This window comes from Mytilus trossulus, chromosome 11, assembly GCF_036588685.1.
Source record: "Mytilus trossulus isolate FHL-02 chromosome 11, PNRI_Mtr1.1.1.hap1, whole genome shotgun sequence".
NCBI lineage: Eukaryota > Metazoa > Mollusca > Bivalvia > Mytilida > Mytilidae > Mytilus > Mytilus trossulus.
The window spans coordinates 61,295,730-61,360,561 of record NC_086383.1 but is presented as its reverse complement, the minus strand read 5'-3'; the positions used below and the strand labels follow the sequence as shown (position 1 = coordinate 61,360,561).

Here is a 64,832-nt window from a genome sequence, read left to right as displayed (position 1 = left end):
TAATAAAAATTTTTAAGCATGTATTCTTCTTTTTATGGTTAAAAGTTTCTTTAGATAAGTAAGTTGCTGAAAAAATATAATATACAGATATAAACAATACCAAATTTTTACATTATTTTTTCAAAATGGTTACAAAGCTTCAAATTTGCAATTTCTTTAATGAAAAATGCATGAAAATAATAAAACTACCCATAACACTTCGGTTTTGTACATTTCATGAGCAGAAGATTATATAATTTAGTCAAATACAAACTTATAACCCCATCAAAGTATCATACTTTACATAAATGTCAATGAAAACAACCAACAACTGACCAAAATAGACTCATTTTTGCAAGAGTTATCTCCCCTTCCAATGTTAATTTCCATAGGAAATTAAAAATGCTGATTTTGAGTTTTTCTCAAGTTAGATTTTATGGGACTTTTTTCTGTGTATATAAAGGGCATAATGCTATAGATTAGAACTAAAACATTTTCTGTTGCAATTAGTTTTAGGTTAAACCTTAGTTTGACTGGACTAATCCTATAAACTAAATGTCCGTCAAACAGGATTCACCTGACTCTGAATTTGCCTCATTTCATGGATGAAGATTCATTTTAGTGGTCAAGTCCGTAAAGAGGATTCGTTAAGCTTTAGGATAACTGTCTGTTGTTATGATTGTAAGGTGTATATTTTCAACTTGTGCAAGGTTTCAACTAACATTGAACTCATTATCATGCATCATTCGGCAATGTTTGTTTATGCTGTTTGGCCTTTTGAATATATACATGTATGCAATAGCGACAAGGTGTTTCGTGTATGGTGTACATGTCTGTCTGCATGTTTCTTATATGACCATGATGACTTCAATTGTGTTTGATTTATTAAATGATAGAACGATGTCTATGTCTGGCTGTCGGTCGGGGTTCATATACTTTTGACCTTATGTTTCGAATTAATTGGCCAAGCATAACTTTTACATTTGTCAGTTTCTGAGGCACTGTAAGGATCGGAACACATTTATTTGGTGTACGGGATATTTGTAGAGATCTGTATGGCATGGTTCATCTGACCATGGCCTTTTTTATGAAACATTGATAATCTTAAGCGCATTTGACACTTCTAGTAAAACCCTTGATATTATAGACGTTCAACACATATACTATCATAAGTAGAGCAAACAAGACATTACAGCATTCACGCCTTGGTATTCTGTAATATGTACTATATAGTTAAATCAATCCTTATCTGCGTTGTTTATAAAGAACTTAAAAAGTTCTGTTGCACACAATGTTGGTTATCATTCAATCCAAAACTACACATGAAATGTGCTGTTTTTGCTATGATTTTTTGTTTGATGGATAACATTTTGGTTTAAACGTTGCATACTATCCATATTATTGGCTAACTAGTGTCGGTGTGCCTGAAGTGCACTAGACTGATTCACAGAGCTGAATCTTTCACGATTATTTAGACACGTTATTAGTTTGTTTTTTTTAACTTTTGAGGTAAAGTGTTGAATAGAAAAAAAAGATAATAGCTTTAATGTTCATCCTTATCAAAATAGTTACAGGCTTCAACCACTTGCAGATTTATCAAATGGTAATAGAAAAACTGATTTCTGATTACTAGTATTAAGTCTGGTCACGCATTTTCTTTCCGATCGAAAAAATACGTTGCCTGATCTTTCACGATCAAGTTTGATGGAAATTCAACAAACTCAAGGTTTTCATAAACAAATTAACGCTTTTAATGGAAGAACATTCTTTAATTTTACTGTACTAATCAGATACACCAAAGATTGAATTTCAAATATATCATGATATTCTGAAACATGACCATTATAGGTACACAAAGCGTGTTATTTTTAATAAATTTCATAGACACGCATTGCGCCTTTTGTGTTTTTTCAAAAAGTACTTCATATTTTCCTTATCTTCTTTCACAGTTATGTTGAGGAAGTTAAACCATTTTGACAGACATATTTTTTTGTTCGGATTTGTTCCGCGTTTTGAAAATTAAGCAATTTTTCAAAGATTCTGAACTAGAATGTACATTAAATGCCTTTCACGATCCGTTACCAGAACTTTCACGATCGTCTCTCAATACTTGACCGCCGTTAGATATTCTTTCACGCCCATTTCTCTCGATAAACCGAATGACACCCGTGATCTATTTATTCACTGATATTGGAAGCCTTAAGTAATTGAAATATTCAAAATGGTCCAGATTCGATATACACAAACTCGTATTGCAAACGTCACTTTTATAACTGTTATAGTAAATGTACGTTCTTGTTATTTATACATGTACGTACACTCGTGTTTCCGTAAGGTTTCGTTAAAGTGAATTTTTCTTCATATGAGGCATGATATTAAATGTGTTATTTCTAATTTATTTCTTACACTTGTGTCTTAATATTAAGTCCATGATACATTTACAAAAATATGAAGTTACTTGTAATGAAAGCATTTTGGAAAATTTCAATAAACGAAATACGTAATTCTGATTTTAAAAGTTGAAAATTGGCCTTTCCAAGACACATTTTTCCAATAAATCCAGTTCTCATAAATAGCACTTTTCCTTAAATTTGACTTTAGCGGAACCCTGAATGTAATTTCAATAACAATCCAATAATCATTACGTCTAGTAGATATACATAAAGGAAACTTTCACGTGAATCATATGACTTTAATAAGTATTCATATTTGCCAATGAGTTTGGCAAACAACAATCAATCATAAACAACAGCAAAATGAGGATTTTTTTTTCAATTCATTTTCAGGCAAAATGGCAGTTAAAAGTGGCCACTTTATGGTCGCTGCCTTGGATTTTGGCACAACATATTCTGGATATGCATTCTCAATGATTCATGATTTCAAAGTAGATCCTCTAAAAATACAAGCAAACCAGGCATGGAATAGTGGCGGAGGGGCACTGTTGTCACTGAAGACACCTACGTGTATTCTTCTCAACGGAAAGAAAGAATTTGTTGCTTTTGGCTATGAAGCAGAAAACAAATATGCAGATATTGTATTGGACGAGGAACAAGATGATTACTATTATTTTCACAGATTTAAAATGAACTTGCATAGTAATAAGGTAATTGTTCATCCTATTGTAGATGATCAGTGCATCTTATCTGCGTGAGGTAGTCCAATTAATTCTGACATCATGAAAAGCTTTTTTGTTACGTCTTTTGTCTCGAGAAGGTGTTTCAGGGGAAAAAATATAAAATCTGCCTTTCAAGATGTCATAGTTATTTAGACTTCTGCACGAAGTTGTTTTCTACTTAATATACATAATATGAGACGCTGTTGTTATTGATGCTTCAATCATTAGGAAGATATGCTTTGTTAAAATTTTAGTTGATTTATTATATATTCGTTGGTGAAAAAACAACGAATCATCGATATTTGGAAAACTTTCGTACAAGAATATCAACATTTTCGTATTTCAATTTCAAGTCATTGTAATGATTTAAAATTAAAATAAAAACATGTCCCTGTGACACGTACCGGGCTCGCTTCCGTAGTTATCCGAATCGGCCATCGAAAGAAAAGAAAATGTATCAAGTTCAGGCAAATTCACAATTCGTCTTCTAATAGTACTTAAAATAGAAATTTCTTAATTTAGATACATTATATTGTTCAAAATGACGGATGGTTAAAACACAAGTTTTCATCTTATAGTAACGTCTTCTCCAAAGTATTTCTTGACGTGAAGGGAATATGCTAGTAACTTCCTTTATCAACCCAGAGCAAAAGTATACACACCACATCACTTGTCAACCTTAAGCCCCGACCGTGCAAGGGCTGTAATTAGCCAGTCAAGGTCGTTAAAAACTTCCATTTGTTGAACCTCAAACCCTCAAAACATCAATTCTTTTACATCGGGATATTTGGATAGTCGCATATGAATATATGGAGGGCCGTTTTTTACCTCCATATATCTAGTTTTGTATCAAATAATTCTGTGTACTATTACCTGCAATTTCATTTACTAGTTTTGTTAATTTCCATAGACACAATATGCTATAAATTAATATACCGTAACGAGATACCACTAAAACTGACGTACGTTTCAAACTTAATAGCATGTAGAAATATCGACTTAATTTGTCGCATTAAATTATAATAAATTAAATAAAATGTTACAGAATATCACAACTGAGATGACTTTAGATGATTTGTCTGGGAAACCTGTGGCTGCAATTCACGTCTTTGGACTATCTATCAAAGCTCTTGTAGATCATCTGATGGATATGGTTAAAATACGAGGTAGTTCTTTAAAGATGAATGAAATTCAATGGGTCCTTACAGTACCAGCTATTTGGACGGATAACGCAAAGCAATTTATGAGGAAAAGTGCTGAAATGGTATGATTTATATTTAACAGATAGATGAATAAAAAGTGATATTTTCTAATTTGCTCTGAACGGCATACTCTGATAATCAATCCAAGAAAGTTGTATGGTAAACAACCTTTATGTTATATGTAACAAGTGTCTGAAGAAACATCCTTTACGTTCTGCTTCTTATACTATGCGCAATTTTCCACGTATATATTTTTAAATCGATTTGAAAATAAACAATTTGTTTTAATTTTGTTTCTTATGGGTTCAAACAACTAAAAAAGTGGCCTATAATCTCATTCACCAAGCGTAATACAAAAAGGCTCATTTAAAACAAATCTAGAACTGAAAAAATAGAACAAAAAAGTTCATGGAGTCCGTTTTCTATACCAAAATCCATACGACAAAACTATAATGTAAAAAAAACTGTGCAATTTATAAAACTTGTGCATTTACTCAGTTTAGATATGACTTTGTCCTGATTCTGTGCTGCTGGGTCCCGTCTTTATGTTGGTTGGTCCTGATACGGTTAATCGGATTTGTGACTCCTGTTTTTCACTTTTGTGCATCTATTTGGCTGTTTAATAAGCGTTTTCAAATAATCGTTACTTACATTACACAAAAGGACAACATCGTCCATCCAATATCAGATGAAAATATATCTAATTAGAAAAGTTTTATTTAAGATATTAAATGCCCTTAAATTGACGATTATCTACATAATATGCTAACTAAAACACTTTTAAAAGATGCTTGAGGTAAAGCGATATTTATAAGGACAATAAACTTTTAACTGGTTTACAATGTATTTCAGTTATATATACGAGGTTAGATGATCTAACTACGGGTGCCTCTAATTTCTTCTTTATAACATACACTTTCTACAATACATTTCGATTGTAGATATCCCCATACGAGAAATCAAATTGGATCTATTTACTTTTATAAATTGTTATTTGGATAGAGAGTAATCTCATTGACTCTCATACCACATCTTCCTATATATATATATATATATACAACTCGTCTAAACATCAACCCAACAATGTTAGATCTGTAAATTTGCTTTCGCAAATTTTTGGTTCTTCCCTCGCCGGGATTCGAACCCATGCTACTGTAATATCGTGACACCAAATCGCCTGCACTGCAGCCGTCCCGCTAGACCACACGACCAGCTGGGCTCTCAAAAAAAAGAGCTTTCGCTGGCCGTATGTTACCTTTCCACGTCAGTTTTAATCTAGCGGCGTACTACAGTACATGATATATAAGGCATGAAGATGTTATTGTTACAGATCAGCTAAATTATCTATAGTAAAGGATCCTACAAATTAATGTAATATACAGTCACAGAAAATAATTATATTTATAAGTACGTCTGAGTCAGTGACAACTCTACAACAGATGTATCCATTGGATCGCCATCAATGATGGTGATACATGGCTGTGTACATAATGTATATACAACTCGTCTAAACATCAACCCAACAATGTTAGATCTGTAAATTTGCTTTCGCAAATTTTTGGTTCTTCCCTCGCCGGGATTCGAACCCATGCTACTGTGATATCGTGACACCAAATCGCCTGCACTGCAGCCGTCCCGCTAGACCACACGACCAGCTGGGCTCTCAAAAAAAAGAGCTTTCGCTGGCCGTATGTTACCTTTCCACGTCAGTTTTAATCTAGCGGCGTACTACAGTACATGATATATAAGGCATGAAGATGTTATTGTTACAGATCAGCTAAATTATCTATAGTAAAGGATCCTACAAATTAATGTAATATACAGTCACAGAAAATAATTATATTTATAAGTACGTCTGAGTCAGTTGTAGAGTTGTCACTGACTCAGACGTACTTATAAATATAATTATTTTCTGTGACTGTATATTACATTAATTTGTAGGATCCTTTACTATAGATAATTTAGCTGATCTGTAACAATAACATCTTCATGCCTTATATATCATGTACTGTAGTACGCCGCTAGATTAAAACTGACGTGGAAAGGTAACATACGGCCAGCAAAAGCTCTTTTTTTTGAGAGCCCAGCTGGTCGTGTGGTCTAGCGGGACGGCTGCAGTGCAGGCGATTTGGTGTCACGATATCACAGTAGCATGGGTTCGAATCCCGGCGAGGGAAGAACCAAAAATTTGCGAAAGCAAATTTACAGATCTAACATTGTTGGGTTGATGTTTAGACGAGTTGTATATACATTATGTACACAGCCATGTATCACCATCATTGATGGCGATCCAATGGATACATCTGTTGTAGAGTTGTCACTGACTCAGACGTACTTATATATATATATATATATATATATATATATATATAAAATTTGCGAAAGCAAATTTACAGGTCTAACATTGTTGGTTTGTTGTTTAGACGAGTTGTATATACATTATGTACACATCCATGTATCACCATCATTGATGGTGATCCGATGGATAAATCTGTTGTAGAGTTGTCACTGACTCAGACGTACTTATAAATATATAATTATTTTCTGTGATTGTATCTTACATTAATTTGTAGGATCCTTTACTATAGATAATTTAGCTGATCTGTAAAAATAACATCTCCATGCCTTATATATCATGTACTGTAGTACGCCGCTAGATTAAAACTGACGTGGAAAGGTAACACATGGTCAGCGAAAGCTTAATTTTTATGAATCCCAGGTGGTCGTGTGGTCTAGCGGGACGGCTACAGTGCAGGCGATTTGGTGTCACGATAACCCAACAATGTTAGATCTGTAAATTTGCTTTCGCAAATTTTTTGTTCTTCCCTCGCCGGAATTCGAGCATGGGTTCGAATCCCGGCGAGGGAAGAACAAAAAATTTGCGAAAGCAAATTTACAGGTCTAACATTGTTGGGTTGATGTTTAGACGAGTTGTATATATATATTGTTCGACCTGTTAGTCAAATGCGTTTTGTTTAAATATACTTTTTCACTTTGTTGGTCTTTTGAAAATGTTGTTTGTGCTGTTTTTAGACCCTTCTACAACGAAATTTGTTTGACATGCACACGTATAAAAATTGCGATTTTTATCCAACGCAATCATAGGTTTGAACGTAGTTTTCAATTTAGACTCGTTTATATATATTTTTTGTTTGGGCATGTATCATATTTTCCCTCCGGTTTATATGATCCGTTCATCCTATATTGACTCTTAAGTCAAGAGTCAGTCTTAAATTGAGAGTAAATTATATGGCCTTCCAAATACCGTTTCGATCCCTAACATCACTGAAGAGACATATGTTGTCGAAATCTAGATCTGGTGTACTTAAGAAATATTGACACCAAATTTTGTGGCGCAACATCGTGGCCACAAGTTAACAAAAAAAATTTTCTGTGACGTATTAAATTTATATTAAGATCCAGTTTGTTACAACTTGTGATCAATTTTATTTGGCAGTCGCCAATGGCAGTCAGCAGGGTTAAAGAACATCAGTTGTTCGACCTGTTAGTCAAATGCGTTTTGTTTAAATATACTTTTTCACTTTGTTGGTCTTTTTGAAAATGTTGTTTGTGCTGTTTGTAGACCCTTCTACAACGAAATTTGTTTGACATGCACACGTATAAAAATTGCGGTTTTTATCCAACGCAATCATAGGTTTGAACGTAGTTTTCAATTTAGACTCGTTTATATATATATATATATATATATATGTCAAACAAATTTCGTTGTAGAAGGGTCTAAAAACAGCACAAACAACATTTTCCAAAAGACCAAAAGAGTGAAAAAGTATATTTAAACAAAACGCATTTGACTAACAGGTCGAACAACTGATGTTCTTTAACCCTGCTGACTGCCATTGACGATTGCCAGATAAAATTGATCACAAGATGTAACAAACTGGATCTTAATATAAATTTAATACGTCACAGAAAAAAAAATGTTGACTTGTGGACAGGATGTTGTGCCACAAACATTCGGTGTCAATATTTCTTTAGTACACCATATCCGGATTTCGACAATAAATGTCTCTTCAGTGATGTTAGGGATCGAAACGGTATTTGGAAGGCCATATAAAAAGTACCCTCATTTTTTAGAGAAAGTACCCTCATTTTTAGATTAACTCTTGAATTTTAAGAGTCAATATATAGGATGAACGGATCATATAAACCGGAGGGAAAATATGATACATGCCCAAACAAAAAAATTTAAACGAGTCTAAATTGAAAACTACGTTCAAACCTATGACTGCGTTGGATAAAAACCGCAATTTTTATACGTGTGCATGTCAAACAAATTTCGTTGTAGAAGGGTCTAAAAACAGCACAAACAACATTTTCCAAAAGACCAAAAGAGTGAAAAAGTATATTTAAACAAAACGCATTTGACTAACAGGTCGAACAACTGATGTTCTTTAACCCTGCTGACTGCCATTGGCGATTGCCAAATAATCTTAATATAAATTTAATACGTCACAGAAAAAACAAAATGTTAACTTGTGGACAGGATGTTGTGCCACAAACATTCGGTGTCAATATTTCTTTAGTACACCATATCCGGATTTCGACAATAAATGTCTCTTCAGTGATGTTAGGGATCGAAACGGTATTTGGAAGGCCATATAAAAAGTACCCTCATTTTTTAGAGAAAGTACCCTCATTTTTAGATTAACTCTTGAATTTTAAGAGTCAATATATAGGATGAACGGATCATATAAACCGGAGGGAAAATATGATACATCCCCAAACAAAAAAATATAAACGAGTCTAAATTGAAAACTACGTTCAAACCTATGACTGCGTTGGATAAAAACCGCAATTTTCATACGTGTGCATGTCAAACAAATTTCGTTGTAGAAGGGTCTAAAAACAGCACAAACAACATTTTCCAAAAGACCAAAAGAGTGAAAAAGTATATTTAAACAAAACGCATTTGACTAACAGGTCGAACAACTGATGTTCTATAACCCTGCTGACTGCCATTGACGATTGCCAAATAAAATTGATCACAAGATGTAACAAACTGGATCTTAATATAAATTTAATACGTCACAGAAAAAAAAATGTTAACTTGTGGACAGGATGTTGTGCCACAAACATTCGGTGTCAATATTTCTTTAGTACACCATATCCGGATTTCGACAATAAATGTCTCTTCAGTGATGTTAGGGATCGAAACGGTATTTGGAAGGCCATATAAAAAGTACCCTCATTTTTTAGAGAAAGTACCCTCATTTTTAGATTAACTCTTGAATTTTAAGAGTCAATATATAGGATGACCGGAGGGAAAATATGATACATGCCCAAACAAAAAAATATAAACGAGTCTAAATTGAAAACTACGTTCAAACCTATGACTGCGTTGGATAAAAACCGCAATTTTTATACGTGTGCATGTCAAACAAATTTCGTTGTAGAAAGGTCTAAAAACAGCACAAACAACATTTTCCAAAAGACCAAAAGAGTGAAAAAGTATATTTAAACAAAACGCATTTGACTAACAGGTCGAACAACTGATGTTCTTTAACCCTGCTGACTGCCATTGACGATTGCCAAATAAAATTGATCACAAGATGTAACAAACTGGATCTTAATATAAATTTAATACGTCACAGAAAAAAAAATGTTAACTTGTGGACAGGATGTTGTGCCACAAACATTCGGTGTCAATATTTCTTTAGTACACCATATCCGTATTTCGACAATAAATGTCTCTTCAGTGATGTTAGGGATCGAAACGGTATTTGGAAGGCCATATAAAAAGTAACCTATTTTTTTTATAGAAAGTACCCTCATTTTTAGATTAACTCTTGAATTTTAAGAGTCAATATATAGGATGAACGGATCATATAAACCGGAGGGAAAATATATATATAGATTGCCTAACAATGTAATTTTAACACACTATTTAGTATGTAAATATAAGAATGTTTAAAATATTTACAAAATGATGAAAATAAACGCAATATTTCGCTAGACCAACTTGCTTTATCAAGCGTGCATCTATCCAGGTGAAATCGGATGTAGATAATAAGAAACTTTTGCAGCTCAATGTATATGTTGAATTTAGCTGCCTTGAAAATAAGAAAATTTTGCAGCTCAATGTCTATGTTGAATTTGGATTGAGCTGCCTTAAAAATTAAAAAAAATTGCAGCTCCATGTATATGTTGCTCTTGGATTTAGCTGCCTTAAAAATACATAATTGGAAGTTGAAATTAGCAACGTCCATTGGCCGATATTACGGGATAAAAAGGACGATGCTTTGTTTTTAAATTATTCTTTATCTTTCCTGTATCTTTTCTCGTCTTTTTCGTTAAGACCATCAGGTTCTAAAGTGTGGAGTTGGTGGATCCAAAAGTTTTCTCTTCGCCTTCTCGCCGTGGTGTCCCACTCGGTGTTGACTTCTATAATTTGGAAAGTGACATTGTCATTATATATATACAACTCGTCTAAACATCAATCATATATATATATACAACTCGTCTAAACATCAACCCAACAATGTTAGATCTGTTAATTTGCTTTCGCAAATTGTTTGTTCTTCCCTCGCCGGGATTCGAACCCATGCTACTGAGATATCGTGACACCAAATTGCCTGCACTGCAGCCGTCCCACTAGACCACACGACCACCTGGGCTTCAAAAATAAAGCTTTCGGTGGCCGTGTGTTACATTTCTTCGTCAGTTTTAATCTAGCGTCGTACTACAGTACATGATATATAAGGCATGGAGATGTTATTGTTACAGATCAGCTCAATTGTCTATAGTAAAGGATCATACAAATTAATGTAAGATACATGTACAGTCACAGAAAATAATTATATTGATAAGTACGTCTGAGTCAGTGACAACTCTACAACAGATTACTCCATCGGATCACCATCAATGATGGTGATACATGGCTGTGTACATTATGTATATACAACTCGTCTAAACATCAACCCAACGATGTTAGATCTGTAAATGTGCTTTCGCAAATTGTTTGTTCTTCCCTCGCCGGAATTCGAACCCATGCTACTGAGATATCGTGACACCAAATCGCCTGCACTGCAGCCGTCCCGCTAGACCACACGACCCCTGGGCTTCAAAAATAAAGCTTTCGGTGGCCGTGTGTTACCTTTCCTCGTCAGCTTTAATATTATAAGTTATATGGTTCGCTACTGACCCCAAACGGATCCATAGAGGGTTAGTAAAATCCCTTTTATTCACCCTCTATGGATCCGTAGGGGGTCAGTAGTTAACCGTATAACGAATTTATCGGACGCTGAACTTTTTCTGCGGTGTTTTGTTGAAAAATAAACAACGAAACACAACAACACTAATAGATGACGTCGCCATTAACGCGTCATGAACCCCATATGAAACTTACTAACCCCATACGGTCTCATAGGGGGTCACCACGTGACGGCGTTTAACCAATCACAACGTGATAATTCATCTGTGGTCCGATAAATATATATACTATTCTACAAATTAAAAGAAAGGAAACATATAGGCTAAGGATGAGGATGGGCATAGGTCTACATGACCATAACCGAAACAACATTTTGTTTTTAGCTCACATCACCTGAAAGGTCAAGTGAGCTTTCTCATCACTTGGCGTCCGTCGTCCGTCGTCCGTCGTATACCTTTACAAAAATCTTCTCCTCTGAAACCACTGGGCCAAGTTTAACCAAACTTGGCCATACTCATCATTGAGATATGTTGATTAAAATATGTGTCACATGACCCAGATGGCCAACCAATATGGCCGCCATGGCTAAACATGGAACATAGGGTTTAAAATGTAGAGTTTGGCTTACCCTTCTGAAACCAAAGCATTTAGAGTAAATCTGATATGGGAGTCCCTTAAGGAGTTATTGTCCTTTATAGTGAATTTTTAACAAGATTTTGTAAATTTTTGTAATCTTACAAAAATATTCTCATCTGAAACTACTGAGATAAATTTAAACAAACTTGGTCACAATCATTAATAGGGTATGTAGTTTAAAAAATGTGTCCGATGACCAATCCGCCAACCAAGATGGCCGACATGGCTTTACCTAGAACATAGGGGTAAAATGCATTTTTGGATAATATCTCTTAAACCAAATCTTACAAAAATATTCTCATCTGAAACTACTGAGATAAATTTAAACAAACTTGGTCACAATCATTAATAGGGTATGTAGTTTAAAAAATGTATCCGATGACCAATCCGCCAACCAAGATGGCCGACATGGCTTTACCTAGAACATAGGGGTAAAATGCATTTTTGGATAATATCTCTTAAACCAAATCTTACAAAAATATTCTCATCTGAAACTACTGAGATAAATTTAAACAAACTTGGTCACAATCATTAATAGGGTATCTAGTTTAAAAAATGTGTCCGATGACCAATCCGCCAACCAAGATGGCCGACATGGCTTAACCTAGAACATAGGGGTAAAATGAATTTTTGGATAATATCTCTTAAACCAAAGCGTTTATAGCAAATCTGATAGGGTAAAAATGTTCATCAGGACAACATCTATCTGCCCTAGAATTTTTAGATGAATCAGACAACCCGTTGTTGGGGTGCTACCCTAGAATAGTTAATTTTAAGAAAATTTTGCAGATTTTGGTTATCATCTTGAATGTTATTATAGATAGAGATACAGCAATTATGTACAGCAGAGTAAGACCTACAAATAAGTCAACAGGATCAAAATGGTCAATTGACCCCTTAATGAGTTATTGCCTTTTATAGCCAATTTTTAACAATTTTGTAAATTTTGACAAAATATTTTCTACTGTAACTACTGGGCAAAATTCATGATATATAGAGATAATTGTAAACAGCAAGGATGTTCAATAAAGTATGATCTACACATCACCATCACTAAAACACATTTTTTGTCATGAATCCATCTGTCCCTTGTTTAATATGCACATAGACCAAGGTGAGCGACACAGGCTCTTTAGAGCCTCTAGTTTTCTCTCGTTTTTCTTTATCTTTAACGGTAATGACTAGTCTGTATTTACTGGAAACTGTATTCTACATATTGTTCTTTTCCGTAATCAATATATTTTTCCCAATTCTATAATTTTTGTAGTTATGCTTTTAGCACCACATTATTCTCTATTCATAATTCTTTCTGCCCATTTTTCTCTATTTTTTTGTATGTTTTGCCAATTTTTTCCCTTTTCTGTAGTCAGCAGTCAGTCGTGAGTTTTATTCAATATTTTGTAAGGTCTCTTTGAATGGAAGATGGCGAACATAGCTGTTCCTTTTTAGCTCACCTGGCCCATCACTTTGCGTCCGGCGTCCGTCGTCCGTCGTCTGTCGTCCGTCGTCGTCGTCCGGCGTTAGCTTTTACAAAAATCTTCTCCTCTGAAACTACTGGGCCAAATCAAACCAAACTTGGCCACAATCATCAAAATTGTTTATCAGGTCAAGATCTATCTGCCCTGAAATTTTCAGATGAATCAGAGAACCCGTTGTTGGGTTGCTGTTCCTGAATTGGTAATTTTAATGAAATTTTGCTGTTTTTGGTAATTATCTTGAATATTATTATAGATAGAGATAAACTGTAAACAGCAATAATGTTCAGCAAAGTAAGATTTACAAATAAGTCAACATGACCAAAATGGTCAGTTGACCCCTTTAGGAGTAATTGCCCTTTAAAGTCAATTTTTAACCATTTTTCGTAAATTTTATATATCTTTTACAAAAATCTTCTCCTCTTAAACTGCTAGGCCAAATTATTCCAAACTTGGCCACAATCATCTTTGTGGTATCTTGTTTAAAAAGTGTGTGGCGTGACCCGCCAAACCAACCAAGATGGCCGCCATGGCTAAAAATAGAACATAGGGGAAAAATGCAGTTTTTGGCTTATAACTCAAAAACCAAAGCATTTAGAGCAAATCTGACATGAGTAAAATTGTTTATCAAGTCAAGATCTATCTGCCCTGAAATTTTCAGATGAATTGGACAACCCGTTGTTGGGTTGCTGCCCCTGAATTGGTAATTTTAGGGAAATTTTTCTGTTTTTGGTTATTATCTTGAATATTATTATAGATAGAGATAAACTGTAAACAGCAATTATAATGTTCAGCAAAGTAAAATTTACAAATAAGTCAACATGACCAAAATGGTCAGTTGACCCCTTTAGGAGTTATTGCCCTTTAAAGTAAATTTTTATCCATTTTTTGTAAATTTTATATATCTTTTACAAAAATCTTCTCCTCTGAAACTACTGGGCCAAATTAATCCAAACATGACCACAATCATCATTGGGGTATCTAGTTTAAAAAATGTGTGGCGTGATCCGCCAAACCAACCAAGATGGCTGCGATGGCTAAAAATAGAACATAGGGGTAAGACACAGTTTTTGGCTTATAACTCAAAAACCAAAGCATTTAGAGCATATCTAACATGGAGGGAAAATTGTTTATTAGGTCAAGATCTATCTGCCCTGAAATTTTCAGATGAATCAGAGAACCCGTTGTTGGGTTGCTGTACCTGAATTGGTAATTTTAAGGAAATTTTGCTGTTTTTGGTTATTATCTTGAATATTATTATAGATAGAGATAAACTGTAAACAGCAATAATGTTCAGCAAAGTAAGATTTACAAATAAGTCAACATGACCAAAATGGTCAATTGACCCCCTAAGGAGTTATTGTCCTTTGAAGTCAATTTTAAACAATTTTCATAAAATTTGTAAATTTTTACTACCGGTAACATTTTCCACAGAAACTACTGGGCCAAGTTCATTAAAGATAGTGATAATTGTAAGCAGCAAGAATGTTCAGTAGAGTAAGATGTACAAACATATCACCATCACCAAAACACAATTTTGTCATGAATCCATCTGCTTCCTTTGTTTAATATTCACATAGACCAAGGTGAGCGACACAGGCTCTTTAGAGCCTCTAGTTTATGGTGTTTACATCATGTGTGCTTAATGATGTTTTGTCATTCATTTATTTATGCACCATAGTCTTTCTGGTTCAGTTTTGTTTTATTTTATATCATATCTCGAGATTATTTTATTAAATAAAATATAGGCTGGAATTCCACCAGAAAGATTAATTCTAGCATTAGAACCAGAAGCGGCATCGATTTTTTGTCAGTATTTACCCACAGAGAAGCTACAAGGCATTGAACAAGGATTTTCAATGGCAGAAACTGGTACGAAATACATGGTGGTCGATCTTGGAGGTAAGCCAACATATGATGAATAACTGCTCGTTGCTTCTTTGATCAAAGTCTAACTATTTTAAATCTTTTATTATAGGATTAAACACATTTTTTCTAGAGGTTATTGATGTGTCAACGGGCCGGGCCGATTAACTCACAAACTGAATAAAAGTCCGAAGGACTTTTATGTTGAGTTTGTGAGTAAGAGCCCCGGTTTACACATCAACAACCTCTAGAAAAATGTGTTTAATCCTTATAATTCTTCATCCAAACATTTGTGGTATTTAATAAACATTTTTTTTGTTGATGGCTACTAAATATATTTACCATCAAAAGCACAATGGCAAGTCATAACTAAGGAGTACGCCGCCATCTTGACTTTCTAAAAACCATAAATGTTCGATAAATACAACGGAATCGTAAATGAAATAGCACCTTCCTCAAACACTTCATTTTAATTAAATGTTATCCGAATTTGAAGCGTACACGTAACGAAATAATCTTTCCTTTGAAAATTTCTATTCATATGACGTCGTGTTTTGCCATGACGTAAATTCGCCAAATCCTTCATGAAATTTCGCGGAATTTTATTAAATTTTATTTTTATACATTTTCGAAGCTTTAGTGCATTAAATTTATTTCTTTGTTTGTTATATATGCTCTAGAATAGTCACAACTGTTATGCAATTGTTTTTAAATCTCAATTTGCGGAAAATTCCGGGATCACTGCAAGCTTGTGTATCGCGCATGAATATATTACAAAAGTAGTTTTGGAAACATGGTTTATCGAAGTGTAAACTAAGAGAAAAATTCTAATTGACCAATCTAATTCAAGGATTCATAGATATGCAAATCATATAAGAATTATTTACTATTATTTAAAATTTTAATGGGTATCGTAGATACACATTTCTTGTTTTGGATTATAATAATTCATATTCTGTGAAGAACCACACTGAATCTACCAGAAAATGTACTGAAGATGATATTATCAAAATGCTGGACTTTTTGATCGACAATATATTTGTTGAGTTTGGAGAATTTATATTTCAACAGACAGTCGGTATTCCAATTGGTAATAATTGTGCACATCTACTGGCCGATTTGTGTTTGTACTTGTATGAAGCAGAACTCATGCAAAACATTCTAAAAGACAAAAAAAAGCACCTTGCTAAGTTCTTTAATTTACTTTCCGATATGTTAATGATGTCCCATATTTCAGCCAATATTTACATCTCATATATCCCAGTGAACTTCAAATTAAGGATACTACTGATACTAGAAGGACTGCTTCATACCTTGATCTTTTCCTCAATATTGACACAGATGGACGACTTCACACGAAAATCTATGATAAACGGGACGATTTCAACTTCCCGATTATCAATTTCCCATTTCTCAGCAGTAACATACCCTCTGCCCCTTCGTATGGTTTTTACATATCTCAATTGATACGGTATGCTCGTGCATATTCAAACTATACGGACTTCATATACAGGAGTGTACTCCTAAGGCAGAAACTGCTCAAACAAAGTTGTAAGGAGGATAGATTAAGAAATGACACTCCGTAATGTGTCTTTGTCCAAACTAACTAAGGACATTTTTACCACGTGTTTGATTGTGGTTTGTCATTACGTAGGCTGATCTTTAATTATCGAACGTGACTTATTCCCGATTGTGACTGTTTTGCTGAGTGTGAATTCGCGTTGCTATAAGTGTAACGGAACTTTTCTACCCAAAATTCAGGTACATGTATTTAGTTTTGATGTTATATTTGTTATTGGCATCGAATTTTGTCAAATGTTTTATCGTTTGTGGTTTTTTTCTGTTGTATTCGTGTATTATGGTAAAGATCATCAATCACCCAGTTCATTTTCTTTGGGTCAACTAAATTTATACGATATATTGGGTTTACAGTTTGATTCAGAAGAAACACCGACATAGCTAGATAATAAAATTAATTATCATATACTTAGACTAAATAACATATGATTTTTATTGTACGATGATAGCATTAAATTAACGTAAATTTCATATTTTTCGAATTGGTGCTTAGCGGGCTGATATGAAAAGTTTATCACATGTTTCGATTGTTATCACATGACTTTCCATAACGTTATCGCATGGCATTCCGGTGATACTCGGCAAATTCCGGAAAATACACCTCAATGCTAGTTTTCAGTGAAAAACATTACATATTAAGTAGTATACCAATCAATTATTTGGATACTGGAAAGTATGATTCTGTAAAATAATAGAAAACAAAAACAAATTTTAATTATATTAAAATGCATTTTTAAAAGTTTCAAACATAATTTAGAAAGTTACTTTAAAAACAGTTGACATTTCCAAACAGTGTTCATTATGTATATTGTTGAATAATTTATTTTGTTGATTCATCCATATCAAAATTTTGTTCTTCTCTGTTGAGGCATATAATAGAAAGATATCACATCGACTGTACTAAATCTGGGGTACGACGTCCGTGAACTTTTCAATATTTGAACTTCTATTTTGGAACCACGTAAAAGGATCAATTATAGGAATCTGTTATTCTTCTCCATTGTTGAAGCATATGATAAAAAGATCACAACATGTCATTTTTCATATCGCATGTATTATCAGCCCTAGGTTCAATATCATCCCAAGAGCCGCATGGCTCGATGGCTGAAAAATCATGATATGAAAATTCATGATATGAAAAATGCCATGTTATAATCTGATATTATCTAATCACTACCACTATTTGATATCAATTAGTGTTTGAATTTTCATTGTTATTAATAAATGTTATATCAGTATTACAAATCTAATCTTGAATTCTATCCTAATTCTATCCTGTTTTGGAAATTTTTTTAGAAATTCAAATGTGACGTCACTTTGTGCGTTGATGGCTTTAGCTAACTCGGCTGTGCATTTTAATGTCCTGGGTTAGGTTGTAGTAGTCACCACTTCGGTTATATCATGTATATCTATTATATAGTCATTTCATGGAAATTTACTGTTTGCATAAATATGAATTATTCTAAAAAATATGGATGTTCTTATCCAAGGCGGAAACTCCTAGCCGTATTAATAGGCACAACTTTTTGGAACCTTTCTTCCTCAGTGATCTTCAACATTGTACTTGTTTTGGCTTTTGAACTGTTTTCATCTGAGCGTCACTGGTTAGTCTTGTGTTGACGAAACGCGTGCCTGGCATATTAAATTTTAAACATGGTATTTGTTAGCTATTATTCGTGTGTTTCTCTGTCCTATATGTTCTCCCATTTATTTGTATTGTATTCCTGTCATGTAATGTTGTCATTTTATTGTTATATTTAACATTACCATTAAAGCGGGAGGTTTGGCATGCCAGAAAACCAGGGATCCCACTTTTTTGCTCATCTATCCCAAAGGGCCATGTGAGCTTTTCTCAACACTTGGCGTACGTTGTCCGTCGTCGTCGTCCGTCGTCGTTAACTTTTACAAACATCTTCTGCTCTGAAACCACTGGGCCAAATTTATTCAAACTTGGCCACAATCATCAATGGGGTATTTAGTTTTAAAAAAAATGTGTCCACTGACCCGGCAAACCAACCAAGATGACCGCCATGGCTAAAAATAGAACATAGGAGTAAACTGTAGGTTTTTGCTTATAACTCTGAAACCAAAGCATTTAGAGCAAATCTGACATGGGTAAAAGTGTTTATTTAGATGAATCGAACAATTGGTTGTTGAGTTACTGCCCCTAAATTGGAAATTTAAGGGATTTTGCCGTTTTTGGTTATTTTCTTGAATATTATAATAGAAAGAGAGAAACTGTAAATAGCAATAATGTTCAGCAAAGTAAGATCTATAAATAAGTCAACATGACCAAAATAGTCAGTTGACCTCTAGTAATGTCCTTTATGGTAATTTTTTACCAATTTTTCGTAAATTTTTGTTATCTTTTACAAAAATCTTCTCCTCTGAAACTACTCGGCCAAATTTAACCAAACTTAGCCACAATCATTATTGGGGTTCTAGTTTGAAAAATTGGTGAGATAACGCAGCCAACCAACCAAGATGGACGCCATGGCTAAAAATAGAACATAGGGGTTAACATGTAGATTTTGACTTATAACTCTGAAACCAAAGCATTAAGAGCAAAGTTGAAAAGTTGTTAAATTGTTTATTAAGTCAACATCTATCTGCCCTAACATTTTCAGATGAATGGGACAACCGGTTGTTGGGTTACTGTCCCCAATTAGTATTTTTTAAAGAAATTTTGCCGTTTTTGGTTATTATCTTTAATGCTATTATAGATAGAGATAAACTGTAAACAGCAATAATGTTCAGCAAAGTAAGATCTACAAAAAAGTCAAACACGAACAAAATATTCAGTTGACCCCTTAAGGAGTTATTACCCTTAAGAGTCAATATTAAACAATTTTAATTTAGTAAAATTTGGTAAATTTTTACCAATTTTTACAAAATATTTTCCTCTGAAACTAAGTTTATTTTATAGATAGAGAAAATTGTAAGTTGCAAGAATGTTCAGAAAAGTAAGATCTACAAACACATCGCCATCACCAAAACACAATTTTGTCATGAATCCATCTGTTTCCTTTGTTGAATATGCACATAGAATAAGGTGAGCGACACAGGATCTTAAGAGTCTCTAGTCTTTTAAATGTCCTGTACCAAGTCAGGAAAATGGCCATTGTTATATAATAGTTCGTTTCTGTGTGTGTTCCATTTTAGTGTTGTGTTTCTGTTGTGTCGTAGTTCTCCTCTTATATTTGATGTGTTCCCCTCTCTTTTAGTTTGTAACTCGGATTTGTTTTTTTTCTCAATCGATTTATGAATTTTGAACAGCGGTTTACTACTGTTGCCTTTACTAACGCATAACTAAACGTGTATTGCTATCCAGTAATTAACATGTATAGGACCTAAATCATGCTGATACTTTTATTTGAGCATTATTATTTCTTAGACTAATTCACTCACGTATTGCATTGTACTTACTGTGATTAAACTAACTAAATGTTACTAAACCATCAGACAGTGTTTACCCACAATGCGAACCCTTTTTGTCCATATGGGATAAAAAAAAAAGTACATGCCAATACAGCTGATCATTATTAATTTTGATACTATATATATATATATATATATATATAAACGCCTAAAAAAGTGTACACAACAACTCCAAATACAAAAAAAGGTAACTATAAATGTAATTATTTATAAATATTTCGGATAACAGATATCCTTCGTCAGTCAGATTCTGACGAAGGATATCTGTTATCCGAAATATTTATAAATAATTACATTTATAGTTACCTTTTTTTGTATTTGGAGTTGTTGTGTACACTTTTTTAGGCGTTTATATAATTTATTTATTGTGTACATGTATCGTTACTCGTAACGATCCAGCGCCCTCGTGGGGAAAATCGTTGACTACTATACAGACGTTTTATATATATATATATATATATATACAACCCGTCTAAACATCAACCCAACAATGTTAGATCTGTAAATTTGCTTTCGCAAATTTTTGGTTCTTCCCTCGCCGGGATTCGAACCCATGCTACTGTGATATCGTGACACCAAATCGCCTGCACTGCAGCGGTCCCGCTAGACCACACGACCACCTGGGCTCTCATAAAAAGAGCTTCCGCTGGCCATGTGTTACCTTTCCACGTCAGTTTTAATCTAGCGGCGTACTACAGTACATGATATATAAGGCATGAAGATGTTATTGTTACAGATCAGCTAAATTATCTATAGTAAAGGATCCTACAAATTAATGTAAGATACAGTCACAGAAAATAATTATATTCATAAGGTTGTCACTGACTCAGACGTACTTATATATATATATATATACGAGTCTAAATTGATCAATTTTATTTGGCAATCGCCAATGGCAGTCAGCAGGGTTAAAGCACATCAGTTGTTCGACCTGTTAGTCAAATGCGTTTTGTTTAAATATACTTTTTCACTTTTTTGGTCTTTTGGAAAATGTTGTTTGTGCTGTTTTTAGACCCTTCTACAACGAAATTTGTTTTACATGCACACGTATAAAAATTGCGGTTTTTATCCAACGCAATCATATTGAACGTAGTTTTCAATTTAGACTCGTTTATATTTTTTCGTTTGGGCTTGTATCATATTTTCCTTCCGGTTTATATGATCCGTTCATCCTATATTGACTCTTAAAATTCAAGAGTCTTATCTAAAATTAGGGTACTTTTTCTCAAAATGAGGGTACTTTTTATATGGCCTTCCAAATACCGTTTCGATCCCTAACATCACTGAAGAGACATTTATTGTCGAAATCCGGATCTGGTGTACTGAAACATATTGACACCTTATGTTTGTGGCATAACATCGTGACCACAAGTAAACATTTTTCTGTTTAGTATTAAATTTATATAAAGATCCATTTTGTTACATCTTGTGATCAATTTTAGTTGGCAATCGCCAATGGCAGTCAGCAGGGTTAAAGCACATCAGTTGTTCGACCTGTTAGTCAAATGCGTTTTGTTTAAATATACTTTTTCACTTTTTTGGTCTTTTGGAAAATGTTGTTTGTGCTGTTTTTAGACCCTTCTACAACGAAATTTGCTTGACATGCACACGTATAAAAATTGCGGTTTTTATCCAACGCAATCTTAGGTTTGAACGTAGTTTTCAATTTAGACTCGTTTTTATTTTTTGTTTGGGCATGTATCATATTTTCCCTCCGGTTTATATGATCCGTTCATCCTATATTGTCTCTTAAAATTCAAGAGTCAATCTTAAATTGAGAGTAAATTATATGGCCTTCCAAATACCGTTTCGATCCCTAACATCACTGAAGAGACATATATTGTCGAAATCTAGATCTGGTGTACTAAAGAAATATTGACACCTAATGTTTGTGGCACATCATCGTAGCCACAAGTTAACAATTTTTTTTCTTTCTGTGACGTATTAAATTTATATTCAGATCCATTTTGTTACATCTTGTGATCAATTGTAGTTGGCAATCGCCAATGGCAGTCAGCAGGGTTAAAGCACATCAGTTGTTCGACCTGTTAGTCAAATGCGTTTTGTTTAAATATACTTTTTCACTTTTTTGGTCTTTTGGAAAATGTTGTTTGTGCTGTTTTTAGACCCTTCTACAACGAAATTTGCTTGACATGCACACGTATAAAAATTGCGGTTTTTATCCAACGCAATCTTAGGTTTGAACGTAGTTTTCAATTTAGACTCGTTTTTATTTTTTGTTTGGGCATGTATCATATTTTCCCTCCGGTTTATATGATCCGTTCATCCTATATTGTCTCTTAAAATTCAAGAGTCAATCTTAAATTGAGAGTAAATTATATGGCCTTCCAAATACCGTTTCGATCCCTAACATCACTGAAGAGACATATATTGTCGAAATCTAGATCTGGTGTACTAAAGAAATATTGACACCTAATGTTTGTGGCACATCATCGTAGCCACAAGTTAACATTTTTTTTTCTTTCTGTGACGTATTAAATTTATATTCAGATCCATTTTGTTACATCTTGTGATCAATTTTATTTGGCAATCGTCAATGGCAGTCAGCAGGGTTAAAGAACATCAGTTAATCGACCTGTTAGTCAAATGCGTTTTGTTTAAATATACTTTTTCACTTTTTTGGTCTTTTGGAAAATGTTGTTTGTGCTGTTTTTAGACCCTTCTGCAACGAAATTTGCTTGACATGCACACGTATAAAAATTGCGGTTTTTATCCAACGCAATCTTAGGTTTGAACGTAGTTTTCAATTTAGACTCGTTTATATTTTTTGTTTGGGCATGTATCATATTTTCCCTCCGGTTTATATGATCCGTTCATCCTATATTGTCTCTTAAAATTCAAGGGTCAATCTTAAATTGAGAGTAAATTATATGGCCTTCCAAATACCGTTTCGATCCCTAACATCACTGAAGAGACATATATTGTCGAAATCTAGATCTGGTGTACTAAAGAAATATTGACACCTAATGTTTGTGGCACAACATCGTAGCCACAAGTTAACAATTTTTTTTTTCTGTGACGTATTAAATTTATATTCAGATCCATTTTGTTACATCTTGTGATCAATTTTATTTGGCAATCGTCAATGGCAGTCAGCAGGGTTAAAGAACATCAGTTGTTCGACCTGTTAGTCAAATGCGTTTTGTTTAAATATACTTTTTCACTTTTTTGGTCTTTTGGAAAATGTTGTTTGTGCTGTTTTTAGACCCTTCTACAACGAAATTTGCTTGACATGCACACGTATAAAAATTGCGGTTTTTATCCAACGCAATCATATTGAACGTAGTTTTCAAATTAGACTCGTTTATATTTTTTGTTTGGGCATGTATCATATTTTCCCTCCGGTTTATATGATCCGTTCATCCTATATTGTCTCTTAAAATTCAAGAGTCAATCTTAAATTGAGAGTAAATTATATGGCCTTCCAAATACCGTTTCGATCCCTAACATCACTGAAGAGACATATATTGTCGAAATCTAGATCTGGTGTACTAAAGAAATATTGACACCTAATGTTAGTGGCACAACATCGTAGCCACAAGTTAACAAATTTTTTTTTCTGTGACGTATTAAATTTATATTCAGATCCATTTTGTTACATCTTATGATCAATTTTATTTGGCAATCGTCAATGGCAGTCAGCAGGGTGAAAGAACATCAGTTGTTCGACCTGTTAGTCAAATGCGTTTTGTTTAAATATACTTTTTCACTTTTTTGGTCTTTTGGAAAATGTTGTTTGTGCTGTTTTTAGACCCTTCTACAACGAAATTTGCTTGACATGCACACGTATAAAAATTGCAGTTTTTATCCAACGCAATCTTAGGTTTGAACATAGTTTTCAATTAAGACTCGTTTATATAAATATATATAAGTGCCTATAAATAGCAGTACATGACATGCAAATCTATGGGAGTGTGGATTAATCAGTACAGAGACTAATTCAATTACACAAATAAAATTATAGATTGCCTATCAATGTAATTTTAACACACTATTTAATTTGTAAATATAAGAATGTTTAAAATATTTACAAAATGATGAAAATAAACGCAATATTTCGCTAGACAAACTAGCTTTATCTATCCAGGTGAAATCGGATGTAGATGATAAGAAACTTTTGCAGCTCAATGTATATGTTGAACTTAGCTGCCTTGAAAATAAGAAAATTTTGCAGTTCAATGTCTATGCTGAATTTGAATCTGTCCTCTCACAAGACATCTTCGTTCTACGAAACATCCTTTTGAAAATGTCACTTTCCAAATTATAGAATTCAACACCGAGTGGGACACCACGGCGAGAAGGAGAAGAGAAAACTTTTGGATCCACCAACTCCACACTTTAGAACCTGATGGTCTTAACGAAAAAGACGAGAAAAGATACAGGAAAGATAAAGAATAATTTAAAAACAAAGCATCGTCCTTTTTATCCCGTAATATCGGCCAATGGACGTTGCTTATTTCAACTTCCAATTATGTATTTTTACGGCAGCTAAATCCAAGAGCAACATATACATGGAGCTGCACATTTTTTTTTTTTTTTTTTTTTTTAAGGCAGCACAATCCAAAAGTTTCTTATCATCTACATCCGATTTCACCTGGATAGATGCACGCTTGATAAAGCTAGTTTGTCTAGCGAAATATTGCGTTTATTTTCATCATTTTGTAAATATTTTAAACATTCTTATATTAACAAATTAAATAGTGTGTTAAAATTACATTGTTAGGCAATCTATATATATATATACAACTCGTCTAAACATCAACCCAACAATGTTAGATCTGTAAATTTGCTTTCGCAAATTTTTGGTTCTTCCCTCGCCGGGATTCGAACCCATGCTACTGTGATATCGTGACACCAAATCGCCTGCACTGCAGCCGTCCCGCAAGACCACACGACCACCTGGGCTCTCCAAAAAAGAGCTTTCGGTGGCCATATGTTACCTGTCCACGTCAGTTTTTAATCTAGCGGCGTACTACAGTACATGATATATAAGGCATGAAGATGTTATTGTTACAGATCAGCTAAATTATCTATAGTAAAGGATCCTACAAATTAATGTAAGATACAGTCACAGAAAATAATTATATTCATAAGTACGTCTGAGTCAGTGACAACCCTACAAAAGAGGGACGAAAGACACCAAAGGGACAGTCAAACTCGTAAATCTAAAACAAACTGACAACGCCATGGCTAAAAATGAAAAAGACAAACAGAAAAACAATAGTACAAATGACACAACATAGAAACTTAAAGAATAAACAACACGAACCCCACCAAAAACTAGGGGTGATCTCAGGTGCTCCGGAAGGGTAAGCAGATCCTGCTCCACATGCGGCACCCGTCGTGTTGCTTATGTGATTACAAATCCGGTAAATAGTCTAATTCGGTAGGTCAAATTCATGAAAGGGAAGGGGATTGTAGCTACGACGTAAGGAACATATCCGATATCATTTGTGAAACGGTTATTCCATAATGGTCAACCAACTCGTGATGGCGTCCGTAAAATGTACGAAGGGATGATTTTCAACTTCACCATTTGGAACTCTTGGTTTAATAGCTTCCTTGTGAGCAGTAACCCTCTATCAAGAAAATCATGATAGGAAATGCAAGCACGGGAATATCGTATCAATTGGGAGATATATACCCCGTATACAGGTGCTGCTGGAATGTTGCTACTTAGAAATGGAAAGTTCACAATTGGAAAGCTGAAATCATCTCTTTTGTCGAAAAGTTTTGTCTTCAACCGACCCTCATTGTCAATTTCTAGATGTAAGTCAAGATATGAAGCCGACTTAACTGTATCTGTAGTATCCTTTATCTCCAATTCGATGGGATAGATGCGATCCACATAGTCACCAAATTTTGAATTGTTTAGTGATAGAACGTCATCTATATAGCGGAAAGTAGAGTTAAAGGATATTGCTAACTTCTTATCTTTCTTCCTAAGAAGTTCCTGCATGAAGTCAGCCTCATAATAATAAAGAAACAAGTCAGCAAGTATCCATCAATGATGGTGATACATGGCTGTGTACATAATGTATATATATATAAAGTGCCTAGAAAATCAACCTTACGATGTTAGAGTAGATTTGTTTCGTAACGTCCTCCTCGGGGCCGGGGCTGGAACCTGTACTTTTTTTCTAACTTCTACGACAACACCGCCTAGAATTGCGCAGAGACCTTATCCCCTCCTCTAACTCTAGCTTATTAAAAATAAGTTGTTTTTTTATTTGGTCGGGTATATATATATATATAAAGTGCCTAGAAAATCAACCTTACGATGTTAGAGTAGATTTGTTTCGTAACGTCCTCCTCGGGGCCGGGGCTGGAACCTGTACTTTTTTTCTAACTTCTACGACAACACCGCCTAGAATTGCGCAGAGACCTTATCCCCTCCTCTAACTCTAGCTTATTAAAAATAAGTTGTTTTTTTATTTGGTCGGGTTGTTGTCTCTTTGACACATTCCTCATTTCCATTCTCAATTTTATTTCGTTTCGGGAGGTGTTACCTGCTTGTAGGAATTAATCAAGGATCTCTGTTACAAATTAATACACGAAGTATTTATTTTTAGTGTACAGAAATGATCATCTACCCATCTCTTCAGTATATATATATGTGTTGATTGGACTGAAAACACGGTCATTATTATAAAGATAGAAAAAAAATGCTTGATGCAATCTTTGATTTAAGATATTTGCATCATAAATTGACAATGTATTGTGAAATTATTATTGTTACACATACTTTGTATTGATAACCTAAACTACACAAATAACCAGTGAAATATCGCTTCATCTTGACCTCTAGTAGGTGTTTTACAGCTAAATCTGTCTATGCTTTTAACTAGCTAGTTCCTTTTAAACTACATTCAAATTACATATTATTATATTTTGTCATATAATCATGATAATATATAAAAATAGTGAAAATAAGTAATTATTTTGGATTGATAAAAAATCTCTAGATGTTTTAAATAAATAACGTGCTTTTTTATGGTCCTGTTGATTCTGGTGATAGTTTTGACTTTTCAACTCTTTACTCTACACTTCCACACAATCTTATCAAACAACAGTTTTCCTATATTTAAATAAATGGTCGTTTGGTAAATCTGAATGCAAATATATTTGCTGTAACTAATTTAAAGCCTTCTTTTCTAAGGTCAATATTCTAGATATTATTACTGGACGTGCGATAAGATGATTGAAACTATTTATTTTCTCTTTGATGATATTTATATAGTTGCGGCAACAAAGACTATCGACAGGTCGTTGGTATTCCCATGGGCACTAAGGGTGCCCATTTAAAGAAAGAATTGTTCTTTTACTGTTATAAATCACAGTTTATGACCAAACTCTGTAAGGATACATCTAAATTGAACTGAATGATCAATTCATCAACATTAACTGTTACTTTGACTACATTTGTTTAGTCAAATAAACAATAATTTTCCAAAAATACTGCCGAAATTTACCCAAAGGATCTAACTTTAAGTTATTCAAATAGAAACGGTATTTACCGTTCTTTTCTAGATTTATATATTTCAGTTTTGTACGGGAAACTTTATTATTAAATTTACGACAAAAGGATCGAATTTTTCGTATCCTTAAAAATTTTGTGTGGTCATGCTCCTAAGGCACCATCGTACGGTGTTTATTTATCACAAATAGCCAAATGTTTGAGAAATTACAAATTTGTATAATACTAAATAAAGGCAACAGTAGTATACCGCTGTTCAAAACTCATAAATCCATGGACAAAAAACAAAATCGGGGTAACAAACCAAAACCGAGCGAAACGTATTAAATATAAGAGGAGAACAACGACACAACACCGAAACGCAACACACACAGAAACAGACCAATCATCAGACAAAACACCACGAGAATAACAAATGTAACATGAAAACCAAATACATGAATTTGGGATAGACAAGTACCGTGCCACGTCTTATCTCAAAAATAAGAGAAAACACAAACGACTCAACGTTAAAATGCAACACAAAGAGAAACGAACAATATTATAACAATGACCATCTTCCTGACTTGGTACAGGACACTTTTAAAGGGGAATAAAAGTGGTGGTTTGAACCTGGTTTTAAGGCATGCCAAACCTCGCACTTTAATGGCAAAGTTAAATATAACATTGAAATGACAACATAATATTACAGGACTACAATACAAATAAATAGGAGAACATATTAGACACAGAAAAACATGATTAATAGATAACAAAAAGCATCAGGTTTAAAATTCAATACGCCAAAAACGCGCCTTGCCCACACAAGACTCACCAGTGACGCCCAGATATAAAAGATCGAAAGTGAAAAAAGTACAAAGTTGTACAGCACTGAAGATCAAAAGTTGAAAAGGTTTCGCAAAATACGGCATTGTTAAGGTGGCAAAATACGGCATCTCTTAAGGTGGCACTGCTGATATTACTGTTCATGAAAAGATGGCAGATGGAAAATTAAAAGAACTGTGCAGAGCCAATGGGAGTAAAACATGATCAGTTTGATTATACTAATTAGTTAATCAAAATATAATACTTCATGCATGCAATTGAATATATATTTTGACGCTAACAGTACATGTATCTATTATTCTATGTTATTGGAACACTGAGTTCATGGGTCGACCTAACATTTTGTCAGTTCCACTTGAAACTCATGTAATTCATTCCATTATCCGGAATACGTCGTTCATTATACGCTTTTTTGTTTTCATATAAACATGCATTCTCTCTTAAGGTGGCACTGCTGATATTACTGTTCATGAAAAGATGGCAGATGGAAAATTAAAAGAACTGTGCAGAGCCAATGGGAGTGATTGTGGTGGAACATCAGTAGATGGTCGTTTTTTTCAGCTTCTTGTAAAAATATTAAGCGGTCCTTTGATGAAGTCTCTAAGAGATGAAAACCTATCGGCTTACTTGGACCTCTTTCGTGAGTTTGAAACTGTTAAAAGGACAATCGACTCATCAAAAGCAGGAAAAATTAATATGACTGTTCCTTATGTAGCACTGGATAAAATGTGTAAAAGAATTTTGAAAGAAGATTTCCCTTCGGTTGTTGAGTCCTCGATATTTGCAAAGGAAATTTCTTTACGGGGCGATAAAATAAGAATAGATGTCGATCGGATGATTAAACTTTTTAAACCTACAATTGATAGCATAATTGCTTTGATGAAAGAAGTTTTGAAGGATAAAACAGCATCTGGAGTGACACTTATTTTGTTGGTAGGTGGTTTTTCGGAATGTCGGCTCATAAAGGAAAGCGTTCATCAGGTTTTCACAAATAAAAAGATCATTATTCCTGACGAAGCTGGATTATGTGTTTTAAAGGGTGCAGTGTTGTTTGGACATAGACCGGATTATATCCAATCCAGAGTAATGCGATTTAGCTATGGCTTGGAATCCTCCCATCCATTCAATGAAAAGAAGCATGACATAAAATATCTGGAGGAAATAAATGGCGAAAAGAAATGCAGGAAAATATTTTCAAAATTAGTTTCGAAGGACGAAGCTGTGCAATGTGGAAAAAAGGTCATAAAGGAATTTTTTACTCTTTTTGAGCAGCAAGAAATGTTGAATTTCGAATTATTCATATCTACGGATGTTAATCCGCGCTATGTTGACGAAGTTTCCTGTACATTCATAGGAGAAATGAAAATGAAATTGCCGAGTACATGCATGGAAAAAAGATATGTAGATGTTGAAATTGTATTTGGGAATACAGAAATCGAAATGACAGCAGTAGACCGAAAATCCAACGAGAAGATTAGTAGCAGTTTTAATCTTGTTTGACCTTACTATTCACACTTTGCATGCTATGTACAACGTGAAATGTGTGCAATCTATTGGTTATAGATTTTTGAGAACGTTTATGGTTTTTTCCAGTTCTTGTCTCAACAACATGTACACTATAAAATTAAAATAATTTAAAAACATGTTTATAAAAAAGTGACATAAACAACACAATTTTACTTTTAATATTTCCACCTAACATACGACAAAATCATATGTCATTTGAAAGCATATCATCTGAGCTATATTTTTTCCATGGATGTCAAATATTCGTTTTATTGTGTGGTTTTTAAATAAAATACATTAGATGATTTTTGAAGTACTGTCTATTCCAAAACTAACAGATAAAAAAAAGACATAAAACTTTATCCAAACAATCATGAACAAATAAAACCGTTTTTGTTTTGCATTTTATAATCTTCTTGTTTGGTTTCCTAATGGTGTGAGGATCTTATAAATGCAATTAGTGTGGCCTACTATTGCTTTTATTTGACCTTTCAAAAACAATATAAAAACGATATGTTTAAATGTGAAACAAAGAACCATAGAAATGGAGATAATTTACTTTACAACCAGGACTTGCTTGCTTTTTAACCTTATTTGAAGGTGTTCATCATTACTTCAATTAAGTATTGGTCATAACAAAGGTTTTTTTTGAATAATAGATGGATAAGGAATGGAAAGAACAAAACACAAATAACGTTGGAACAAGATGATTATAACATTTCAGATAAACACAAATATAACACCATCAACAAAGCAAAAGCATGTAGGACTAATAAAGAACAGTTATCAAAATACTACACCAAAAAGTAAGAACACTACTTAAAAGCAGTGTTGATTCAAGTTTGCCAGGAAGGCTAATCGAACTGGAACTATAGATATCCACCAACAACAAACAACTGTACTATAAAGTGTCTCCTTATTGACTGAAAAAAAGTGTGTGCTACAAAAGAGATTTTCTTGACGTACTGTGAAAATCATTAAACACGAGCAATATAAAGTCACAAGATTCTGAAGCTACAAATATTTGACTTAATTTTGTGTCTTGACAGTACGTATTAGTGTTAGCTGTCTGAATATATTCGTTATTAACAAAATTGTATATTTTCTCTACCCGTGACTTTCAAGAGTTCATTTTAGTACGTCTAGACGATTAAGCAAGGTATCTACCAAGTGGTTTCTTTTTAAAGATTTCATTTTAATTCTATTTGAAGAATTTGTTCCTTTTTATTTGTAATGAATGATTAAACAAAGCACACAAAAGAAGCCACACATAGAGGCACATGTTTAAATGACTCGATACAATAATGACCGTGATGGATTGTAGATTCCAAGTGAGTAGAGTAAAGGTGAAATCAAGAGTCTAAAAACAAGCATCACATAAACTTAAGATAACCAATTATTTATGAAATTCAAGTCATGGTTAGATAAATCTTGCCAGATAGACATGTACAGCTTATAGCCATGCAGTAACTACTATTATAGTAAAGTTATAGCTGAAAGTAATAATGAAAGAGACCACACAATGAAATTTAATATTGACATTAAGTTGTGACGTAACTTTTGTAGCGTTGATCCAGTCCTGTAGAAGACTGCTCATAGTTCTGTTGTGTTGATTTGTGTGCTGTCCTATTTTGTTTTACGTGTTCGTTTTTATTATTTGGTTAGTATGTCGAAATGTACTATTGTATTGTTTATTTGTGTATTTCTCTGTCCTGCATTTATTTGTACTGTATTTCTGTCATGTAATGGTACCATTTTTGTGTTATATTTAACATTACCATAAAGGTGCAAGGTTTGACTAGCCCATAAACCCGGTTCAACCCACCATCTTTTTCTTAAAATGTCCTGTACCAAGTAAAGGAAAATGGCAGTTGTTGTCTAATAGTTAGTTTCTGTGTGTGTTGCATTTTCCTTTGTTTTTGGTTTTTGTTTTTTGTTTTCAGTGTTTCTGTTGTTCCGTTGTTTTCTTCTTTTAGTTTATGTGTTTCCCTCGGTTTTAGTTTGTCTCATTTGATTTATGGACAGCGGTATGATACTGTGACCTTTATTGTTATCTTCAGATCATTTTTTTAGATTATGGACGAGATGTTTATTGACATAACCTTTGCTCATTTTTTTCCTCATACACTTGTGACTTTTTATAAAGTATGAGTAGAAGCTGCATGGTCTTGAATCCCGAGTGAGTTTGGAAATATATATACTAATATCCCATGTACAGGTTCGGTTGATATATTGTAACTTAAACAGGGGAAATTGATATTTAAAATTAAAATCGTCTCGTATGTTATAGATTCAGGTACTCAAATGACAACTTATTTCAAATTCGAGGTTTACGTCTAAAACTGAGGCGGAGGAAGCCATGTTTGTTGTTTCTTTAATTCCTTGTTTTGGATGATATATTAATAAAACCCATCAGAAAATTTAGATTGTTATTAAAAAGAACATCATCAATTGTTCTGGGTGTGAAATTCAATGATCTGGATTCTTTGATCTTCTTTGTTTTTTTCAAGTGTCTAATGAACTTACGACTCATATGGAAAGAAAAGATCGACAAGGAGATGCACAAAGTTCGTTCCCATAGGAATTCCGGCAATTTGTTGAAATGGTCTACTTCCAAATTCAACCCATTTGTTGTAAATAAGAACCTCAAGCCTCCCTTGTTTCTCGTTGTAACATGTTTTACCTTTCCGTTCAATATTAACAAAAAATGCAATATGGTATCCCAAAGGAATACATTCCTAGCGTATGCTACTATTAATATATTGTAAATCATTATGGCTTATGCTGTTTAGAAAACTTGACATTTCACATACAAAATTGTGGTATAAAGAGTTTAAAAATCAAAACTTTGATAGAACTAGTTCTTATACGACTGCAAAAATTTGTGTGGTCGTATATTGGTATCACGTCGTTGTCGTCGTCGTCGTCGTCCGATGACGGATGGTTTCCGGTTAATAACTTTAGTATAAGTAAATAGAAATCAATAAAAAAAAAATTAACACAATGTTTATTACCACAAAAGGAAGCTTGGGATTGAGTTTGGGGTTATGGTCCCAAAGGTTTAGGAATTAGGGGCCCAAAGGGGCCCAACACAAGCATTTATCTTGTGTCAGGATAACTTTAGTATAAGTAAAAAGAAATCAATAAAATGTTAACAAAATGTTTATAACCACAAAAGGAAGCTTGGGATTGATTTTGGGGGATATTAGCTCTAAGTTGTAGGAATTAGGGGCCCAAAGGGGCCGAAAACAAGCATTTATGTAGTGTCAGGACAATAGGTTGTGTATAAGTATTTCAATTGTTCTGAAATTGTACCACAATGTTTAATACCATAAGTAGAAGGTTGGGATATATTTTAAGGGTTATGGGGCAAACAGTCTAGGAATAAAGGGCAAAAAAACGGACCAAAAACAAGCATTTTTGTAGTTTCAAGACAATGAATTGGAGTTATCTTTCTTTGTCCAGAATGGTTGTTTAATCAACAGAAATCAATACTTTATGAAATCTTCTTTGATAATTGGATTTATCTTTCTTTGTCCAGAAAAGTAGTTGAATCAACTTAAGTCAATGCTATAAACAATATACAATGCAATATTCACTTTACTATAGCTACCAACTGATGAACTAAAGCAATCTTTACCATTCAGTGATCGCAAGCACTTTGATTACCATTCTAGGGTTATGCCCCTTTACAAGTGAAAATATTGAAGAATTTTTTAGTTTCTGTTCTCTTAACTTAAGTTTGCCTTAACCTAATTTAATGAAATGTGTATATAATGCTTATTACCTCTAAACTCAGTTTTTAAGTTCAACTTTTGGCAGCTTCACTTTTACAGTTCTAAAGTTATGTCCATTTATAACGTTATATGTTAGCGGGGGTTCCTTTGGACACATTCTCCATTTAATATTTAGAAGTTACTATTTATTAATATTAATTTTAACCATGACTGTATGACATTTTATATTTCAATATTTTATGATGTATTTAAATGAGTAGTTGTTGTTGCAAACTCCATTAGTATTTGAATTGAGATCGTTTTGGAATAAGGGAAATTGGGAGGTGAAAAAAAATGCAGGGGGTAAATTTTTATCATTTCAGATTTCAGAAATTAAAATAAAAATTTCTTCAAATATTTTTTAGAGGATTAGTATTCAACAGCATAGTGTATTGCTCAAAAGCAAAAAAAATAATTTTAAGTTCATCAGACCACATTTATTCTGTGTCAGAAACCTTTGCTGTGTCAACTATTTAATCATCATCCAAATTCAGCTTGAATGTTGTGTCCATACTTGCCTCAACCGTTTAGGGTTCAACCTCTGCGGTCGTATACATCTGCGCCCTGTGGAGCATCTGGTTGTTAATTGCTGTGTCATTTTGGTCTTTTGTGGAGAGTTGTCTCATTGGCAATCATACTACATCTTTTTTTTTTTTTATTGTAGAGAAAGATTGATTTAAAAAGGTGTCTATTCTTTAGAATTTTTAGAATCCACACATGGTTAATATCACTACGCGAGTAAACACTTTCACTTTGACTGTCCCTTTGATACCTTTCGTCCCTCTTTTCACAATATTCCTGAAGACCTTCTTTCACTTCTGACAGAATGTTTGTCAAATTACAACTCATTAATAGAATCTGCAGCTGAGCCGGCAACGTACCGTTGTTTGTCCGGAATTTGATTAAACTTAGGTATCCAAATATTACAAACACCATATGAAGTTGGCTAACTGGGGAGTCATTTATTTTCGTCGTACCAATTTTCGTGGATTAAGGAAAACTTACATGTTCATGGATATTTGATTTCGTGGTTTAGTCGAAGTTTGCACACAAGCCAATTGAAAATTTGGTAATTCGTTGAAAATTTAATTTCGTGCTTCACCTGTACCCATGAAATCCTCGAATAATAATTAATCGATTTAGATCGAGTTCAGGAGCACTCTGTTTGGCGGACATGTATACCTTGCAAGTTACATACATTCCAAATATGGTTATCCTATTGTTCATGATAAGTGAGAAATTCAGTAATAATTCCAATAGCATATACACACAGTGTAGATACTATTCTGTACGCTATCCGGAAGTCGCGATTTTTGAAGCGATGAATTCCAACTGGCTAACAGGATGATTTTGCCTACGGTGACTTTTCTCATAATTTGTGTACTCCTACATCTATAAAGTGCTTTGAACATCTTCAAGGTATGTATATCATCATAAATATGCGTAACTGTCACAAAAACATGCATTTGAATATTAAATATACGTATGCATCACACCAACTTGATAGAAAAAAGTGAAATCGATGGACAATTTTGCTATCGTAGTACAAAGCAAATAATCTTTTATTGCAAATTTTTGCATCAGTGTACAGTTAAATATATACTGTTTCAATATTCTTTTCGTATTTAAGTAGAATATTCGTATTTCCCTTAAAAAAAATATGCTTTCCTTGAGGATCCCAAAATAAACTACTGTACGATCAGTCTAGAACTGACTGTATTCTAGAAGCGATTTCAGATTTCTTGACGGTATGACCAGTCGTGATTTTGAAAATAAACAAACAACGGAAATTTGAAGATATATACGTGTCTATGTGATATAATGAACTGTCCAGGGAACTATAACGTGTAATTTCTTTCATCAGACAATACAAATATATTTCTGATGATTTTTGTAGACGGCAAAATAATTGTATTTTTGTTCCGTTAGTCTTATTTAAAATCAAATGGCTAAAAATCAATAAATGATTCGCTTGTGGACTTTGAAATAGTCTATCGTTGCAGCTATCTGTTTATATATTACATTTTTAAAGACTATTTACACCGTCCGCCGTTGACCAACTGATGATATCATAAATCAAGCTTGTCTCTTTTAAAATTACAAAAAAAGGATAAAGAAAGCTTTGTGTAGTGGGATAATTCATGAGATATAATTTGGGTAAGTTTACAGAAATCATTAGCTGTATCAATAACGAATGAATTTAAAATGAAAAGGATTTTATCAGTTTACTAAAAGCGATTTCTGGGTCAATCCATATATGTCATTGTACTGAGTGTATTTGTTAATTGCGTGGCAACTTGTGAATGCTTGGTGTACTTTCAACCTTTTTAACAAGATTTTTCACATAATATATAATATATATATGCCCCCATATAATGCAATGTTAAGGTCCGTATCTTATATATTAAAGAAACCCCATAAAAGATTTTTTTTACTAAAATTCGAAAAGACGGTGCACAATACAGTCATTATCATTTATGATAAGGAATCCGAGAAAGATTAATTAATAGTTCTATCAGTGACGGATAAAAAAAGGGATCCGGCGGTTTGAAACCCTTTTTGTAACTATCAATGCATTTGTATGGGAACATATATTTGGAATCCTTTTTTTCCTGGATTGGACCCCCTCTCCATTTAGAAATGGCTGGAACCCCCAATGTATATTAAGTGGTTTATGGGGAGATGCGCTTAGAAAACCGGCGAAACAAATTGTACCGGACGAACGGAAAGACAGACTTCATTATCACTATAAACCCCCGCTTTACAAAGTGGTGTACAATTGAGTGTCAAAGAGACAGCTCTACATCCAAAACAAATTGAAGGAACTGTGATCAATTATAGGCTACAGTACGTACTCGAATGTGTGTAAATACATGCATTTATATAACAATTAAATATGTATATTTGTACAATTTTAAGTATAACGGAGGACATTTCTGGAACTTATATATACAACAAACCTTCCTCTTATTTTAGTAACATTTAAACATCAGTACACTTAATGTAGTAAGTCGAGTACACCCTATCAAGCTAAGACATGTTTCATAAGTTTTCAGTATGTGAATTTATTGAAATATATTTGTGCTATTTAGAAAATGCCACCTTCTAATGTATCGTAAATAACTTTAAAATCACCACTAGAATACAGTGAAATAAAGACTGATCATACAGTTTCAAAATATACAAGCGAGACTGATCGTACAGTGAGAAATTTAAACAAGTGTATTTTTCTTATTTCTGGCTTCAAAGATCTGGTTGAAACTTTTACTACCACTTGAAATATACTTCATTTAGTTAATTAGGTATGGTGTTTACGTTAATTTTTACACTAAGAGGTTGTAAAAGATTGTTTTTAGGTTCACCGACTGATTTTCCTTAGTGATGCACTTAGAAAACTTTTGATTTAGGCAAAGACACGCATAAAGAATGTGCTGAATTTAATTCTAAACCATTTGAGAATATCGATGTCAGCTGATTTAATCATTAAGCAATGTACAGATGATCAACTTACCGTTTGATACAATATATCCATCAAATTTAAATGTGATCAAAAAAGTTCTCGCTTCGAAAATCGCGACTTCCGGATAGCGTACAGAATAGTATCTACACTGTGATACATATTTATATTTATAGAATACATTTAGTTTATTCATCATTTTTTTTTGGCAGTTAAGATTAAATAGTTATCAAAGGTACCAGGATTATAATGTAGTACGCCAGACGTGCGTTTCGTCTACATAAGACTCATCAGTGACACTCATATCAAAATATTCATAAACCCAAACAATTACAAAGTTAAATGTTCATTCTAACGACTAACACTTGCTCTGCAACATAGAAGTAATCGTTGTTAGGGGTTTTCTCGAACACAATTTTTAACAATATTAAAACGCGGACGTGTTGAGAAGCACATTTTCATATGTCAACAAACAATGTACAACTTTTACCGTACACTCTCCTAAAAAAAAAAATAGTACACATGACACAACATGGAAAACAAAAGAATAAACATCACGAACCCCAACAAAAACTAGGGGTAATCTCAGGTGCTCCGGAAGGGTAATATAAAAAAGAAGATGTGGTATGATTGCCAATGAGACAACTATCCACAAAAGACCAAAATGACACAAACATTAACAACTATAGGTCACCGTACGGCCTTCAACAATGAGCAAAGCCCATACCACATAGTCAGCTATAAAAGGCCCCGATAAGACAATGTAAAACAATTCAAACGAGAAAACTAACGGCCTTATTTATGTAAAAAAAATGAACGAAAAACAAATATGTAACACATAAACAAACGACAACCACTGAATTACAGGCTCCTGACTTGGGACAGGCACATACATAAATAATGTGGCGGGGTTAAACATGTTAGCGGGATCCCAACCCTCCCCCTAACCTGTGACAGTGGTATAACAGTACAACATAAGAACGAACTATAAAAATCAGTTGAAAAAGGTTTAACTCATCAGATAGACAAAAATACAAGTGGACGTGGCAGGGTACTTATACATCCCGACACAAAAAGACACAATGAACAGATCTGAGAGTACTCGCAGTTATCTGACAGCTAGTTCAAAGCCACAAACAACTAATCCAAAAATCATGCCTCTAAGACTAAACACTCAATCCGTACACATCCAACATACAATGGATTTAGTGTAAAGACGTCATAAACAGCCAGAGAAAAACATGACCTTGTGCAATGCCAAGTTACAGGTATCGAAAGATTGTAGATCCATGAACATGTATATGTATATAACATACTAGAAATATTCAGTTAGCTTTTAATCTAAGCAGATACTGCTGCACATGTGGCACCCGTCGTGTTTCGGATTTAATTCATCATAAATGTTTCATCTAAAAAACTTCAGACTTTTGGTCATCTATCGAACCATGTGCAAAAATAGTAAACAAAAATCTAAATTTGACCTATATGATTGATGATTAATTTACTGGTCAAACGTTCAACAATTGGACATCTGTCATATCGACAAAAACAACACAAAAATGCTTTCAATATTAACATCTTAAAATTGCTCTGTACTTTTCATTTCTTGTCCGAATTAAAATCAAAAGTGATTCTGTCTTACTTAATACTGATATTTTTTTATTTTACTATCCCTAAACTAAGCCCTAAGCGTAATCTAGTATGAATCTTTTTCTCATAACACTGTCCTCGTGAATATTATTTTTTACAACACAAATTGAGAGTCTTCTTTAACAACCTTTTGACACTCGCCAAATATGTTTCTTAAATTAGTTCAGCTGACAAGAGTTATCAAAGGTACCAGGATTATAATTAAATGCGCAGGACAAGCTATTCCAGTCTCTCTTTCTGTAGCTAGAAAAAAAGTTATTGTATGCTACGTTTCTTGACCTGATAGGTATCAAGCTAGTATATCGTCTTAAGTTATAGTTTTTAATATTATTATGGAACTAATGGATGAAAATTGAAAATGCATGTACCAAGTCAGGAGTATGACAGTTGTTGTCCTTTCGTTTTTGATGTGTTTTGTCATATGATTTTGCAATGATTATGGATTTTCCGATTTGATTTTCCTCCGAGTTCAGTATTTTTGAGATTTTACTTTTTACAGAGATAATATGGGACAAGTTGATTTATAATTGTGCACAGGTATGTAAGTCTATGCACTTTCCGGTGTGTTTTCAGAGGCTCGTGAACAGCCTCTTTCAATAAAGTGACATGATTTGACCGTCATGATTGCCCCAGTAGATATAATACGGGCATACCTCTGTGCATGTTCATTGTTTGCAGAATCTGCCCTAGAGCTAAAGCAGTTATCGTAGATGGCATCTGCATAGTCAAGCAATGAACGAACAAATCTGTTATTTAACTTTTCAATTCATAATCTAGGTACCATCGCTGGTGGACGTTTCGTATGGTATCACCAGCCAAGTAGTCAGCACTTTGGTGTTAACAGGAATATCAATTAAATGGTCATTTTTATAAATTTCATGTTACAAAACTTTGATTTTTTTTCGAAAAAACTAAAGATTTCTTATTCCAAGAATGGATTACCTTTGCCGTATTTGGCACCACTTTTTGGAATTTTAGTCCTCAATGCTCTTCAACTTGGTACTTGTTTGGCTTTATAACTATTTTGATCTGAGCGTCACAGGTGAGTTTTTGTAGACGTAACGCGCGTATGGCGTATAAAATTATAATCCTGGTACCTTTGATAACTATTATAATTGTCGCATCCTCAAGATAGTTTCCAGTTTACTTTGTCGGTCCAAGACAGTTTATCTTTCAAAACAAGACCGAATGTTTATGGTGTGTAACTCTCTTTAAATTTACATTATTTAAGATCATTATATTATTCTGCTAAAAAATAATCAGAAAGTCAGTTTTGTGCATTCAAAGTAACACAGTCACCCGTGATGGGACCATGTGTCGATGTCATTGTTCAGTGCTTGAAAACAGTCAGAGATGTCGTCAATTTGTTTGACATGGGAATTATCATCAGCAAACGGTGTAATATTGCTGATAATTTCATCTTTAATATCATTAACATAGATAAGAAAAGCAGACGAAGTAGTGGAAAGCCCGGGGTTCACCAGCATAAGGCGTTGTGACTCGATGATGTCTGACCATTAATAACGACTCTTTAAATACGGCCTGAAACATGTGAAAGGTAATTCTCTAAAGGAGACAAAAGTGAACCACATATGCCAAATTGTTTAAGTTTGTAAAATCTGGCATTTGTGCCAAACTTTATCAAAGGCGCATCTGAAAAGATTGTACATACATCTTTACCGTTATCTAATGACGTTTAAGTTTCATGAGTAATAGTAATTAGTTGATTCACTGTTGAATCGTTTATCTTAAAGTCCGAATTTTCAGTGAAAGGTAAATCATGAAATTCATTGAACTCATATCTAGCCTTGTAGATGATTTTTTTTTCAAGTATCTTGGACACAGATAATAGGAGTGCAATTGGTCGATGATTATACATGAAATTTTTATCTCCTATATTTTTGTACACTTGGCACACATAAGTTTAGTGTTTGGTTTGGAGATAGAACATAGTACTTTAGAATATTGTTTGCTATACCATCTGGGCCACATAACTTACATGGGTTAGAATGGTGTAAATATTTAAGAACATCTGATTCGACAGCCACTATCTTATGAAGACGCTCTATGGTAAAAAAAGGATATGGTGGTAGAGCGGCAAATCATTTTCATGTTGACCTAAGAGTATCCAAGCAGAAAAATAACAATTTAGAAGTTCTGCCTTTTCAAAATCATCAGATATTACATTTATTTTATATTTCACAGAGGATAGCTCTATCTGAATTGTAACCTACACAGATTAAGGGCATATCCACCAGTTTAATTTTGGCGGTGAGAACTTTTTCCTTTGAAGATATTTCATTCTTCAAAGGACAGAGAATCAAATTTTGCCAAAAAAAAAATATTTCTCGTCGATTTCGTTTTTGCAAAAAATCCTGTTGAAAATTGAACATTTTTGCTATTTTGGAGTAAAAAATGTTTTTTATTTGAAAAATTTAAACATGATTTTTAATCAACATATACTTATATAAGTGGCATTCGTATTGAAACACGAAATTCAATATGGTAAAAAAAATCTAACTTTTCCATTTAAAGCATTAATTCTTACTCAAATAAAGCCAAACACGTTATGGTGGACACAAACAACGGCAAGAAAGAACATTTGAAATGCACATTTTTGATTTTTAAAAACATTTCTAACTGTGTCGATTTGGCCAAAGTAAGATATGTTATTCTTTGAAAAAAATGGAACGTCATAATGTTTTGAAAAATATTTGTCACCACACTCGTTTTTGAGAAAAAATGAGTAATATAATATTGTTTACTAAATCCCTCCCGTAAGCCCCTCAATTTGCGGCAAATATTAAGACGTTTCGGAAAATAACGTTGTATTTCCCCGCTAGTTTTTGAAAGGCAGTGCGACGGTGTGCCGCAGACAAATTTATTTATACACTGTAACTTTGTTGGGTAGTTGTCTCGAAAGCACTCATATCGCATCTTCCTATTTATAATGAACCAGTATCTGGACGAGATAACAATTCAGTTAGTTAAACTATTGTGTTCGTCAAAATTGTGAACCTGGGTGTGAAACATACAAACCGTGGAATTACAAACTATTAAAATAGTCGATCTTGTATCTTTTATTCCTCTTTCAAGACAAAAGTATTACACTTTAGAAATCCGTTTCTGTGTGTCTGTCTATATAGTACAAAGCAGGGTTAATTTTCATATTATATTTTTATTGGATGTTTTTGCTCTGAATATTCATAAAATATGCCACTTGACGTCCGTCGTCCATAATCATTATTTATATTACCGTTAATTTACAATGAAGCGTTTTGCTTATACTGATTTATATAACACCGTCTATAATTTCACATATCAAAATTAATAAAGAGCACGTGATATTTTGCAACCAAACACTTGTCTACAAACTCAATGACTCCGTATTATTTGTTCATTTTGCAGTTTCGGGCTTTTTATTATTTATAGGCTTGTAGCTTTAACAAAAAATTGTATGTTGACTCTTAGTGTTTTGAATTATATGGGTCGTTGGGTTGCTGTCGTATTAATGTGAACCTTTTAAATCCTTTTCAAAACAAAAGGATTGATTGGGTATTGAAATATTCACATCTCTGGACTTATATGTGACAGTATATATTTACTACAATTGGGTGCGGCCATTTGGCTGCTTGGATGTAGAAATTTGCAGCCTCGTTTAGTTTAGTCGATAATTCAAAGTCGTATATCCGATACATAGTGCAGTGAGAGTTTCGCGCTATATATACGTTAAAAAACATCTAAATAAATGGTTGAAGGGATATATGAACTTCGAATAAAATCTCTAAACAACAAGAAAGGGTCACATGAATCTTCAAATAAGTCACATGGCTGATTTTAACACATCTGTTGCGCATTTTGCAGTAGTAGATAAAAAAAAAACTTTTTAACAAAACAGATCAGTAATACAATAACTTTGGAATAATCGAAAGGGCCGAAAAACGAACCTGACTGCCGTTGTTTTGCGCTTCAATATATGAGTTATTGCATATACACAATGGAGATTGTTTTCTGTTCTATTGCCCTCCATCTAGTTTGGCTGCATACAATGTAACAACTGATGTAGACTACTATATAGTATGATTGATTATTCAAACAAATAAATTCAAAGAGAAAGATGCAGAAAGAAATTCTAAAATTTTCGTTCAAAAATAAAATAAAAATAAAAATAAAATACCAAAAACTGAAAAACTGTTCAAGACAATTATTAGTTGAGAACTAAATAAATGATTGTGCATCACTATATATAACTGATAAATTGATTGCTCCCGTGCTTCAGTGGCAAATGTATCACGCATATATACGACGAGGCGAAAGTGGATCAAAAGTAAATCATTGAATGCATTATTAAGATAAAGAGTTTGTTAGCGGTTAAAAGTATGTCATACTAGAATAAAGTTGAATTAGATCAAAATATTGAGTTAAGCTATTAGCCATCCCCCCTCTTCCCCAATTTAGAATTATTGTATTTCGGTGGCGGTTTGTTTCCCTATCATATTATGGACCCGATGATTTTATGCTTAATTATATTTGTTTCCTTATACATAAGTAAACACCAAAATCGTCAGATATTTTCTACTTGTATGTCAGCGTATATATTACAATGTTTTCCTTTTTAATTTTTTTTATAACAATGTCATCTTCAATTTGTTTAAAATTGTTTACCAGTTAAAGGTCGTATTCGTTTAAAGAGCTACTGTACATGAGAACTTCAACGCAAAGCTAGATGCATGATAAATGTTAGTTTACGCCGCATTTTATCTTTCTCATCTTTCTCATGTAAAACCAAACTTTGAGTTTTCTATCCTGAATGACAAATTCTTGGAAAAGTTTGGTAAAGAATTAATTACAATTTGCATTCTAATGCAGTAATAATTTATTACGCATTTGTTCTCGTTGTTCTCTACCGTATAGAAGATAACTTCAATAAAACGGAAACTTAAGTGAGTATGGTCTATAATGTTTAACATAATTGCAGTTCTTTTATAATAGACCAAGAGGACAAAGATCTCTTTTAAGATTTGAGTTATATTCCTGTTAATATTCTGTATGGGTTTTTACCGATTCCCGTCGTGCCCTTTCCTTTGATGAAAGAACCCACCCTTTCCTAACGGCCATAGTAATTCCAACGGTGATTCCGTTATGACGTCGTTGAAACAACGTTAAATTACGGGAAACAATAGAAGACGTTTACGTGTGTTATAACCTCCCCTGAAACTGTTGGACATGCCCTTAACTAAGGAAAAAAAATATCCTAGGATTAAGGTTTTCTCTAGAAAGCGATCAAATGATATCAATTCCATATTTTTGCTTTATGTCTCTTTTTACATATCTCCTAGCAACTATTTGATGCGCAAGTGCTAAGGTCAATCGTATAACTAGCAATGTCGTTTACATCGTCAAAAATCTCATATGCGGAATCAAAGGGAGCGTTGTATAATGCAATATTCAGACTATTAAATTCAGCTGACTTGTAATCCCAGATACGACGCGGAAAGGCACGTGATATACCTACTTTGAGGGATAGTTTACAGAAAATAATGCAATGGTCGAGATTAAGTAAGGGGGACTAACCCTAAAGTTCGATACACAACGTTCATTGTCAGTAAATATAAGTTCTAACAATGTCGCACTGCTATCCGTATACCTGGTTGGTTCATCAATTAATTGTGATAGTCCATACTTATGTACCAGATTAAAGAGAGCTAGACCGAGATCGCTGTGACTTTGACTATCAAACCATGAAACGGTGTACACCGGTCGTTGATTATCCCTAAAATCAAGCGGTCTTAACAGTCACTAAGTAGAATAGATTTTCCTTGGTTTTGTCTTTAAAGCATAAGAACTCTAGACCCTGTATTTCTAACTCCTGACGATGCATGGAATATAATCGTTCGGAAACATATAAGGTTACACCACCGTAACCCGACCCGTCTCCCCCAGTGGATATTATTATAATCAATCTTAATATCTTCAAATGAGATATCTTGTTTTAACCAAGTTTCACTTAATTACAGATCACATGATATTGGAATTCGTTACACCGGACGACCTTAATTTCGTCTAGCTTAGTTCAGTTAGACTTTAAAAAGAATATAATCAGTAGATCCCATGACGGACCCTGATTAGGAGGAATATTTCCCGATGTGACTAGTAATATAAACATCATCAGTGCTTGCTTAAACAGAAAATAAGAAAACTGTAATAACTAAACAAACGACGTACACGTAACGATAGAGTGACAAGGAGTTACTCAAAAAGTGAGAACTGTTTAATCGTAATTGCTTTGATACAAAAATAATATGAATCGCTCTATACTAATCAACCAGGATCATTGGTTAGCAAGAGGAATGCTGCGGGATTATGGATCACTGCATACAATGACATATGAACAAAACATATATGTAAACAAACAGTATAAAACAAAAAGACAAAAAAAGATCCAAGCAAGGTACACATAAAAAAGAACAAAAAAGGAACACAGGCAAAGAGATATCCAATGCACACATCAAACAATTAATCATGAATAAATCGACAACGAATTTTGTATGCCTGCAATAATTTAAGATTGGTTATTCACTAAAACATAAAAGGTCAGATAATAATAATAATTAAAGAATAGGAGACTTATTGTTGTAAACTTTTTTTATTAATGAATTAAAAAAAGAAATATAAATAAAAAAAAAACAGAAACAGAAAATTATATTTGCTATAAGTTTTCTAATGTTTTAACCATTTATGGAATGTTTAAATTGTATAATTGACCGAAAATATACCTTTTTCAAAAATAGATTAAATTCACAGAGTTAAAGGTAACAGTTGAAATAATATTTAACTCCATTTCTATATTTAGTTCCACCTAAGTCATGTAAGTAGTAACAACACAGAAAAGGTTGATATTAATTTTTCGGATGGTACAATTAAGCAAAGTTTTGAAGCAATGTTTGAAGTACATATAAATTGGGCAGTTTCTAAGTCGGAAATTAGGGATCATAGCTTTAATGTTATTAAGCTTTACACTAGCGATGAAGGATATGAAAATATTTTTTCACAAGTTTTAACATAAAGTGTTATGAAATGACAGCGCTGTACATTCAGACACCTTCATCCGCTCAATGTTATTCTTATTGAATTGCTGAATATAGAATTGTTCAATTACTGCATATTTCAGCCAAAAGTAAGCAATTTCAAGGGAAAGGTGTATAGAGGAATGGTACTCCCTGAGGAAGACATTAAAGCGTTTACAAATCTGCAAAACACAAATTCTATATCTGACCGATATATTTCAGTTCCGCTTGGGATTTTGTCTTCAAGCAAAGATCGAGGAATTGCAGAGGATTTTATTCGGAGTAAATTGTCGATAAAAAGCCCTTTAAGGCCATTGGTTTCAATAATTCATGTGATTGAGCTCAAACCTACTCTTCTTGAAAATTATAAAACGAAGTTCCCAACAAGCGTTGTGAGTACTATATGTGCCGTGGATATCCAAGACATTTAATTTTTCGGACAAGAAAATGAAGTTCTTCTTCGTGGCCCTTTCTTTCAAGTGCTTCATGTTTACATGCCAAAAAAGAGAGGCAACTTACAGTTTCACCCCACAATTGTAGAAATTGTTACCGTTAATGCAAATCGTGATCACATCAGCACAATGAAGCTTGGAGACCAATCCGATATTGCTTGTAAAATATTTGGAACTATGGTTGCAATAACTAGAATTGAATATGCTTTGAAGTTTTTTTACAAAATCGAAAATGAATTTTGATGAGGACAAGCGTAAATATAAAGACCTTCTGAAAGAAAAGAATGAGGAACTTGATAAATTGCTAGGTTACCATTATATTTGATTTTACTTTTTTAGTAATGTAGTACATGTTTAGATGATATGTTTGTAAATACATATAGATTAAGGGTTCCATTTTCGTTTGTTTGTATGAAAAGTGTTTTACATATTATAATTTGTTTATGTATATTCATATTTTGTATTGCCTAAAAGAATATATTTTTTCACAATAACTTGCCAAAAGGAAATATTAAAACAAGGTTTCGGATCAATATCTGTAGGTTCAAATTGCTTTAAATAATTTTATAAAAAAAAATGACCTAAAATAATTGATTAAAACTTAAATTTCTACATTAAGTGTTAAAAGAGGGTTCAATTGTATTGAAAAAAGTAAAAGAACTACAACACTATACTTGATTTTATTGATTTTGAATGTTGCAGATTTTCAATAAGTACATACATGTTATTTAAATTACAAGGTAAAAGTAACAACTTGTATTTTATTGATACTTAGGATATTTGAATCTAGGAATACACCCAAAAAGATATCATTATTTTCATGAATAACGCCATTTGAATTTAAAAGCCTGTAAAAGGTAAACTTTCAAATATCGATCGGTTTCGTGTGTAATTGATGTACAAAGATATACGTGGTTATGTATAAAATAATTGCGGACAATACACAAGACAACAGATTTCAGAGATTTGCTGAAACTTCAGGTATTTCGGAGATTTTCAGAAGTGCTAAACTAAACGAAATCAGACAATTTTATCACGGAGAAACTTTAACAAAACGAATGGCTGATATACGTGAATCTATTGTTTATATAAGGGAAAATTGGACACATTATACAATTAAAACAAGCAAGAATGTGCAAACACTGCTAACAAATATATACAATTCAAAACCAGATTGGACGGATATAAAAGACTGTAAACTTTTCAGTATTATTCGTCTTTATACATCAGACGAGGGCTACAGCAAAATATTTCCGAGTATCAACCGCATTTTTCGTGACCAGAAATCTACAGATCATATACCACTGATTCGATCAGCGGTATTTTTGGTGGAACTCTTGAATATTGATCTGTTCAAATACTTCGGTTCAAATCCACAATTTGCTAATTTTTCCGGAACTGTATACCGCGGATTAGCCTTAACGAGGGAAGATTTGCATTCGTTAGAGCAACTGATGACAAGGCCAATTTCAGATCGATATATTGCTGTTCCTCTTGGACTTTTGACAGCATCTACAGATGAGACAATTGCTGAACAATTCATAGGAAAACTAGAAGACGATAATGTATTCCCAGCTATTATGAAGATCCATGTCATAAATATGAAGGAAAACAACCTTAAATTATATACAAAAAGATATAACAGCATTGTTTCATTAATTTGTGCAGTTGATATCAGCGAATTATCTGATCATCCGGAAGAAAAAGAAGTATTGCTGCGCGGACCATTTTTTCAATTACTTGGGACTACCGGTGTCAAATGTAAAAGCAAAAATGATCTGCATGTATTTGAAATGGTAATGGTAAATTCAAATCGAGATCATATTTCGACCATGCAGCTAGGGGAATCTAGTGGAGTGGCTAGGGAAGTATTTGGCTTATTAAACTCCGTAACAAGGTGCGAATTTGCAATTGATTTTTGTAGTAAAGCAGGTCTCACTGGTGATGAAACACTGTATAGATCAAAGTTAACTACCGATTTACAAAAACTGCAAACATTATTATAGACATAGAAGACTTAATGATATACATTCATATTTGTTTTTATCATCAAGATCATACTTATATCCAAGATTATGTATCTGTGCTTATTAAGGTAGATCTTTTTTTTTAATATCTATATGACTTATTTTTGTAAACTAATGAAGATCATTCTCGAATTTTAAAATATATTTAAATGTACTCACATTAAATTTTCTGTCATAATTAGTTTGATGCCTAAAGTACAGTAACAGACAAAAACATGATAAGCGAAAATCTTGGAAAGATGATTCTAGAAATATGTAAATATTCAACCTTCTCATACAAAACTACCATAATGTTAAACGTTAAAGTACTTGTAAATATATGGATATTTCCTGGTTGGTTTTTATTTCTTGAAGACCAAATATAAGGATTAAGAAGTTGTAAAAATCATATATATATATATTGATCAAATATTATTATTAATACTTTATACATTAAAATATTCATTTTGTTAAATATCTTGTTAAAACAGAAAATCATGCCATATTAATGTCCGAATGTGATGTTGGTCCTTTTCATTCTTATGTTCACCATTCCATCTGAAGTTTCTAGACAACTTAGAATTAGGTCAAAAGTGTAAGATCATTCTTTATGAATGTTTAATACAAAAAAATTCTCACTAATTCAAAGAATAAGAAGAGCTTTAATGGAGGGGGTTTACATAGGCTATGCCTAATGCCCAATCGAATCTAATTGATTTGAAAAAAATACTGTTCAAACTAAACTAATTCAACATGGTCGAATTCATCTGTCTTCTGTCGACTTTTTGTGAGAAATATTGTTGCCTTAATTGACCAATTTTAATTATCTTTTGTGTTTTTGGCTCATATCTTAAAAACTATATTACAGATAGAAACTTGAAGTAGCAAAAAAAAATAACAGCAAGACACGATCTACAGATAATTGAGAGGATCAAAGTTATTAATCGATTCCTTGTCGAAGTTATTACCCATTAATGATAAGTTTCCCATGTTCCCCCTTTTTCGTGAAAAGTGTAATATATAGGTAGAAACTTTAAAAAGAATTATATTACGGGAATAGATTCTACAACTATATCAAAATGACTGAAATTATCACTTAACTCTTTGTAGAGTTATTCCCTTTAATGGTGATTGTTTTTTCTATTAAAAGTGATCATTGTTCGGGATACAGGTGAACGACACATGTACAGTAGTACAAACATAATACTTGTTCATATTAAATATATACCTCCCATCTGATACGATATTATAGTGCTTATATCTTCTTTCATAATTTCCTTGGAAGAGGATTGCTGGTTACAAGGAACATATCTAACAAACACTTCCAAATGATAAAAATAAATTCAATTGTTTGTAAATTTTACGGACGCAACCACGAGTTGGTTGACAATTATGGACCGATTGTTGGTGGGGTTCGTGTTTCTTTGACTTTAGTTTTGAATGTTGTGTTTTTATGTTTTATTCTTTATAAGCCATGGCGTTATCAGTTTATTTCTAAGTTTCTCTAGTATCTGCCAATATGTATTTCAAATTTTAATTGGTTTAACTAAACAGTTAATAAGCATACATCTACAACATAAAAACCGAATGTAAACTTTTGTTTGTAACAAAAATTAAAGTATATGAAAAACTGTTGAAATACGAGACACTTGGATACCTTTGCTGAAAAGTTGCAATTTTGGTGATGTGACGTTACCTTTGTCTATATTATAGATATTTTTCATGTTGATTTTCTTGTGAGTTTAAAATTAAAAATATTAATGGTATAATTAGTGAATTATAACTATGCTATTTATACTGAGGCAAACTAGGTTTGCAATCTATCGTAACTTCTTGTCCATTTTTTTTACGCATAATTACGTTTATGATGTAAATTAAGTATCAAAGATTCTTAAAGAGTATAAAAATAACAATACAATGCAATGAAACTATACATAGCATACATCTACGAAATAATAACAGAATGTAAACTTATGTTTGTAACAATTAAATTACATGAAAACTATTGAAATACAAGCCGTTTGGATACCAATGCTGAAAAGGTGCAATTTTGGTACTTGGACGTTACTTTATCAATGTTATAGATGCTTTCCTGGTTGATTTTCTTGTAAGTTCAAAATATTTATGATATAATGAAGGAATTAAAACTATGTATAAGTAGACTACTACATGTAAGTTTAAATAAAGGCAACAGTAGTATACCGCTGTTCAAAACTCGTAAATCCATGGACAAAAAACAAAATCGGGGTAACAAAGTAAAACCGAGGGAAACGCATTAAATATAAGAGGAGAACAACGACACAACACCGAAACGCAACACACACAGAAACGGACAAAGCAACAGACAAAACACCAAGAGAATAACAAATATAACATCAAAACCAAATACATGAATTTAGGATAGACAAGTACCGTGCCACGTCTTATCTCAATATCTCAAAAATAAGAGAAAACACAAACGACTCAACGTTAAAATGCAACACACACAGAAACGAACAATATTATAACAATGGCCATCTTCCTGACTTGGTACAGGACACTTTTAAAGGGGAATAAAAGTGGTGGGTTGAACCTGGTTTTATGGCATGCCAAACCTCGCACTTTAATGGCAAAGTTAAATATAACATTGAAATGACAACATAATATTACAGGACTACAATACAAATAAAAAGGAGAACATATTAGACAAAGAAAAGCATGATTAATAGATAACAAAAAGCATCAGGTTTAAAATTCAATAAGCCAAAAACGCGTCTTGTCCACGCAAGACTCACCAGTGACGCCCAGATATAAAAGATCGAAAGTGAAAAAAGTACAAAGTTGTACAGCACTGAAGATCAAAAGTTGAAAAGGTTTTGCCAAATACGGCATTGTTTGTATGCCCGGGATAAGAACATTCTTATTATATAGAACAATTCATGCTATTGCAAACAGTAAATTTTATCAAATGAATATGAAAGAGATATACATAATGAAACTGAAGTATTAACTAATTACAGAAAACTAAACCCGAATACATTACGTTTTCCACTTATACTGAGGCAAACTAGGTTTGCAATCTATCGTAACTGGTTGTCTATGTTTTTTACGCATAAGTACGTTTATGATGTAAAATTGAGTATCAAAGATTCTTTGAGAGTATAAAATAACAATATAGCGCAATGCATTATTCAAATGTATATACATCCGGTCGAAATCAGACTTTTAATACGACTAATGAGGTACAGAAAGTGTCTCATTTTCTTTCCCGAACTTCTGTAACAATTCTTTGAAGAATATATTGCAAAGCTATATCTCTTTCTATCTGCAACATACTTTTACTCAAATTGCACTTCACATTTCCCTTCTTTCTTCACTGATAAGCCACATTACACAAACTGTTACCTGATTTTTTGTTCGTTTCTTATCGTCCATAATAATCCTGATGCATTTTCTGGTTTAACATCACTGGGTCGATACATCTGCTGGTGGAACTTCAGTCCCCGGGGGTATCATCAGCTCAGCAGTCAGAACTTCGGTACTGACATGATTAAACAAACCTTTCTAAAAAATGTCCGGTTATACATTTTGAAATTATTACAAACCTAAGGTTTCAGCTGCCTCATGCAAAGTTTACTTTAGATGAATTTGGCTTTTTGTTTTAGGTATTTTTTAACTTATAGCTCCTCAACAGTATCGGTATTTATACATCTTCGGATTTCAAATGTTTGACTTTGAGCGTTCCTGATGAAGGTAAATCCAGAAAATCAATCAATCTGAATTGTTCAGAATCGAATTTTATCTTAAATGTTTGTGATATCATTCGTTATAAACTCCATTTTTTGTTTGATTAACAAATGCATTTTTCATAAGAATAGTGCCGCTAGATATCATAAACAATTTGCCTGCTTATCCCTTACCTGTCTTTTCATCATTTTTATACACATAGATACAACATCGTATATCATTCTTGTTATTTTCTCATATATTTGAATAAAAAAGTGCTTATGTAAAAAGGGGACACATCTACAGGGATTAATTTCCTAACAAATTTTCAATAGCCTATATATCAAAAACAAGGACATGGACCTTTAACTTTATTATTTTTATTTAAGTTGTCAATAAATAATAGTGCTTAAGGATGTAATTCGGATAGGTTTTGGAATAAGTGTCGAATGTTCAGACATCGTGGTATTTGTTCCATACGATATAAGGTCAAATATTTTGCCCCAAAACACCGATTTAATTGCTAATAAAATGTCATTGACAAAACTTAAGCAGATTCTTGATGTTCTTTCTGTTGATTTGGGACCCAAATAATACCAATATAAATGTAAGGTAAAAGTCAGAGTCAGCCTTTTCCCGCCATATTTTATAAACCAAATATCTCAAAAAGGAGCTCCATGATCTATAAATATTTTTAGATTATTTTGATCCTTCACTTATACTCTTCCAGTTTAAAGTATCAATTTTGAAATCTTGATTTATTTAATTCCAACTTGATCACCTAAGTACATCTTTAAAGACGTTAAATATAATAAACAGACCTTCAAATTTCAGTTAGCAGACAACGTATTATTATGCTACAAAACAAAATTAATTGATAACATCAATTGATAAAGTTGCCTAGTGTTATTGCTCTTGTTGTACTTTGCAAAAATGATCAGAAATATATCAAATTTTAGTTCAGACGTGATATGAAAAAATAATTGAGTTGAATGATTTTCATTTAATTATACATCTGGTTGATAATATATTACTAAAGATAGGCATTACACTTACTTGCTTAACAAACAATACATAGATTTCAAGGTTTTTAGAGAATAAATAGTAATAAATATCATAGATTCTGATAAATAGTACCTTCTCCTTAACTACATATTTATGTTTCCTTTAGGTGTAATCATTTTTTCTGTTTGTAGTACAAAAAATCACATAATTCCATTCAAAATTTTAACTTGACGAGCGCACGGCTGTCTATTTTTGTATTTCATAATCGGATTACATACAATTGAATGTTATGTACTAGTGTTTGAATTGATCTTTAAAATCTGTACATAAACAAGAGGGTGTTTGAAGATAAAAACCATGACAAAAATACCTGGTTAAATAAAATAAAACTAGGCACTGAAACCCTGTTATAAAAACATTCACGATAGAGAAGCACCAACCCCACCAAACAATTAATTCAAAACATTGTTTACTGATATTTGTTTGAATACCCTCAATCTATATACAATACAAGGCAACAACAAATCTTTAAAGAATCGTAGAAACACTTTTACTATTCGTTTATGGGATCAATCCAAAAATACCGAATGCGAAGAAAATTAAGAATAGAAAGCCCCTTAACAAATGACAAAATCAAAAGATCATACATAAAACGAATGGAAAACAACTGTCACACCCCTGTTGTGTCACAATTCATCCTTATGAAGATGATTGTTGAATTAAACCTGATTTTGAAGCTTGCTAAATCTCACTTGTATGACAGTCGCCTTTAATTCAATTATAATACCAACAACCATATCTGTGAAAGGTAAATCTCACTTGTATGACAGTCGCCTTTAAATCAATTATAATAACAACCATATCTGTGAAAGGTAAACAGGCATTATAGCTAAATATGTCAAAACTTAAAGTATTGCAGTCATCAATGTGTTATAATCCCAATCACTATAATAACAAACATTAATGTAAAAAAAGATAAACAAATAGAAACAAACAGGCATGTGGACACTCTTTATACAAATCACAAAAAGAATACAAAAATTAGCGTAACACAATACCAAAAGGGGGGATTTATAAATACCGAGCTACTCAAAACGGATAATAACAATAATGGACTAAACATTCAAGGTTCAATATATTCCTAAACAAATAAAAAGAACACGTTATTAAGACGATGAACAATGGCAGTTCCTAGTTGATACTGAATATTGTATTAACAAGTAACAGTATCTTCTGAACAACTTCATTCAGAGAAAAATGTCTAACATAGCCATTATTCGAACTACTATGAATGTTCTTATTCCAGGCATAGATAACATTAGCTGTATTTGGCATAACTATTTTGGAATTTTGGGTCACCTATGCTCTTCAACTATGTACTTGTTTGGCTTTCTAACTGTTGATCAGAGCGTCACTGATGAGTCTTATACAGACGAAACGCGCGTCTGGCGTTTTAAATTATAAGCCTGGTTCCTTTGATAACTATTTTCTTTTTTGTTTTGCTCAGATACTTGTGACGTATGTATAAACGATGGGACGGCTTTAAGTGTTTGCAATATTGCTGCATTTCCTAGACTGGGAAAACAACAAGCGCATTCTGAAAAAAACATGTGATGAAAAAAGACTTGGTTACGTATGGTCGAATATAACCAAAAGAAATAAGAACCTGTGGACTTTTGGTAAAAATAAACAGTTAGGGGGGAAACGATTTACAATAATTTTTTTTACTATTTATTGTTTCTTGCTTTCTTACAAATTAATCCTATTGTTTATGTACATATCCGTAATCTGTATATTCTAAAGATCTAATTTCTAGTAGTTAAAATGGTGAAATAAAATTTCTTTTTTTGGTGTATCCAATGCAACAGGCTGTATTTAATCTAATTATTCTAAAATATTGCCCAAAAAGGGAGAATAGATGTCACATATGTCCCTAAATATTGCCCAAGAGTACATTTTCGATCCCTTTTCTGAAAGTGTTTAATAGATCTATCAATAGATCAAATAAAAATCGTATGTCTTTCGACGAATAATTTTGTAAAATTGCGTTAAAACTTTTGTGCGAAAAAAAAGTTTACCTACAATAGTTTCTAGACTAATTTCCAGTTTGGCTTGGAAAGTACGGACAGTCAAAAGTTATAGGACCTACAAAATGTGAAAATAATCTTAATTTTCGAATAAAACAACTTTGAAAGTTAAACTAGTCATCAGCTGACCAAAAATAAATCTTATTTCACAATAAATTTCATATTTGAAAAATCTACTGTGGTTAAATTGCGAAACTATGCTTTTTACTTTGTATTGCTACCATAATTGTAAATATCTTTTTTTTTTTTATTTCCCCATTTTAATTACTTTCTGAGTGCTGCTAGCCTAAACGAGTAAATTGACCTTTTATTTATTGACAATTGGTTGAATAATAAATACCTTTTAATGGTTAGCAGTTGAGACTGATACGAGACATATAATGATTTTAAAAAAGTGCCAAGGCAAAGTAAAAATACTCATGTCTGGCTCAATTTTGGGTTAAATTTTCAAAAACTATACCTCTTATATTTGTTTTTTGATGATGCGAATCAAATTAATCTTTCTACTGTGACGGTACCGAGGATAGCCTAAGAAGTTGTGCTAAAGCCACATTTTCGTGTTCTAGTACTACTGGTGTAGAAGCTTGAGATTGTTCAAATACAGGTATGTTATTACTTTACTTACAACAAGGGTATATTGCTAAGCTATTCATAGAGTGTCCCCTACTTGTAGTTTCATGAGAAAACTTTTGACGGATCAAGACAACTTTCAATCTGAAATTTTTCAGACAGAATTCAGCTAACAATGAGGAAAGCAACTAAGGTTTGTTATAAGTTCATGGTACAATTTGAACTTGTGAGCGGACATTTACAAGTGTTAAAAGTGGACAGGCCAAATAATATTAAAAAACATTTGTCATTGGATGCGGTTCCAATTAATTAAGCGTTTGAAAAATGAAACATTTAGTTGAGAACGATTATAAAGAGAAAATATTTCATATTGTGCAATAAGTGTACGACACAGATTCTAGTGCAAGGCTATGTATTGTTTAATAATCTAACTCATTTACGCTCCTACACAAAACGTGTACAATAACAGATAGATTAAGGAAACAGTTCTTACCCGACGTTCGAATATCATGAATCGGCTACGAATCAAAAAAATATATAAAGTTAACATACAAAAACTGATTTGATGGAATAAACTCCTAAGGGAGTTTACAAGGTTAACCATCACAGTAATGATTTGTTTTTTTAGTTATGTATGTATCATATATTCAAGAGTATTGACACTAAAATTGGCAACGTCATAACATTCAAATTGGCTATTGTCAGCCTTTGTATGTAGTTGTTGTTTTACATTTATTCAAATTTGAAAAAAAGTAGACAATTCCTGGCGGCTAGAGTAATATTGATGTGACATATCAATAAATCGTCAGAAATTTTGTATAGTATAGTATAGAACTACTACTGGGTTTTTTTTTTTTTTATTTTTTTTAATATGATTGATAATAAAACTCATTTATCGCTTGTTGATTTAAAAGGTATTTAGATAAAACACGTGTCCTGGGAGGCCGCGTGATCTAAGTAGTTACTAGTCTGCTGTAATTACTAGCCAGTAAACACCAAGGTTGTCAGTTAGAACTTAGTTCGTGCGGGCGCACTCGACTCTAACCTTAGTTGACTAGGATTATCAGTTCCTTTTCAAGGTCGGAAGTTTTCTTTGGGCACTCCGGCTTTCTCTACCAATAAAACTGTTCGCCACGATACAGCTAACACGCGGTGCTTAAAGTGAAATTTAAGGGCATACGATATAGTTTTGATCCTGTATTTACAAGTTCGTGAAAATTTGCATACAGGCTTTTCTTTACCTGTTTAAATCAAATATGTAATAAAAAAATATACCTTCATGTGCTACTCTTTGAGTAAAATGAGATAGAAATTTTGTATATTTGCTCGAAATTCAGATTTGTGGCCGTAATTTCTTTTTCGAAAAGATAAACACAAATTGTTTTTGTTAGATAATCAGCAATTTCTGTAGACCTTTTTTATAAGTATTCTAAAAAGTTATGCATTTTTTATCAGAAATAACTCATATTCATCAATTGTTCACGAATTGAGGAAAATACGTAATTTTTTTGCTGCATGTTTATCAAAATTAAAAAAAATCCTCTATTTACAGTTTTATAAAATTTTGGTCACATAATCTCCCTGCAAAATGAAACAAATTGCTGTTTTGAGAAAAAGGGGTCCATGAACTCGTTTTCAAATTAAATCAGTTTGAATGATAAAAATCAGTCAATAAATGCATCTTTTCCCCGATATGTCACAGTTTGACGTCGTGAAAGTAACATTTTACGTTAGCAACGTCATTACCTTCTTTGTAACTGTATCGTATGCCCTTAAACAGCAAATCAAGTCAAATTAGCATCACTTAACATATGTTCAGTATTATAAACATGTCATTGCTGGGATTTAACAACTGATAAAAGCTCTTCTTGAAATTTCCATGCATAGACAATGCAGTACTTTGTATTGGTTAACATTAGTAAGTATATAAATGCAGAATGCAAATAATGCACCTTTGTATATGTCCTTCTTTGGGACAATGTAGCACATTTCACATATTCTTTTCAGTAAACATTTTGTGTTGCATATATCTTTTAGAATGTTTTGAGAATAAATACAGTTGTGGTGACTCAGAGAAGACGTGTGTTTCCATGGATTTAGTATGTGATGGGAATGTAGACTGTCCTAATTTAGCCGATGAACATAATTGCGGTAAGTGAATATATTTTGCTCTTAATTATGTGATCTATGCATGCGCAATACTCGTGCATGCAAAAAAATCCGGATTTTTAGCAAATTGAAATTGAAAACCAAAGAAATAACAGATGCTTATATCTTTATGCATATGTATAAAAAAAAAATGCATTTAAGTTTCTAACATGTATAAAATCTAAATCTAAATAAAATTCCGCGAAATTTTGGGACTAATTAAGAGAATTTACGTCATTGCAAAACATGACGTCATACTATTAGAAAATTTCTAAGGGACAGACTATTTTGTTACATGTACCTGTACGATTTAGATTCAGATATCTCATTTTGGAGGTAGGTGGAAATTCATTTTAGATTCTGTTTCATTTATCAGACATTTACGGAGTTTAGAAATCCAATATATCGGCCAACTCCTCCGTTACCATCTGTCAAGTGTGCATTTGATTGTATTTAAATTAGCAATTACATAAAAAATGTTAATTAAAAATCGTAAATATTTGGCTTTAGAATTAAAAGGATGAAACATAATTCGTCTTGAGGTGATTGATGTGTAAACTGATGCTCTTACTCACATACTTAACAGAAAAGGGACTTTTATTCAGTTCTTGAGTAAAGCTCCCCGGTATAAACATCAATAACCTCTAGTAAAAATGTGTTTAATTCTATAATAGTTGTTTAAACTGATGCTATTACTCACATACTAAACATAAAGGGACTTTTATTCAGTTCGTGCATACATCTCTCCGGTTTACACATCAATAACATCTAGTTAAAATGTCTTTAATCATATCATAATTATTGTATATTGCTCAACGTTTAGCTGAAGTTTCAAGCCGTATACATGTGATTAGTCTATCAACAATTAGCTGACGAAATAAGTAAAGAACCTCGCTTTTGCAATTATCTCCAATGTCAATAAACAATGGACGGAAGTTGTCCTTTCCAAAACCATGGCACTTTCAGTGCACTCCGACATCCACCGATACAAAACGCCATATGACCAGGAAAGTTTCGTAAAATTTCCATCGAAAAAGCAATAAAATACTTGTGTGTATCGCAGTTCTTAGGAAAATGTGTTTTCTATTTCAGCATTTTGTGGTAATGATCAGTTTGAATGCAGTAACCATGAATGTGTCCCTTTGATTAACCGCTGTGATGGAGTGCCACAGTGCGATGATAAATCTGATGAATTCAGATGTGGTAAGTTACTTTAATATCATATGTGAGGTGATGTATTTAATTCTGTGAGAAAAAGGTCTATATTTTTGTTTATTTCATCAATCCTACAACAATCGATTATAATCAATTTCCTTCCTAAAATGATATTTTGACGAACAAAAATTTATAAAGAACATAAAGAATCTTGGATAAGTACAACGAAAATACTATGTACATGCAATCTTGCATTAAACTGCTCGACTGTATCATTTGACTTATGACTTTTTTTTTTTAAAACTACCCAATTAAGATTATCTTTGATGTTTAAATTTCAGGAAACTGATGGTTTATTAATATTTTTCTCGTTCCTTTGCTTTTAAATGTCAATTTTCCTAAAACATTTTTACCTTACAGACGTCTAATGAACAAGTCGGTCTTATATAAAGTTGTGTTTAGTTTGTAAACGTTATTGATTTAGACCTTTTAAAATTGTTCAGAACCCATTTCTGATTTTGAAAATAGTAATCAACGTACAAAATGTATATGATGGGATCACATTTATTATTATTAATTTCGTTTTTGTTTGCATTTAGTTGAGTTCAATAATATATAAAACCAACTCTCTCTCTATTTTTGAGGTCAACGAAAGGCCATTCCAAAAAATATATATCACAAAAATACTGAACATCTAGGAAAATTTAAAACGGTGAGTCCCTAATCAAATGGCACAATCAAAACTCAAACACATAAAACTAATGGACAAACAGCTGTCATATTGCTAATCTCGTATAGGCAATTCCTTATGTAGATCATGGTAAATTTAAACCCGGTTTTATAGCTAGAAAAACCTGTCACTTGTATGGAAGTAGCAAAGATGTTTAGGCAATGCAACTGTGGAAGCCAAAGCTTAGTGCAATCCTGGGTCAGTAATGATCAAATTGAATTGTTATCTGTCAGTTATTACTTTGTTAGGAACTTTATTATTAGTCAGATTTTCTTCAAGTTAGGATGGAGCGTTCAATTTGTCAATACACTTATGAGATAAGTTTTGTTATCTACCATCACTACCATACATGTTGCGTTTTTATTACAGTGCAAAGAGACAGTAATGGCCAAATCTCCATATATAGAGATGGAACATGGATTTTGTTATGTTATACCACTGATATCACTTTTAAGTTAGCAGAATACCTTTGTATGCAAATATTTAATTTACGTTAACGCTAAATGTTAGGCAATGTAGTTTTTTTATGTAAACTGAACACGTTTTTGTTGTATTGGTTTGAATTTAATACACAATCATTTCATATTGTAAAACATTTTTGTCCTAATAGTTGAATAGATTCACATGCTGATTTAACATCGTTATCTTTATATACATATAAATGTTGTAAGGATTCTTACATAATAAAAAATTAATACAGATTTGATCGTCATAGGCCAAATGTATCTCAACGACACATTTGTAAATATACAAAGAGAATGGATAGCAAACATAATTCTGCAATTGTTGCTTTGTAGTTTTTATTTACCAATAATAAATATTGATCTTGTTTTATTTTTCGGTAGCTCTTTCAACAGTCAGTCTGCTTGAGTAACAATAAATGACGGATTCCTAGCTCAACCTGGCTCCAATCCTAATGGAGTTGTTACAAACTATATATTATATTCACAAACGTAGGTAGATATATTTATTGATTTATTGTTGTATCAATGATACAAAGAATTATTCACGTTTAAAAAAAAGAAGCCTAAAATAAGATATTTCATAAGATTTTGACCTTAACATTTTTGCCTATTTACTCATTGTCATATCAAGATAAGAATAAATTCTGGTTATAATGCATTAATACTGATTAAAAGGTCAGAAAGTAATTCCGAAGTAATAACATATCATTGACTTTGTTAGAAAATAATCACTCATATTCATATAGTATATTGTATTGATATTATAAATTACTTCAAATATACATTTTGTAAATCTTTCACATGCTGTGTACTTCATTGTCGTCACTTGAACACATACAAATTGATCCACCATTTGAAAAAATCAAATTGCCTGCAGTCTTGATGACATTTTCGACTTCAGTCTACATTTGGCACAGCATTTAATGGAAGTATGATAGTTTATCTCATAAATTAAAATAACACTTTATAAATTTCGGGCATCTTAGGAACTTTTCTTGATATACACGATAAAGCATCAGCGCTAAAACAATTGTATATTCGGTATAACAGAACACACCAAAACGTCATACGTACATTTCAGACGGCGTTATGAAAACAATTCCTTTTTAATATCAACGTGTAATTGCCACTATGGCGTGCATCTGATTCTTTTCAAGAGCAGGGTCAATCTTTTACTGTCTGTATAATCATATATATTAAAAATAACTTTCTTGGTTGTTCCGATTAATCACAGATCGATTTTTATATATTTAAAAAGGTCATTTATGTATCATAATATTAATACAGAAAACGCCACTTACGCTTTGTGATAAATTAAAAAAAAAATCAGTCGGCTAAAACCAATGCGAGTTTATCTATCAGTATAAAACACCATTAACAAAATTTAGATTTTGAAAAAATAATCTGAATTGCAAAACCTTAGTGAGCTGGAGATGTTGTTACTTCTATAAAAATAAATTCAAATCTTATAATGTACTGTTGTCGTATTTACATGCTTTATTTGATTCATATCGAGTGAGAGACTACGTTTGTGTAATCCTTGGTTCGGGTAAACCATTAATAATCATAGTTTGCAGGAGACACATGAGAGGAGAAAAATAAAGATTTTTCATTATATAATGTATATAATTTCAGGTCATGTAATGCATTAACTCTCCAGTGTGGGGACATATGTTAGTACTTGTTACAATCAGTTCATGTACATTGATTTTTTATTGGTTGATAATCTCTTTTAATCTTCGATAAAGATGTATGTACCGATATATTTCCTTTTTCTCAAACTTATATGGTACTGGTTCTACTGTTTGCTGTATATATTTATATAAGCTAAAAATCGCTGTTTTCATATGGTTCTTATTTGTTATATGTTCATCAATTTGATTTATGTTTTACTATTAGGTTGATATGGTACAAAGTTTTATATCAATGTAAATATTAGCGTTTTATTGCTTGTAAGCTTTTACTGTATATCATTATTGCTTAAACAATGGTATTGTATAAGGCAAAATATACAAATGTACGTCATTTGTAAAACTCAGAAAATGAGCTCATAATTATAACTTTTGGACGCATAACACGAACATATACACCGAAATGAAAAACTGTCTTAATGTGAACACGAAATCAAAGGTGTTGACGCAAAAACCATATAACATTGTTGAACACTAACAGAAAAGCAACTTTAACAGGTCGTCAAATGAAACAAAATGTAACAAAATTTACACATACATGCAACCCATATTCCTTTTGACATAAAATAACTCTTTCTATACATCCAAATATTTTTCTTCTGTCTATTATAGAGTGTGGAGTTCCTTCTGTTTCGTCGACATCTGTTGGGTCGTATGTACAGTATGGCAATGATGCTGCTCAAGGAGAGTGGCCATGGCAAATCTTGTTCTTTATGGATGGAAGTTCTGGATGTGGTGCCACGTTAATTGACCCTCACTTCGCAATCACAGCAGCACATTGTGTAGAGTAAGATTTTTTTGTAATGATTTAAACTACGAACATGTTAAAATGAAATATCTGTGCAGTTAAATAAATCTCTAAAACTGAGAAAATGTTTAAAGGTTCAAACTGAGAAAATCGTACTTTTATTTAAACTTTGTATTTTTCTGGCCTCTTTTGTTTTTTCCATTTCAATTGGATACGAACTCATAACCGATATTTAAGAACAACTTCAATACACATAAAATAAGGGGATAAAATGAAACATTTCGTTTATAAAAATAAAAGGGAATGGGATCGTTTTGTAATCTCAAATGATAAAATTTGCTCGTGCATGTTCACACTATACATACTTCATATACAGGAGTGTGCTCCTTACGCAGAAACTGCTCCAACAAAATTATGAGAAAGATACATTAAAAATTACACTCCGTAAATTTTATGGACAAAATCACGAAATGGTTGATCTATACATCTATATATGCTTCAGCAATCTCGGTAGCAAGTTAGAAATATGACAATTGTCATCCGGTTGTTCCTTTGCTTTATATACTAGTCTAGTGTTTGGTTTTAAATTGTGTTAAGGTTTTCACTCTTTTTCCTTGGAGCTCGATATTTGTGTTAAAAACATTTCTTTAATTTAATTAAAGAATTATGGCTTATTCGCGACAACATTATTTTGACTGTATATGGTTTGTCATTACGGGTGTTGCATGCATAGCTAAGACACTTCTCGGCCGATGTGTTTGATCTCGTTTCATCTGGAGTACATGTGTTTCCATCCTTTGAATGTTATTGATCTCAATATTTTGAGTAAATAAACGATATTTGAACACTGGTAACTTAATGTTGATTCTAAATTACAGGAGTTGGAGTTCCTTTATGATTCATGTTGGGGAAGTCAAAGAATCGGAAATGTTGGGATCCGACGACCAAGGACAAAGGATAGCAGTAGCTCAAGTCATATCTCATCCTGATTATACTGGAAGAAGTACAGGGTGGAAGTCAGACGTAGCAATACTAAGGCTTTCGCAAGCAGCTTACTACAATGATAATGTCAGACCTGCCTGTCTAGCAACAGAAATCCATGAAAGTTTTGAGAACTGTTATATTACGGGATGGGGATATAAAGAAGATGTTGAACACGGTATCAAATGCATTTTTTTGGGGGGGAGGGGGGTTTATTCATTTGTTTAAATGCTTTGTATTGTTTTTATGTCAACTGTCTTTCAATTTGATAGAAGAAATCAATTTGGATTGATATGAATCGGTCATTACATTCAGATTGATCTAATGGTGTGCTGTTATATATTTTTTTATGTTAGGGGAGAGTTGACCGATGTAGATGTCTTTAACCCTACCTCATGCTATATGTGCCTGTCCGAAGATTTTTTTCATAAATCATGCGTTGTTTATCTCATTTGAATAGTTTCACTTTTCGTCTTGACAAAGCCCTATAACGCGGACAATATGAAATTGTATTTGCATATCTTCTACATAGATTATTTTTAAACTGGACTCTAATAACCTTAATACCTTTTATATAATGATTTCCGGTATAAGTGTCATTCCGATTTTTGGGCAAATATTGATTCGAAAATAAGAATAATGCTGTTTAATAACTGCAACAAGCAGATGACTATCTTCTATTTTCATTCAACATTTGTAAGTTTAAAATATCAGTGTTAATGGCAAATACCATATGCCAGTGTCTCTACCAAAGCCGTTACAACCTCAGACACCAGTAAAACTTAGAGCTATATTATATACACTTAACCGTTAAACTTCGTTTACATCTTTTAGATGTTTTTTTCTTATGA

At 32.8% G+C, this 64,832-nt stretch overlaps 2 protein-coding genes across 2 annotated transcripts in view; both read left to right on the top strand.

Moving 5' to 3' along the window:
• The first annotated feature begins 4,130 nt into the window (after positions 1–4,130).
• LOC134690219 (heat shock 70 kDa protein 12A-like) lies at positions 4,131–30,283 on the top strand. The gene is made up of 3 exons (XM_063550195.1): positions 4,131–4,358; positions 15,327–15,480; positions 29,229–30,283. Exons 1-3 carry the CDS (start codon positions 4,131–4,133, stop codon positions 30,281–30,283), a joined length of 1,437 nt encoding a protein of 478 aa, XP_063406265.1.
• A 30,730-nt stretch (positions 30,284–61,013) lies between these two features.
• The window catches only part of LOC134690218 (chymotrypsin-like protease CTRL-1), a 7,230-nt gene continuing 3,411 nt past the window's right edge, over positions 61,014–64,832 (top strand). Inside the window, exons 1-3 of the mRNA XM_063550194.1 lie at positions 61,014–61,050; positions 62,865–63,039; positions 63,879–64,159. Coding sequence (XP_063406264.1) covers positions 61,014–61,050; positions 62,865–63,039; positions 63,879–64,159 — 493 coding nt within the window. The remainder of the gene's footprint in view (positions 61,051–62,864; positions 63,040–63,878; positions 64,160–64,832) is intronic.

Excerpts from the sequence above, each read along its gene's own strand:
- LOC134690219 (XM_063550195.1), top strand. The coding sequence starts at position 4,131 with ATGTTACAGAATATCACAACTGAGATGACTTTAGATGATTTGTCTGGG. Across the intron at positions 4,359-15,326 it reads TGAGGAAAAGTGCTGAAATG|GCTGGAATTCCACCAGAAAG; the intron begins GTATGATTTATA and ends AATAAAATATAG. Across the intron at positions 15,481-29,228 it reads CATGGTGGTCGATCTTGGAG|GTGGCACTGCTGATATTACT; the intron begins GTAAGCCAACAT and ends TTCTCTCTTAAG.